The sequence below is a fragment of the Dromiciops gliroides genome, chromosome 2, assembly GCF_019393635.1.
Source record: "Dromiciops gliroides isolate mDroGli1 chromosome 2, mDroGli1.pri, whole genome shotgun sequence".
NCBI lineage: Eukaryota > Metazoa > Chordata > Mammalia > Microbiotheria > Microbiotheriidae > Dromiciops > Dromiciops gliroides.
Genome location: NC_057862.1, coordinates 475,300,580 through 475,372,668, shown reverse-complemented (window position 1 = coordinate 475,372,668; position 72,089 = coordinate 475,300,580). Strand labels below are relative to the sequence as shown.

Sequence of the window (72,089 nt, the reverse complement as noted above, 5' to 3'; positions counted from 1 at the left end):
CCCATGAGTCTGGAGTACCTGAGTTCAAATCTGGCCTCAGACACTTAACACTTACTAGCTGTGTGACCCTGGGCAAGTCATTTAACCCCAATTGCCTCACTAAAAAAAAAAAAAAAGAAAAGAATGTCCAATACATGTTTGTTGAGCATGACTCAAGATTAGAAGTGAGACTAGGGTTGAATAAATAAATCATCATAATAAGTAACATTTATTATAGCACTTTAAAGTTTACAAAGAACTCTACATATATTGTCTCATTTGATCTGTACCTCTTGGAACAAAGAGGAAAGTGAATTTTACAAATGAGGAAACTGAAGCTAGGGGAAATTAAGTGACTTATCCAAGGTCAAACAACTAGTAAGTGTCTGACACGGGATTTGAATTTAGGACTTCCTAACTCCAAACCCAGCACTCAATCTTTTATGCCACATTGCCTAGAGATCCAACAGCCACCCAAGGAATGATGATAATTGAACCTTTGTTAACTGTTGAAACCATTCAGAGAAGATAAAAGGAGAGAAAAAGAAAATAGGTCTCACAGCTTATATCCATAGTTATGAGGCAGGATATGGGTAGTTTTTCAATAAAAGAGACTGAGGAGTGATCACAGGTAGGAGGAGAACCAAGAGAAAGGATTGTGACAAAAACCCAGAGAGGAAGGAGAATCCAAGGTGACCAGTAGTGTTGAATCTTGCAGAGAAACCAAGAAGGATGCAGATCAAGAAAGGGCTATTGGATTTGGCCCTTTGATCACTTAGTAACTTGGAAACTTCGATCACTTGGTAACTTAGAAGAGAAGAGTTTCAGTTTAATGATGATGTTGAAAGCCTGGCCTAACTACTCATGCATAGTTCAGAACTAGTGTGTGGCCTACCCTCCTAAAATTCAGTTTCCTGAAACCTACATACTACCCTCCTAGGCTTGTAAACACATAATGGAATATAACTAAAATCAATCAAGGCCCTGGATGTCTAATTCACAATGAATATTTTAAGGACCATCTTGAGTCTCAATAAAAACTACATAACCTCATGGGCCATTTTAGCAATTTATAATCACTGCCTGTGGTAAATGTTAGAATTAATATTCAGCAAACTCATTATTTCAATGATTAGAGATATTTTACATAATAATTGGCTTTGAGAAGCCACAATATAATTTAATTTATGAATTCCTTATATTTATATCTCATAGATATTGTTTTAATTATTAAATCACTACATCTTGGGCAGAAGCATAATTCTGTTAAGAGCACAGATGTCTTCTATTCTCAAGTCTCTCACACTCTTAACAAAAGGTAGGAAGGGAAAGGATACCCTGGATTCAGATGTCCTGGGTTTGTATCCTAGCTTTGACCCTTAATAGCTGTGAAAAGATGGCAGATCAACTAATTTCTCCGAACTTCACCTTCGTCACCTGTAAAATGGGAATGATCTTTATGGCCTGATTTCACATTCTTTTGCTTCATGCACTCAGTTCTAGTCAAACTGTTTTCCTTGTTCCCTATACAAGATATTTATTTCCCAACATATGAATGGGCAGGCCCCCGATTGGAATGTCATCTCCCCTCCCCCTGACTTATACTCCACTTCCCTAGTTGTTAGTGCTTTCCTCTTGAGGGAGTAACTCCCCAAAGGGCAGTTACTATTCCTACAGGTCCTAAGGTAGCGAGAGAAATGATTATTAAAAAAACTAATTGTTAATATTGGGGAGACACAGGATTTATCCCTTTCTGAAGCTTTATTCTCTACCAGGTCAAGCCAACATCTGAAAGATATTTCTGATAATAAATTAGATTACCTTTCTCCTCAACTTGTTCAGACCCCACCCAGGTGGAGAAGTCCATAATGTTCTACTCAAGTTTGGGTGGGGATTAATTCTTTGATTAAATTGCCCAAGGTTGGGGATGGTTTGGAAGTAAATGACATGATCAAAGTCATGTTCTCCCAAGCCTCTCCTTAGAATAGGTCCACCTTCATTATAATATTCATCAGAATTGATTGCCACCCTTGGGAAGCCCCACCCTTTTAAGGGCATATAAGAATTGAGTAGGGTCTTTGGCATTTGAGAGTATCACTGACCCCTTTTATTAATTATATGCAGTATGATTAATAAAATTATCAATTAGCCAGAAATTATGTCTCTCAAACTTTGTATATGTTACAGTAGCCTATAGTTCTTCATTCCTACTGCTATAATTTATGAGCCTCCATCAGTGTCCCTCCCCTTAACAGTCAGCCACTAGGCACAATGAGCTCTTAGCAAAGATATTTACTAAAACAGAAAATGGAAAATAGTATCTACAAGAAATCCTCCCTTTCCCCCTCCAAATTTAAATTCCTACCCATAAATCTTGGTGGAAATGCACTTTCCTACTCATACACATGGCATCCATGAGAAAAGTAGACACAGGGGGAAGCTAGGTGGCACAGTGGATAAAGCACTGGCCCTGGATTCAGAAGGACCTGAGTTCAAATCTGGTCTCAAACACTTGACACTTACTAGTTGTGTGACCCTGAGCAAGTCACTTAACCTTCATTGCCCCCCCCCCAAAAAAAAAAAGAGAGAGAGAGAGAGAGAGAAAAGTAGACACAAACTCAGGGTATAACAATAAGGAATCACATTTGTGGAAAACACATGTTGCTAAAGCAATGTACCACCCCTGTAGTGTGAGTTTTCAATGTCCTCTCTTTCCAGACCCCTCTCTGTAGCTCAACCTTTGATTTGACAAAGTTAGATCACTCTCAAATCCAGAGATCCATAACAGACTCTCTTCTCTGCTTCCAAGTGTCACACTCCCTGAAGCTGCTTCTGGCTTCTGTCTCTCTGAGTACATGTCATCTGTCTGGTGTGACAATTAAAAATTTGAGGGACATAGTTTCTGGGTAATTTAATCATTTTATTAATTAATAAGACCAGCAGGTTATTAATAAATGCATGCTCAATTGGCTGTCTCTCTCAGACCAAAGACAATCATAGCTGTGGGGCTCATAGCTTATATACCCTTGAAACAGTAGGTGGTTCATCAGCAATCAAATCTAATTGGTTAAGGTAATTAGAGGTAGGCTATATTAAAATGAAGGGTTATACCAGACCACCCCCAACCTTGGGCTATCAATTCAAACAATGATACCCTTTTCAATGGGTGGGCTGAGTGACCCCTCCCTGAGTGGAGAGGCCTTCTTATTTAGACAAACCCAAGCTTGAGAAGAACACAATGAGCTTCCCCACTTTAAATTCCTTACAAGGTTGGGATGGGCCTGATCAAGATTGAGGAGAGTCAATTTAATCTCATCAAGAAGGAGAAACTGGACTTGAGGGAAGGGGGAGTCAAGAATTCAAAAGAAGGGCAGAAGGGGCAGCTAGGTGACACAGTGGAAAGAGCACTGACCCTGGATTCAGGAGGACCGGAGTTCAAATCTGGCCTCAGACACTTAACACAGACCCTGGGCAAGTCACTTAACCCCAATTGCCTCACCAAAAAAAAAAAAAGAAAGAACGGGGGAGCAGTGAATCTCCCCAAGATAGTCTTTATTAATAATCACTGAATCTGTCAGCTGTGTTTTTGCTCCCTAAACTGTGCCTTAGACTATCTTGAACTGACTTTTCATCTGCTGGATGGAGTGTCTCTTAGCAGTAGCTCTATTGTTAGACAGTCTCCAACTGATTAGTCAGGCGTATTATAGTGGATATTTTTGCTCAGGTATGAGTTGGACTAGTAAGTCCATCCATGAATAAGCATTTATTAAGTGCCTACTATGTGCCAAGTATTGTGCAGAGTACTAGGGATACAAAAAAAATAAAAAAGCCCTACTTTCAAGCAGCTCACACTCTAATGGGGATGACCGATAAGTAAACAACTATATACAAACAAACTATATATAAGATAAATTACACCACTTTATAAATGGCTATAAGCTCTCCACATCTATCTATTTATCTATCTATATGCATACACATATATGTATGTATGTATGAACTATTATTATTCTTCAGACTGAAGCGATGTCACCAGAAGGCCACTGTTAAAATGTATAAGTATGCACAGAATTTACTAAATATGGTATAAATACATACTATATATTGGGCACTGAGTCAGGCAATCTATAAACTTATCTATTAAGGCCCTACTGTATGCCAGGAACCATGCTAAATGCTTGGGATACAAAGAAAAGCAAAAGACACACCCTGCCCCTATAGAGTTCACAGTGTGATGGGGGAGACAACCTTCAAGCAACTCCATAAAAACAAGTTATGTACAGGAGAAATTGAAAATAATTAACAGAAGGAAGGCACTAGTATTCAGAAGGAAAGCCATCTTGTAGAAGGTGGGATTTAATTTTTTTCCCATTTATTTAGAATTATATTTTCTCCCAAATTACATGTAAAAACAAAATTTACCATTGATTTTTAAAACTCTGTATTCCAAATTCTCTTCCTCCCTCCATCCCCACCCCCCCCCTTAAGAACTCAAGCAATTCAATATAAGTTATACATATGTAGTCATGAAAAGCATTGCCACTTTAGGCAGTTTGTGAAAGAAAACAGACAACAAAAACCTTGAGAAAAAGGGATTTTTAAAAATATGCTTCAATCTGTATTCAGATATTATCAGTTCTTTCTCTGGACATGGTTTGCATTTTTCATACGTCCTTCAGAGTTGTCTTGGATCATTGCATTGCTGAATATAACTAAGTCATTTGCAGCAGATCATCTTACATATGGCTGTTATTTTGTATATAGTACATTTCACTCTGCATCAGCTCATGTAGGTCTTTCCAGGTTTTTCTGATAGCATCCTGCTCATCATTCTTATAACACAATAGTGTTCCATCATAATCTCATCCCACAATTTGTTCAGTCATTCCCCAATTGATGGGCTTCTCTTTAATTTTGAATTCAACTTTCTTTAAATCTCTTTTTTGGATACCAGCCCAATAGTGGTATTACTAGGTCAAAAGATGGTGGGATTTTAGCTGGACTTAGAGAAGCCATGAGGCGGTGATCAAGGGAGGCATGGAGGACAGCCAGTGAAAACGTCTGGATTCCAGGAGATTGAGTGTTTTGTTGCTGGCATAGCAAGGTGACTATTGTCAAGGGATAATACTTCAGGGGATACAAGGTGTAAAGAGACTGGAAAGTTGGAAGGTGGGAGGAAGTAGGTTATGAAAGGCTTTGAATACCAAAGGATTTTATATGTGATCTTGGAGGTGATTAGGAAATCAATGGAGTCTATTGAATGGAGGGAGAAGGAGGGGAAAGGGAGATGACAAAGTCAGACCTTCACTTTAGGAAGAAGCTTAATGGAACCTTAAAGACAATATAGGTCTCTGGGTATCAATTTCCTTATCTATATAATGAGAATATTGGAGAAGTTCATCGTTTAGGTCCCATTTGGGCATCTGGGCGGTGCAGTGAATAGAGTACTCGACCTAGAGTAAGAAAGACTCCATCCTTCTGAGTTCAAATCTGGCCCCAGACACTTAGTAGCTATGTGACCCTGGACAAGTCACTTAACTCTGTTTTCCTCAGTTTCCTCCGCTATAAAATGAGCTGGAGAAGGGAATGCCAAATCAGTATCTTTGCTAAGAAAACCCCAAATGGGGTCATGAAGAGCCAGACACAACTTTTAAAAAGCAACTGAGAAACAACAACAAAAGGATGAAAGGAAGTTGGGCCTTATAACAAAGATGTTGAAAGAAGAAGCATTTTGGGACAGGAGTGCTTGGGGGAGTGGGGATGGTAATGAGGGTGAACTGGCCCAGGAAATTCACAATATGCACCTTCCAAACACTAAAGGAGGAAAATACCATATCAGTTGATTGCAGTTTGAGGTAGACATAGCAAAGCAGGAAATGTGGGTTTATTGAGACTTCTCTCTGAGCCCCAACATAGGCCTGACAATACCCTATATCTGCCTTATACCTGTTATGGTAAATGTCTTGCTTGGAATCAGAAAGGCAGGTTGTGAAAGAAAACAGACAAAAAAAAAACTTGAGAAAAAGGGATTTTTAAAAATATGCTTCAATCTGTATTCAAATACTTCCCTCCTCTAAGCAAAGAGGAGGAGAACTAGAAAGGCAAAATATAGAATGCACTAGCAGGATACTATTATCAGAGGGTTTTTTGCTTAATTATTTTGCTTTGTTACAAGAAGGGTTTCAGTTCCATGGTGTAGAAATATTGAGAACCAATGAAAAAACATAAGGCAATCCAACAACAATGTAAAAACATGAAAACTTTTAAAGGAAGAGATGAAAAGGAGAGGAAGAGAAAGGTAAGAGAAGTGAGGCAGAAAGGGAGGAAGAAGGGAGGGGGGAGGGAGGAAGGAGGGAGGGAGAAAGAATGAAAGAAAGTTGAGAGGGGGGAAAGGAAGGAGAAGGAAAGAAAGGAGAGAGGGAGGGAGAAAGGGAGGGAGGAAAGGAGGAAGGAAAGATGGAGGGAGGTAGGAAGGAAGGAAGAAAACAGAGAAAGAGAAAGGGGGAACATGGCAATTGATTTAGAGCCAGAAGACCTGGGTTTGAGTCTTGATTCTGCCAAATAGTAACCAAGTGATTGTGAGTGAGTTGTTTCATCTATCTTGACTTCAGTTTTTCTCATCAGTAAAACAGCTAACATTTATATAGTGCCTACTATGTGCCAGGTACTGTTCTAAGTACTTTACTATTATTATCTCATATGTTCCTCACAAGAACCCTGGGAGGTCGGTGCTAGTATTATCCCCTTTTCACAAATGAAGAAACTGAGGCAAACAGAGGCTAAGTGACTTGCCCAGGGTCACACAGCTACTGTGACCAGATTTGAACTCAGGTCTTCCTTGACTCCAAGCCTGATCCTCCATCCATTTTACCACCTAGCTGCCTAGTGAAGAAAAAAAATGATTTACCTACCTCATAGAGCTGTTAGAAAAGTTTTTAAAGGTATAAAGTGCTACATAAATCTTTGTAAGTATAAGCTATCGATACAATAGTTTGGGGGTGAGGAGGGAGCCTAGAGCCATAAGATGATAGAACTAGAATGTGTAAGAGTTGGATCCCCTCATTTTACAGATGAGAAGTTCCAACAAGGGGAAGTGACCTTCCCAAGATTACATAGCTAGTAGGTGACTCAGCTGGTATTCCAATGCAGACCCTCTGGCCACAGAAGCAGTGAGTGGCTTTTCCTCTATGACAAGCTGCCTCTGTTTTACCCTGATTCTCTCTACACCTGTCTCTTGGTTCTGCTATGGAGGTCCCTCTTCAAGGTAAAGTTTCTCAGACTCAGGCCCCAGGCTAAAGGAGATCCCCAAGAGGAAGACACAGCATGTTGATATGACAGGCTAACACAGGTCCTCCTCTCTTCTCCCCTTCATCCACCAGTCCCATCACAGTTCCCTTCTGCCCCCTCTTGTTTACAGGCATGACCTATTGTCATTTGATAGGTCATGAGATCCGAGCTTTCTGGCGGAAGGAACTTCAGAGATTATCTATTCTAACCATCTCCATTTCTATGAGATAAGGTGACCCAGAGGGAGAAGTCACTTGCCCAAGGTTACACAGATAACAAATGACCAGGCAGATGTCTCTGACCTTTCAGCTCCATTATCTACACATGGCATGCTGAAGAGCAATGAGAGTTGGTCCCCCATTTTATAGTTAAACAATATTAGGGTTGGGGAGGTAGAGTGATTTCCTTAAGTTTATAAACACAGCTGAGTTAGTTAGTGAATTTGGATTTGAACTCCTGTTTCCTGATTTCTTTCCCAGGTCTATCTTGGCTGACCATTTCCATAGTTCAGTTCCAGAGCTGAAGAGGTTGGGGATTGGTTAGCTCAAACACTCAGTTCATCTTCGGCAAGCATCATCATGATCTGACTTTTTTTAGCCAGCCCCTTGTAGATAAAGGCTTTCAAGATCTTGAGGTCAAGAATTTCTGGTTTCCAGTTTGAGGTGATTTGTTTATAAAATGCCTTGCACCAAGAAGGCAAATCAGTCCAACATCCCCCTCTGCTGTTCACATGCTAGATCACAGTTTTGCTGGAGGAAAGCTGTCATCTGAACAACAAATCAATGAACAAGCCTTTTTGAAGCACCTACTATGTGCCAGGAATAGACTGTGCTAGGAATATGCTCAAAATATTCAAATGGGTCTGGGACTTCATCAGTTTGGGAATTCTCTCCAATGAAACAGATTATAAATTATCCATGCCCTGTGTGATGCTCTCATAAAAGTTCAGCACAGAAACTCCACTTAATGTGCTGCTGGTCTTTTTTTACTTTCTTCCAACATTGCAAGGGTACCAGTGGGGCACTCTGTTTGTCTACCAGTCATCCCTCCATCTTGCCATATGAGCAATCCATCACCCCTTCTAGGAAATGATTCCTTGATGATGTCCATTACTCTCTTTCTTCTTTGGAGTTCCTCATTGGTTACATGTTGTAATCAGCTCACCCAAGTCCCTACACCTTTCTATTGCCCTCTATAGGATTCATTTTTAGTTCTTTGGTGGTAGAGATGTTCCACATCTCATTACCATATAACTACAACAATAAAATATCAGCATTGACATTAGTCTTCTTGATAATCTTCACATACTTCACATATTCCATCTTCCAACTCTATGCCTTTTCTCTGTCTGTCCTTATACCTGGAGTTTTCTCCCACCTTCCCTCTGCTTCCTAGTTTCCCTGGCTTCCTTTAAGACTCAATTCAAATTCCACCTTCCATAGAAAGGAAGCCTTTCAAAACCAGTAATGCTGAAATATAGCTATATATAAATATATATAATATGTAAAATACATACATACATATATATGTATATATATGTATGTGTGTGTGTGTGTGTGTGTATTTAAAAGTTCAGAGACTGTAGGTCAAGAATCCAGACTCTAGGGAGAAATGACTCACTTTGTGGGATAAGACAGTATGCTGGCTCTCAGTTTTCCCAACTGTGTTAAAAGAAAGCCATTTCTTTGAGGACCACGTTGTCATTATACTGTACTGATGTGATATGTCTGTGTTTGACTTGTGTAGTTAAATGCAGTTGCAATGAGGACAAGTGACTGGCAACATACTTTTATGATTTATCTCATGTGTGACCAATCTTTGCCAAAATCTTTGAAATACTTAAGAACTCTGATCAATGCACCAGCCAAAGACTGACTATGAAGCGTGTTGCTCACTTCCTCACAGAGAGGCAAAGAACTCATGACACAAAAGGAGACATACAATTTGACATGACCATTGTGGAAATTTGTTTTGCTTGACTGTGTTTATTCCGTGCAAATGTTTTGTTTGTCTTTTTTTTCCCCAAGAGAAAATAAACATTTATTCCTTGAAAAAAAAAAGAAAAGAAAAAAGAATGGAAGTTTTTCCTTATGCCCTTTAATTCTAATGTCATCCCTCTGTGGATCCCCCTCCCCCAATTTATCCTGTATATATAGCTTCCTTGTATGTATCCTATATTTACTTTTCTATGAATATATTTTATTCCACTGGTAAAATGTAAGCTCCTTGAGGACAGTACTATCTGAATTTTGTATTTGTATACCTAGTACATTGATATATGGACAGTAGACATTCTCCATTTGCTTGGTATTTCCTGTGTGGATAGAAATGTGGATGGATCAGCTGTTGTCCCCCCCCCCCCCCCCCGCCCCTGAATAAGAGTGTGAGTTTTTTGAGAGGAGGGACCACCTTTTGCCATTCATTGTATTCTCAGCACTCAGTACAGTGCCTGGCACATAGGAAGTACTTAATAGATGTTTACTGATTTACTGACTGGTCAATATTGCACCCTTCCTGTCACTGCCTTTCCTCTGAGGTTACCTCCCACTTGTATTGTAATTAGATAGAGATGATACATAGATAGATAGATAGATAGATAGATAGATAGATAGATAGATAGATAGATAGATAGATGGATGGATGGATGGATGGATGGATGATAGAGAGATAGATAGATGGATGGATGATAGATGATAGATAGATAAATTGCTAGATCTAGTATATACATAGTTGTTTGTATGCTGTTTCTCCCATTAGAATGTGAGCTCCTTGAGGTCAGTGACTTTGTTTTTGCCTTATCTCCAGTGCTTGGCATGGTGCCTGACATATAAATAAGTGCTTAATAAGTTATTGTTGGTTGATTGTCAATTGATTGATCAAAAAGATGGGGTCTTTGCTTTTATGGAAAGCTTAGGGTCAAAGACCTTTAAAATTTTCTGAAAGCAATGTAACCTGCTCTCCTCCTCCTGTTTAATTTTCTGTCCAGCTCACTGACCATCTGTCCCATCTGTCCCAGATATACATATTGGACAAAATCATTTTGAGAATAATCTCTACATGAATTAAAGACATCTTCAATGAGGTATTAGTAGGGAACAAGAAAGTTTTTATAACTGTTACTCAACAACGAATTCCCTTTTTATTGTCTTATAATTAACTGAAATATGTAGAGAACATAAGATCCCACTATGCTTATTCTTTCTCGATTATATAAAAAAAAATTCATGAAGTAGACTAAATGATGCCTTACAGGATTCTTTTACAACAAGGTGGTTCCCATCTATACATTAATATTATTCAAAATTCTTGTGAAGATATGACAATAGAAATAACCTTTTCCAATGTTCTTCTAAAAAAAAACATCAAGCAAGGCACAAAACATATATTAGCAAAGGTATTAGCCTCAGTAGTGGAGAAGATGCATCCAAAAATTCAAGGTGAAAAGGGATCCCTAGTAGATAGTGAGATCCTTCAGATGCTTCTGTTGTGCTGACTGCATCAAACCCCAGGACATTGTAGGCATCCTGGGAAAGATCTGAAATCGTTAAAAGGAGTTTGACATGTCCATCCACACTAAAAAAGACCAAAGCAAATGTCCATATTTCAATGTCCTAGGAATACAAATACAAAAGGAAGATAGTCTCTGCCCTTAAAGAGCTTACATTCCACTAATAGGATAGAATATATTTATAGGTAAGTAAATACAGGATATAAATAATAAAATAAAATAAATAATAAAATAAACACACAGTCCAACCCCTTTATTTTATAGATAACTGGGCTGAAGCCTAGGCGAGGGTAAGTAACTTCCCCAAGTTCACACAGTTTTCAAATACCACCTTGTGTCTGACTTTTCATCATATTGCTACATCTTACCTCCAATTAGACTATGACTTTCTCAAAGGCAAGGAGGTTTAGACCTATACTTTTTTATTCTTGAAAACCCTATCCAGTGGCAGGTACGTAATAAATCAGTTACAGAATATCAGAACTAGAAGGAACTTAGAGAACAGTTTCCCCAAACTCTTTATTTTATGGATGAGGAATTGAGACCAATGAGATGAAATGTTTTGTCTAAAGTCATCCACAGGCTAGCCTAGGATAATTGAAAACCCAAGAGTCACCATAAGGAAATCAGCCAAGACAGGGAACCTTCGGGGTTTAGGAGACAAAATCCCCCTGTATTCTGCCTTGATCAGACCACATCTGTAGTATGGTGCTTGGTTCTGGGTGCCATGTTTTAAGAAGACCATTAATAAGTTCAAAAAACATCCATTGGAGAGAAACCATTATAATGAAAGGCCTTGAGGTCACATCATATGAGGATAAGTTGATGAAACTATGGATGGTCAGCCTAGAAGACTCTTGGGGGAACATAATAGTTGACTTCAAACATATAAGGGCTGGGTTGTGGAGAAGGGATTAGATTTGTTCTATTTGACACCAGAGAGCAGAACCAGAAACAATAGGAAGAAGATACAAAGAATCAAATATAGGTTTCCTAGCAAGAAAAAATAGCCTAATAATAAACTGTCCAAAAATGGACTTTGCTACCTTGGGAGGCAGTAGAAGACTTCAAGCATAGGTCAGACAACCACTTGTTGGGAGTGTTGTAGTGGAGATTCTTTTTTGTTTATGAGCTGCTAAGGTGTCATTTGACTCTCAAATTCTGTGGTTGTGTGAATGGTTTAAGAGCAAGATAGGACTTCCAAGGGACTGGAATCATCAAAACCTTGAGAAGAATGAAGGAGGTGACCACAAGGTCATTGCTGAGCAGCCCAATGCCCAGGACAAGAATCTTCACAGACCCATAAAGAAGGGCCTTTCTCAAATTGGGGCATCAACATCCATGGGTTTTAAAACAGCTAAGAAACCTGGCAGTCATGCCAAGCTTAATCCACCCTGAGCTGGGAGTCTGGGAGTTTGGTGTGGTATCCAACCTGGATTAGATGGCAACTAGGCTGACAAGCCAGGAGCTAAAAGAATGAGTCAGTGAATAAGTACATGAAAGAAAGATCAAGACCTAGCTTTAAATTTTCTTTTTTTAAAAATAATTGTTTTATTGGTGCTTCTTGTTGTTACTTCACATTCCTTTCCTAATATAGCCTTTTTATCCTTAACCAGCACGTCATGCATTTTAACAAAGATTTTTTTTTAATAATTTTTTTTGGTGGGGCAATGAGGGTTAAGTGACTTGCCCAGGTCACACAGCTTGCAAGTGTCAAATGTCTGAGGCCAGATCTGAACTCAGATCCTCCTGAATCCAGGGCCGGTGCTTTATCCACTGTGCCACATGCCTGCCCCCAACAAAGATTTTTAAAAGAGGAAAAAGCAGTTCAGCAAACTAACCAACATATTAACTATGTATGACAACATATGCACTATGGCGTACCTAGAATTTCCTTTCTCTATAAAGAAGAGGGGGTAGGGGTAAAATTTATTGACTTTTCTCAAGGTCAAATATGTTCATTATTATCATGTCTAGCTTTACAATTCCAATGAAAACCAGGGCTACCTACTTTTAGACATTTTTGAGACTTGTGGCTTTCCCCTTTGTTAGTTTAATTCCCTGGGTATTTTTCCTGTGTGTATTTTTAGCAGTAAAAACCTTTCAAAAGTGAGGTCATAAACCTACCTCCACTTTAATGGGGGAGCCAGCCAAAAGGGAATCAGGGGGTAGTAGCAGTGTTCCCAAGGAGACTAAACTACACTAGGTTTATAAAACAGATGAAAATTGGGTTTGGGGAGCCAACCCATGTCCAAGAAATAGTTAGAATGGAAAAAAGCCCTTCAGTGGTGGACTTGCTTTCCAATGTAACCAGGTTGGGCTTCAGTTTTCCCATCTGCAAAATGTACTTAATAATGTCCCTATCACCCAGATATAACATGAAAGTGAGGTGGAATGAAATGGAATGAACATTTATTAAGCAATACTATATGCCAGACACTTAAGTTAATAGACAAAAATGCTAAGTACTTATCAGATATTAGCTCATTTGATCCACAAAATAACTGAGGTACCTGTTATTTTGTTTGTTTGTTTTTGTTTTTCGTGGGGCAATGAGGGTTAAGTGACTTGCCCAGGGTCACACAGCTAGTAAGTATCAAGTGTCTGAGGCCAGATTTGAACTCAGGTCCTCCTGAATCCAGGGTCGGTGTTCTATCCACTCTGCCACCTAGCTGCCTCCAGTATGTGCTATTTTTTTTTAAATTTATTATTTATTTATTTATTTTTAGTGAGGCAATTGGGGTTAAGTGACTTGCCCAGGGTCACACAGCTAGTAAGTGTTAAGTGTCTGAGACCGGATTTGAACTCAGGTACTCCTGACCAGGGCCTGTGCTCTATCCACTGTGCCACCTAGCCGCCCCCAGTATGTGCTATTTTTATCCTTATTTTGCAACTGAAAAAACTGAGGCAGATAGGAACTTTCTCAACCCTTCTTAAATCTTGTGCTTTTTCCCTTTTAATTATTTCCTATTTATCCAGTATATAGCTTATTTGTAGATCTTTGTTCGCTTGTTGTTTTCCTCATTAGATTGTGAGCTCCTTGAGGTCAGGAACTGTCTTGCCACTTTCTGATTTCCCAGATTTTAGCATAATGCCTCTTCATATGTAGTAGGTACTTAATAAATGCTTATTGACTGACTGATTTGCCCAAGGTCACACAGCTGCTAAGTAAGTATCTGAGGTTGGAGTTGAACTCAAGTTTTCCCTACTACAATGAAAAGTCTCAGTGCCTCTATACTGATATCAAACACATTCTAAAATAGTTGAAGTGAGGAAAATGCCTAAACTTGTTAAAAACTGAACTAGAGCCCCTCCCTCTCTAACTGCTAATGAATCCAAAAGTCCAAAGAGAGAAAACCAGTCAGGTAAAATGAAAAGGGGGGAAAACAATTAACAATAGAAATTATCTGTCCATTTGTGGCATATATAGAAATGGTATTGTTTATACTCTGAGGCTGGTTCCATTTATCTTGCTTAGGTAACTAGAGTTAAAATTAAATTCTTATCCTAACATGTGTAGACAAGCACACCTATCCTGGCTCAAAGAGCCCTGTCAAATGGAGGGCTCCCAGTCATACAACCAGAGGCTGGGCAAACCCTAACCTACATAGAACCACCCTACATTTGCATGACAAATGCCCATTACCACCACCACCACCACCCTCTCAGGCAAATTCTTTGTGCTGGATTCTGAAAAGGTAGAAGCCTAAAGAATTTACTTAATCTTTGTATCAGGGGCTCTTTCTCTTGACACAAAAGACCCAGATATAGTATCATAGCTTCTCATTTCTGTGACTCATTGCTTCAACTCAAATGTTATAGCAATTTCAGAATCTAACAAGTCCTCCAAGGTGATAACCACTAGATTCCCCCATAAGTGCCCAGATTCCAAGTATTAGACACATAAACACTCTTGTTCATGAGCTAATGGAGACAGGACTCAAATCTGTACCTAGCAATTGATAACGGTGGCATGGCACTCTCCCTTTTAGATTGGCTTCCTAAAGCTCTCCTTTATTCCCATTTTTTTGAGTTCCTAGCAGGTGACTGGCCGTCTTGCTGCCCTCCCTGCTATGTCTTCTATAATCCACCCAACTTCTGATGGGCATCATACCTTCCCAGGAGATGAGCTAACAAGTAGCTTAAATGAATAAATCCTAAATCCTCTCCCTGTCTTTCTCCTTTAAGCCTTCTTTTGAAACCCTCTCTCCCCTACACACACACACACACACACACACACACACACACAGAAATCTGTGTGCAGACTCCATACACATAGAACCTCAGAAGCTAGAAGAGTGCTCTCTCTTTGTATCTCAAGAGGCAATTTCTTTCTCTAAACATATGTAGGATCAAGGCAACTCATTACCACAGCCACCACCTATACTCATGCCTTTAACTTCATTCTTTTCATCACTCCCTGGTGGGGCATCTCCTGTTCTTGTCAGTATTTCTTGATGGGTCCTGAGACTCAGAGGGAGCACCCCAATCATTGCCTGATCTTCCATCTATCACACAACCTCCCCCTAGGAAGCTGGATCCAGTTATTCAAATTACCTGGGGCTGTTTCATGAAATATAGCAAAGAGAAGGGTGATAGAATCACAGGATATTTGAGTTGAAAGAATATCCTTTTTTCCTTTGACTTGACTTGATCTACCCTCAGAATCCTGCAAGTGCTGATCTGAATTCTTGCTAACTTCACATGCTCTCCTTTAGAAAACTGGCCTTTCTCATAGTTAGGTTTGTAAATTATATGAGGGGCAGCTAGGTGGCACAGTGGATAGAGCACCAGCCCTGGAGTCAGGAGTACCTGAGTTCAAATCTGGCCTCAGACACTTAAGACTTACTAGCAATGTGACCCTGGGCAAGTCACTTAACCCTAATTGCCTCACTAGAAAAAAATAATAATAAAATAAAATTATATGTTAGTGATGCCTTAAATCAGTATCGCCTATTCTTCCTGCTTACTCAAGCTCCAGTCCTGTATTTTGGACTGCCTACAGCATACTTCCTTTTCAATGTCCCACCAATTCTTTGAACTTAGCAACTTTCCCCCCAAATCAGCTCCCTGTCCCAATGTTTCTGCCAATGGCACCATTACAATTCCAATTGCCTATATGCATGCCTTTGGTCCATCTCTCACCTTTGTCTCTTTTATCTACTTATATTTTTTTCCTTTAAAGTAGTTGCAGTTTCTGTCCTTGTTTTAAGTATTTTCCACTTCTAGTCCATGTTACTTAGTTGTCAAATTAGTCTTCCTAAACCACAGATCTGACCATGTCAGCCCCTTCCTTATTCAATAAACTCCAGTGGCTGCTGGGTCATCTTGACCTATGTCTTGCCATTGGACTCAGGTGACTCTAGAGGAGAGAGTGAGGTTGATGACTTTACAAAGCCCTGCCTCACTTAAATCCAATCCACTTGCAAGTCAAGATATCACCCTCCTGGTGTCATCAGTCCTCTTTGAGAATGAAGGAAGAGGGGAAGCTAGGTGGCACAGTGGAAAGAGCACCAGCCCTGGAGTCAGGAAGACCTGAGTTCAAATCCGGCCTCATACACTTAACACTTACTAGCTGTGTGACCTTGGGCAAGACACTTAACCCCAGTTGCCTCCCCCCCCCCAAAAATGTGATAGTTGAGAATGAAGGAAGAACAATAACAAACTCCAGTCACTCCCTGGTACCTCCAGGATCAAATACAAAATCCTGTTTGGCCTTTTAAAATACTTTATAACCTCTTTTCCCCCACCATTCCTTTCTAGACATTTTACATCTTGCTCCCCCACTTACTGTACAATACAACTGACGTTCGCCTCCTTGCTGTTCTTTCCACAAGACACTCTATCTCCTGACTCTAGACATTTTCATTGTTTTCACTGGCTGTCTCCCATATTTAGAATTTTTATTCTCTCTCTCTCTCTCTCTCTGACTCTGTCTCTCTCTCTTTTTCTCTTTCTCTGTCTCCCTCTGTCCTTCCCTCCCTCCCTCCTCTCTCTGTCACCATCTCCCTCTCTCCATCCCTCTCTTCCTCCCCCCTCCACCTCTGCCTTCTGGCTTCCCTCTGCAAAAAGCCTTAAAGTCCCTTCCAGCTCTAAGATTCTGTGGTAATCTAGTAATCACAGTGGAGAAACCTCAGCAGCATCCAATCCTCAAAGTCCTTTTGACTTATCCCTCAACTTTGGGGCCAAGTGGGAACTACTGGGTATCATGGAACAATTATACTTCTTACCTCTGAGACCTCAAGCAAGTCCCATCACCTCTCTGGGATTCAGTTTTCTTATGTATAAAATGAAGAAAGTGGGTTAGATACCTCCCAGGAGCCTCTCGGGGGTTAAATCCTACTTTCCTAGCTCTGTTCTTTCCCTATTAGTTTTGCCATTCTTCTTCCCATCTCCACTGCGTGCCATTTGTGCCATCTGCTGGTCGAAATCAGTCACTGCAGAACCATGGGTTATCTTAGGGGAGTGTGGATCCCAGGAAACTCCAACTGTATTCAATGTTCTTTCCTTGGTATAATCAATAATGGAAAACTATATTCCTGATTTTAAATTTTTGGTTGGTGGGTGATGGGAATGAGGGCTAGATATGTGAATTCATTGGTAAAAGGAACTCTCAGTGAGGAACATCTAGCTACTAACACCGCTCAGCTCCTGTCACAGCCAGTATATGTCAGAGACAGGACTTGAAACCAGAGGCCACCTCTACCCACTAGGACACGCTGCCTCTCCTGGTTTCCTATTTTAAGTGTTTATTAAGTCCCTTTGGGGACTGAGGAGGATGGTGGTGGGAAGGTGGGAATTTCTAGGGTCAAATAAATGATCAGCTTTAAACTTTCCAGGACCCAAATAGTAAAAGTGCTGAATAAATTTCTTTTCTTTTTTAGCTCTTACCTGGTTTTTGATCACAGACATGGTGCAGCAGAGCCTGGAGTCTTTAACAGCTTGGGATGGGGAAGGAGATAGGTAGAAGGCAAGTCAGAAGCAGGAGTTTCCAACTCCCTGATATCTAAACATGAAATGGCTTATTGCTAAACCACAACTTCTGGCCCATGGAAATTTCATGTTGGGGGTTGGGGAAGGGAAGGGAGTGAATTGAAGTCCTCTTCTTCCATAGAAATGCTGGAGGGTGAAGACGTGGCCACCTCACTCAGGCAGACTCCTTAGACAGTGTATTTCCTCTGCTCTCCAAGCTCCTCTGGTTCGTAATTGAGGAGCCCCTCATTCCACAATGGCAGTGGGACTCCTTTGTTAATGGAGTTCAGTCTCTCAAAGAGCTTCCACTGAACTTCCAAACTTGAAGTGATAGCTAGTAACCTTCGTGAATGAGAGAGAGAGAGTACTGAAGGAAGAATCCCATGACCTGGGTAAGGATCAGAGATTTTGAGCTGGAAGGGTCCTCCATTAAGGCTGTATGACCTTGAGTAAGCCCTTTCTTTTTCCTGGGCTGCCACATCTGTGAGGTGAATGGATTAGAGCTTGTGGCTGATGCATTCTTTTTAGCTGGGGTGGGGGGCAAGAAATTGTAAAAGAAAGAACTGAAATTTCTACGGTAGACAAAAACTGAAAACAAAGTGGGTGCCTCTTAATTGGGAAGTGGCTAAACAAATTATGGTAAATGGAATAATTTTGCAAAGAAATGAGGAATGTGAGAGATTCTGAGAATCATGGGAGGTGTTGTATGAATCATTGCAGAGGAGGGGCATGGAAGGAGTGCTGAATTTGAAGACAGAAAAACTGGGTTTGAATCCTAGTTCTCTTATTGCCTATGACCTTGGGCAAGTTACTTAAATTCTCTGGGCTTCAGTTTTCCCATTTGTCAAATGAAAGTTTGGACTATATCAGAGGTGTCAAACATGCAGTGGCAATAATAATAATAACTAACACATATAGCACCTACTATGTGCCAGGTGCTTTACAATTATTACCTCATTTGATCTTTACAATAAGCCTGGAAGGTAGATGCTATTATTATCCCCATTTTACAGTTGAGGAAATTGAGGCAAAGGTTAACTGACTTGTCTGGGGTCACATAGCCAGTCAGTGTCTGTGAGTGGATTTGAACTCAGATCCTTCTGACTGAGCACTCTTTCCACTGTGCCTCCTAGCTGCCTAGTGGTAACAGAACCAGATTAAAATTGGGAAATAATTAACAAAATAAATAAAAATACAATAAAATATAGATAATATTACCTTTTAAAACTGTCAATATGTGGCTCTGTTTCTATTTGAGTTTGATACCACTGAATTAGATGATTTTCTAAGGTTCCTCCCAGGTTAATATCTATGGTCACATGATACTAAGTAAGCAAAATCAGGCAAATTCTATGTACATATGTATGCATATATTTTAAAACATATTATATACATAAACATATATGTATAATATTATATATATGTATAAATATAACATAATGCACATGAAATAATAAAACAATGCTAAAAACGACACAAGTATAATAACCAATTTTAGCTCTGGAAAAGAGATAAGAAAGTGTACCTTCCTCTCTTTTCTCTGGAGAATAGGAGACCAATATCTGTAGAATGTTTCATGAGATGTCAGATGGGTCCATGTGTCCCTTCCTTTTCCTTAATTTCTTCCCCCTTTGTTAGAAGGGAAGGCTCATTGGGAATAGCTTTTGTTCTTGCTCAGTTGTGTCCAACTCTTCATGATTCCTTCTTTGGGTTTTCTTGGCAAAGATACCGGAATGGTTTGCCATTTCCTTCTCCAGCTTATTTTACAGATGAGGCAAACGGGGTGAAGTGACTTATTCAGGATCACACAGCTAATAAGTTTCTGAGACCAGGTTTGAACTCAGGTCTTCCTGGCTCTGGGCCTGGTGCTCTATCTACTAAGCCACTTAGCTACCTCCCAATGGAAATGACTACACTGGAAAAATAAAAAGGTATTATACTTTCCAAAAAAGGAGGGAGGTAACACAACATTTTCCTCCTTTTCTCTCCCTTCCCTCCAGAGCTCTTGTTCCAACAGGATCCCACGGCATCCACCAGGAAACAGTAAATGTGAACCAAGAGAGGCTGCTCAAGGAATAGAACAGCTAAAGAAGCCTCTCACAAGGCAGTAAATGTTTTCTTCTGATACTGTCTTCACCTTCACTTTCTTCTCAGTTTATACTTTTGTTCAGGGAATTGCCACTTTCCCTATACCCCAGGCCCATAATGTTGGAAGGCTCCATTGGCTCTTATCTGTCCCTCTTCCTTTACACATTCAATACATTGCAAACTCCTATTAATTCTGTCTCCATTCTGATCTGGCCCCTCCTTTCTACTCCTATTACAAACCCTCCTTCACATTCTTATTTCAGACCTAGATTATTGTAATGGTCTTCTAAGGGTCCTTCCCCCCTTGTTTCTCCTCTGTCTAATCTCTATAGTACTATCTTAGCTATCTTCCAATGGACCACTACTACCAGTTAATTCTTCTCCTGAGAAACTTTCACTAGCTCCTTCCTTGTTGACTATTGAATATCAAAACTGACTTTGGGATTTAAAGTCCTTACAATTTATGCCCAAACTTACCTAGTAGCCTTCTATGATATATTCTGCATTCCAGCCAAACTGGACATCTTTTCATACTCTGTCCTTATCCTACTTTTAATTCTGAGCCATAGTAGGGTAGTGACATACAATGCTAGACCTGGGTTCAAATCCCACCTCAGAGTAGCTGTGTAAGGGGGCTGGATTCACTGACATGTAGGGGCCCTTACAGCTCTGACTCTATAATAGAATAAACTCATGGACTCGTTTTCCTTCTCTGTGTTTTCTCCTTCAAAGCACAACTCAGATGCTGCCATCTTCTCTAGAGGAAAGGAATCCCTCCCTCCTCAGAGTTCTCAGCATTTAGCCTAACTCTCCTTTGCTCCATCACATGCCTCTGACTTATTTGTGTACATGTCAGTGATTCAAAGGATTTAGGTCAGAAAAGATAAGCTAGTCCACACTTCTCATTTTATAATAACAAGAGGTTTTATATTAAGTGATTGAGAAACAAAGAAAAAAGACAATTCCCACTCTCAAGGAACTAACATTCTAATGGAGGGAGCAACTTGCAAATAGCTATGTACATAGATCTATATGAGGTGAATGAAGATAATCTCGGGAGGGAAGAGACTAGAACTAGGGCATCTGGAAAGACTTTCTCCAGAAGGTGGGATTTTAGCTGGCATTTGAAGGATTCCAGGAAAGCTAAGAGGTAAAGATGAGGAAGGGCATTCCAGATATTTTATAGAAGAAAATATTGAAGTCTAGAGAGGTGAATTAACTTTCTCTAGGTCTCACAGGAAGTAGCAGAATCTGATTGGAACCCAGCTCCTCTGACTACAAATTCAGTGTTTCCACCAATTCATTTTGCTTCCAATTATTTACTTTCTACTCCATCCCCACCCCCATGGCTCATTCCCCATTCATACATTTTCCCATTAGACTGTAAGATCCTAGAGGACAAGTACTATGCCATTACATTTTTTTTTTTTTTTGGTCCAACACCTACAAAGAGCCTGTGTCATTTAAATGTTTCCTATTGATCATCTGAGGATTACTGATGTTAAACTGGAATGCTTGAGGGTGTATTCCTAATTCAGCAATTAAATGTGCTTTTAAGAAACTGCAGGGCTTTTTGTTTTTTCTTTAATTGTGTCTTGCTTAAGGTATTATTAATGTAAATTTTTATTTTCCAGATTTTGGCTGGTGCCGGAGAGACAGTTACATAATAATGACAAAAGAAATAATAACTTCAATTTACATATTGCTTTTAGTTTTACAAAACTTCCCTAAGTTCCTTGAAGGAAAAGACTTTCATTTTTGTCTTTTGAAGGAAGGAAAGCCACTGGACCACTGTTACATTAAATCTGTGTATTAAGTTCTGTAAGCCTAACAGTGAGACTTGGAGGGCTTTCTGCAGATGATTCTAATTGTTGAGTATTTACATGGACCATGGTGATAGCCAAAAGAAAAATTTCTTTTATATTTATAGATTCTTTCACTGAGCTACATCAAATGGGTAGCAATAAAAGCCTTTACTACCCCCTGTTAACCTGGAAATTAAGGAAACAATCAATATAGGAGAAATAAGGTCTTTAATCGGGGCAGAGGAACTATAGCTCGTGGTATCGCAAAGCTCGGGAAGCTAGGTATACCCAAAGATGGGAACAGAGGACAGGGTTTTTAATGGGGTAACAGAACCAAAAGATTGCTCCAGAGTGACATATAGCTAATTAATGTAAATGAACCTTTGACAAAAGAAATAATAGAACAGCTCCTAATTTAAGTATACTGACTCTGAATAGAAACTACTTAATGCAGGTGGACCCTTTTTACATAATAATATAAAGTCCAGGGAGTAAGGTGGGGAGCATTGGGAGGGGATAAGTTGCTTGGGGGAAGGTCCATAAGTCCATCAAGAGTCTGGAAATGACAAAGACAGTCAGCCCCAGGCAATTCACCTGCCTGGGAAAGAGGGGACTGGGTGGGGAATCAGTTCTCAGTAAATTTTGTAGTTCTCACCCCAAAAAAGGAAGACAGAAGAAAGAGAAGGAAGGGACAGAAGAAAGAAGAAGGAAGGGACAGAGGAAGGAAGGGAGGAAGGAGGGAGGGAAGGAAGGAAGGAAGGAAGGAAGGAAGGAAGGAAGGAAGGAAGGAAGGAAGGAAGGAAGGAAGGAAGGAAGGAAGGAAGGAAGGAAGGAAGGAAGGAAGGAAGGAAGGAAGGAAGGAAGGAAGGAAGGAAGGAAGGAAAGAAGGAAGGAAGGAAGGAAGGAAGGAAGGAAGGAAGGGAGGGAGGGAGGGAGGGAAAGGAGGGAGAAAGGGAGGTAGAAAAAGGGAAGAAGGAAATCTTTGTTTCCTTTCTAACAAATAATAAAGCCTATTAGTAGGTAGCCTAAATATTATTATCCCTATTTAAAGGTGAGAAAAATGAGGCTTGGTGACTTTAACTCACTTGTTCAGGGTCACATAGCTCTTAAGTGTCAGTGATAGCTTTTGAAACCGGATCTTTTGACTTCAATTCTAGCTCTTATGTCCAGTAGTTGGAAAGTCAGTCAGATTATTTATCAACTTGTATCCAACAATAGTGAGAGGTCACTACTAAAATTCATGCTTCCTTTTATTTTTCCAGCCCTAGAGGGGAATAGACCATCAGACTGGCTGCTCTAGTCCCATCAGAACCTAAATAAGAATCCCCTACACATCATTTCTAACAGAGGAATTTTATTCTGGCTGCTACAGGAGTTAAGGGGCTATACTTAGAGATCTCTGAGCCATGACTGGACGGAAATGTAGCCTATTATCTCCTGTGGCAGCCTATTTGATAGTATTAATTATCAAGTTTTCCTTTCCACTAAGCCTAAATCTGCCTCTGGGCAAGTCCCTTCCCTTGAGGTTCCAAAATAAATCTAATCCTTCTTCCACAAGTCAAACCTTTAAATGTTATTATGTCTTTCCCTACCTCACCTCCAGTCTTCTTTTCTCCAGACCCTACACTCTCAATGCCTTCAACCTATTCTCTCAAGGCCTTTCAGCATTAAGAATTTTGCAGGGAATGGAGAGGGGAAGAGAAGTTGGAACACAAAGTTTTTAAAAAATTGATGTTAAAATTTTGTTTTTTACATATATTTTGGAAAATAAAATTCTATTAAAAAAAAAATTTTGCCAGGAATCTAAGACCATTGGCCTATAGTTTGCCCTTCTGCTGGGATTCTGAACCAATTAACCGATCAATTAACAATCATTTTTTAAGTGTCTACTATGTGCCAGGCACTGTGTAAGGACGGTCAAAAAGTTGGCAGTTGCTCACCCATCAGCTCTGCCTTGTGTGCTAAATGAATGTAGGCTTGTCCAGAACTGGGTTTTTGTTTTTTTTTTTGGCAAGGCAATGAGGGTTAAGTGACTTGCCTAGGGTCACACAGCTAGTAAGTGTCAAGTGTCTGAGGTCGGATTTGAAATCAAATCCTACTGAATCCAGGGCTAGTGCTTTATACACTGTGCCACCTCACTGCCCCTAGACCTGGGCTTTTTTACTTTTTTTTTTTTTGCATCATGGACCTTCTTGGGCAGTCTGATGAAGCTATATACTCCTCAGAATCATGTTTTTAAATGCAAAAAAAAATAGGGTTTCAAAGGAAATTAATTATATTTAAATATATTTATCAACATACTTAAGAAAATTTATAGACCCCAGGATAAGAACCCCCATGCAGAGGTATTGATGTATATCAACCAAAATCACTTAGTTCAGCAACTCCTTACCTCCACAGCAGTCAATGAGTATTATCATTGTAGACTTTAGCCCAGATAGGCCTTCAGACTTGCATCTCCATGCCTGGAATACACCACCTCCCCACCTCCACCTCAGAATCCTTAACATCTTTCAAATCTCAACTCCCATCCTCTTCTGTAGTGTCTATCCCGAGATAGCAACCAACTAGTTGCTAGTGACCACCCCCCAGAAATTATTTCGCATATATTTTGTATCACATGTGTACATGTAGTGTCCTCTGCTAAGTTCCTTGAGAAGAGGGGTTCTCTGGCATGTCCTGGAATCCTCAGAACTTAGCAGAGGGTCTGGCACTTAGGTGCATAGTAAATACATATTGAGTGATGAAAATTTTTTGGAATAGACAGGAGCTAGCAATCTAGACTGTGCTTTAGAACCAGCCCTTCCCTAAGATAGAAATCTTTTCTCAGCTGGAGTCCATCTCTCTTTTTTCTCTTAGGGAAGGGAAGAGAGTTATTCTGGAAGCTCAATGTCATATTTAGTTGGTTTTCTATCTCCCTAATAAAGAGAGGATGCATCCATTTGACTCATAACTAATTTAGGAAGCACTTGAGATATTTTCAGTGATTCTCATGGGTTGGATTTCAGTGATTCTGCATGGACAAATGGCTGCAAGATTCTATTTCTAGAGTCTGGGCAACAATCCTCTGCCGCCTCCTCCTCCTCCTCCCCCTCTTCTTCCTCCTTCCCCTCCTCCTCCTCCTCTTCCTCTTTGTGTTGTCTGGAACTTCATTGGGCTGTAGCCTACCCCTACCACCCCTGTTAGTCACGACTGATGAGACAAGGAACTGCTAAAATGTTTTATTTACACTGTTTGCCTCTATTTCCTCACCCCCAACTCACTTCCCAACCTTTTACAATTTGACTTTTACAGTTTGACTGTTCTACTCTAGTGAAATTGCTTGTTCCAAAATTATCAAACATCTCCAATGTTAAATACTTTCCCGAGCTTTTGTGCTTCTTTACCTGTTGCTTCTTACATCATCCACCAACCCTCTTCTTCTAAGCATCCCCCTTGGCTTCTATGACCCTCTTCCATTCATGTGAATGTCCCTTCTTGAATTCCTTTCCTGGCTCATCCCTAAGACTGTTCTAGAGTTTCTTCTCCCTCCGCAAGTTCCCTCATCAGTGCTCCTACCATCTCCTCCAGGTTTAATTACCCCCCCAATAACTTCCATATATATATATATATATATATATATATATATATACACAGCCAGAATATCTCTCTTGAACTCCAGTCTTTTATCACAAATTATCTACTGGAATCTCCATTTGGATGTGCTGTTGGTATCTCAAATTCAAGATCTTCAAAATGGAACGTATTATTTTTCCCTACCCCAAACCTCTTCCAAACTTCCCCTTTTAGTTGAAGACATCCTCGTCTTCAGAATTAAACAGGTTTGTAAGCTCAAAGCCACCTTTGATTCTTCCCTCTCTAGCCCTCAAACTGTAAAAGGTTTCACTTAGCCTTTGAAAATTCCACCACCAGAGCTCTTTCCTGCCTGACTAGTGTGCATAAGGAAGACATTTTATAAGATTCTGGCCTGGGGCTTTCCCTTCCTCTCCCTAGGCAACCTGTGGCCCATAAATATGTCCCTCCACTGTTTGCATTTGTTCTTTCCAGCTCTTAGATGAAGGGGCATCAGATTAGGCTATGACCTTGTGAACTTCAAAGTGTCAGGAGAGTGGGCCATGAGAGGTCCAGGAGCTGGAGTCCATACCAGATTTTTGGATAGCTGAGTCTGGTATCAAAGTCTCTGGTTAGGGGCAGCTAGGTGGCGCAGTGGATAGAACACCAGCCCCGGAGTCAGAAGGACCTGAGTTCAAATCTGACCTCAGACACTTAACATTTACTAGCTGTGAGATCCTGGGCAAGTCACTTAACCCCAACTGCCTCACCAAAAAAAAAAAAAAAAAGTCTCTAGTTAGCTGCTTGACCCATTATGGCACTTAGCAGGAACAACAGTGTCTCATTTATCAGCTATATTGAATTAGGAAGTGAATTTGGTGGAGCAAGTGCTTTGCAGGAACTGTTTAAGGTTGGACCCACTCTTCCCAGGGACCCAGGTGTTATAGGTGAGAGTGTACCCCCATGCTATTGAGAGTGGAGAAATGCTTTATAACTTTTGTTCTTGTTATAGCTTCTCAATATCACTTTATAAAAGGTTTAATAAAGAGATTAAAGGAAAAAAAGGAAAGGAAAATTCTCTTTCTCTAACATCTCTTACATCAGTCCCCTTCTCTCAACCTACATGGGCACCACCATAGTACATCACATCCCCCTCCCCTTGTAATGGAATGTAATACGATTTTATATATAGATATATAGATATACATATATATGGAGAGAGAGAGAGAGAGAGAGAGAGAGAGTTTGAGTATGAATTATATTTTGAAGAACTCTGTTTAATTTGATCATTGACAATGCTATGCTAAGGATTAGTAAAAATACAGTTCAACAGCTAAAGAAGTGAATCCAGCTTTCCAGACCAGAGTCCAGACCAGAGTCCAGTTCTCCTGATTGACATCTTACCACTCCAAGACAAGAGCTCAGAAACTTTAAATGAAGTTTTGTTTTGTTGTGTTTTTTTTTCTTCCCTTCTGTTATTATATATACCATCTGTAACATGTACTCTCTGCAGAGGCCTTCTCTCTGCAGGCCAGTGTCAAAGCACCTCATTCATGAGGGACTGCCCCTCTGGACAAAACTTTCCCCTCTCCCTTTTCTATATTGATATTAACATATTGTTTGCTAGCATAGGGTATTATATTCTGTTATTTTTGGCTGTTTCGTTGAGCAAACCCATATGTGTTTTCCAAAGAAACAAAGGTGGGGAATGTGGTAAAAATTATTATGTATGCTACTGAGGTCAGAAGGAGAACTCTCCATAGGCAGTTTTTGAAGGACCTCCCCTTTTGGGGGAGGAAAGATTGAACGCTCCCTGAAGGGAGGCAGAGGGCTCTTCCGGGATGCTAGGCTGTTTCCAGAATGCTAGGTGTCTTCCAGAACTGGCTCTTGGTCTTCTGGCCTTCTGGTGGTGGCAAGTTCTCTCACTCTCAGACTGTCCAAGTGTTGGTGAGTTAATTATGGAAAACCCTAAATTCCTTTGAACTAGCTTAATTGGAAATGGTCTGGGGTTGCATATGTTAAGTTTAGAGTTAAGAGCATTTATCTGTATTTCTATTTTCCTATTTCCTTATCTTTGATTTTTATTAGTTTCACCTTTGTTGTTTAATTCCCAAGTAATAAAATCTGATCCTTTTGTGAACTAAAGCTTAGAGGCTCTTTTCTTATTGGCCTGAGAGAAATATCTAAAAAGGGCAATTCAGAGGGGAGGGTGAACCTAAAAGGGTCCTTCATATTTCTAGGACCCCAATATTAAGGCAAGTCACCCAAATAATGCTCCATATATGAAATTTTGGCCCTCACACCCTCCTTCTATTACTTGTTTTTCCATCTATTTCTTTCTCTTTTTTCTTTCTTTCTTTTTTTTTGGTGAAGCAATGAGGGTTAAGTGACTTGCCCAGGGTCACACAGCTAGTAATAACTACAAAATTTACTGAGAACTGATTCCCCACCCAGTCCCCCCTTCTCAGACAAACGAATTGCCTGGGGCTAACCAAGCTTTGTCAATTCCAGACTCTTGATTGCTTATGGATCTCCCCCAAACAAACTATCCCCTCCCAAAGATTCCCAAGCTTACTTCCTGGACTTTAGGTTATTATGTAAAAAGATTAATTTACATTAAATAGTTTCTGTCGTGAGAAACTTACTTTCCCCAAGGGCAGTTTCATAGCTCCCTCTGTTCTGTTACCTCATAAAAACCCTGTTCTGGGTTCCCATTTTTGGGTATTCCTAGCTTTGGAGCTTTGTGATACCACGAGCTATAGTTCCTCTGCCCCAATTAAAGACCTTATTTCTCCTATATTGATTGTTTCCTTAATTTTCAGGTCAACACTAGTGTCAAGGGTCTGAGGCTGGGTTTAAACTCAGGTCCTCCTGACTCCAGGGCTGGTGCTCTATCCACTGTGCCACCTAGTTGCCTCCTTTTCCATCTATTTCAATAACCTCCTAATTGGTCTCCCAGTCTTATCTCTCCTCTCTAAAACATTTTCCACATAGTTACAAAATTGATGTTCCTAAAACACAGATCTGACGATCCCCACTCAAAATTCCTTGGTGGCTTTCTATTTCCGCTTGAATAAAATATAAAATCATCAGCCTGTCATTTAAAGTCCTCTATAATTTGACTCCCACCCACCTTTTCATTCTTGTTCTCTATAATTCTCTATAATATGATCTTTACTCCAGTAAAGCTGCACTATTAGATATTTCCTATACACAATAATCTATCTTCCACCTTTTTACCTTTTCACTAAAACCTTGTCATTAAAACCCCCCCATTTTCCTCAAATGAAAAGCTCAGCCACCACCTTCTATATGAAGTGCTTCCTGATCTGCCTGCCTCCAGTTATTAGTGCTTTTTCCCTCTTGAAATTACTGTGTAAGCTTTATATTTACTTTAATACATATTGCACCATCTCCCCAACCCAGTAGAACATAAGCTTCTTGGAAGCAGGGGCTCATTTTTTTTTTTAACTTTGTATGCCAAGCACCTAGCACAGTGCCTTTCAAGTAAGTGCCTAAAAACGTTGAACTGAACTAAATTTGACTTTTTTGAACACTGTTCATCACCCTCCCTGATTACAATGGTCTATAATGCCATTCTACCTTAGTTACCCTGTGATAGACCTCACCATCGCCCTAAATTTTTTCACTCCATTATCATTAACTCTGAAACCTTCTTCTTTAATAATAATCTCTTATTGTTTTTTCCCTTATCTCCTCAACCTAACCCTATCATCTGCCTGTCCTGGTCTCATTTTTGTCCCATTCCAGTAGACCCTTTAATAGTTCAACATTTATTGTTGACACCCTTGCCTCTAGTTCTGCTATTCATACCTTAATCCTCCAATCCCCTTCTCCAACTCCTCCCCACCCCAACCCCACCCCTACACATCATTTCATCCCTACAACCTTTTTGTGTTCCTGCAGAGAACTGTTGACTGATCCACCTGAGATTCTAATCTCTTTTTTCCCCCAATTCAACAAGTATGTAATGGGCTTCTATTCTTTTCAAGGAACTTGGGTAGCCAGGTAGAGGTCATAAAGATAAGTAAGTCAGGAAAGGACCTTAAAATCTAATGGGGGGGGGTGAAAAATGGCAAGATTCATACAGAAACAACTGTAGTTTGAGGGAGAATTATCAAAGGATTTCAAATTAATGATATTACTCATTTGTGACTTGTTTTGTTTTTTTTTGTTTTGTTTTGGTGAGGCAATTGGGGTTAAGTGACTTGCCTAGGGTCACACAGCTAGTAAGTGTTAAGTGTCTAAGGCCGAATTTGAACTCAGGTCCTCCTGAATTCAGGGTTAGTGCTCTAACCACTGTGCCACCTAGCTGCCCCGTGACTTGTTTTTAAATTTTTACATTTTATATCTCATAGCAGAGAACAAGCCTCAGTTTCAGATTCTAATCTTAACACTGATGTATGGTAATTCTTTTATTCTTCACTGATAAGACTTCCTACAACACATCCCACAGTAGTTACTTCAAATCCTTCTCAAATAACTAACTCCCAATCTCTCAACAGTTAACCTTCCCCTCTATTTTACTATGAAAACTGAAAAGTTCTATTGTGAACTTTCTTAACATCCCAACAATCTCCACATCTTCACCCATTCTTTCCCCTTTTATGCCAGTTAGAAGATAAAGTGGCCTTCTCCTTGTCAAACCTTTATTTCTCTTTTGTTATCGTTAGGTCGTTTTAGTCCTGTCTGATTCTTTATGACCCCATTTGGAGTTTTCTTTGTAGAGATGCTGGAGTGGTTTGCCATTTCCTTCTCCAGCTCATTTTACAGATGAGGAAATTGAGGCAAATAGGGTTAAGTTGATGTAGAAGGCAAAAAAAAGGGTAAACAGACAAATTTAAGACCCAGGCTCTGATTTAGATCTGAGCTCTAAGAGGGATTCAGACCCCAGATCAGAAAGAGATTAATGAATAACTTAAGATTTGGGCCTTCATTAATACAAGTCAGGGCCACATTAATCACCAATCATAACAAGAACATAAAGAGGCAGGTCATAGAGACTTTAACTATAACAAAGACATAGAGACAGGCTACAGAAACCCTAACTGATAAATGTTAATATTCAGAAACTAGGCCTGAGAATGAAACACATAGAGACAATCTGACCTTGGTAAGTTGAGGTAACATGCACAGAGAAGGCCAAATTTGTCCCCAGATTCACCTTATGACATGTAAACCCCCAAAACATACCTCCACAGAAAAAGGTACCCATCTCAGGGGTTGGGCTTAGGACCATGTACCTCCCTAAGGTAGAGATTATTATGAGACTGATAATCAATTTATCCATACTATAAATAAAACTGTCTTTCCTTTCCCTATTGGAGACACCTCCATGATGCTTTCCCTGTGGTCACCCACAATATTGCAATAAAACTTAGGAAACTGAGTCACTGAGTCTTGTAATTCTTTTGGGATGACTCATGATCAATCTGATCAATTAATTCCATCCCACATCAAAGTGGATTGCCCAGGGACACACAGCTAATAAGTATTTGAGGCCAGATTTGAACTCAAAAAGCTGTCTTCCTGATGTCAGGCCTGGCCTCAATTCTTCTACTTGGGCCTCTGATCTCATCACCTATTTTTTCATGGGTAATATATTATGACCAAAAAAACATCATCACCAGGTGGCCAAACTACTGGTGATGTTCCTCTCTGTATTGGCTAGGTCGATCCTCAGAAAACACACTTAGCCTGGTAGAATCTGCCAGAGCTTGCACTTATCTGGTAGAGCCTTCAAGAACCCAGGATCTCCTCCATGCCACAAAGGAGCATAGAAAATAAGACATCATGAAGAACTAGTTTTTTATGGACCCCAAGCCTCATTGTGAGAGCAAAAGGTCATCTTTTTAATACTAACATTTTATTGGTGTCATATGATAGCCAGAAATGGAACACCACTGCCTTTGAAGAACTCAAGATGACTAGTACACACAAGGGAATGGAGAAGTGCATGGTATGCATGAGCTAGTTGTGGAGAAATCTGAAGATTAGGAGTAATCATCAGAAAATTATAGGATGGGAAGTCACAAGACCATGGGCTGGTCATTTAATGAGATCTAAGATTGACTTTCCAATGTCAAGAGAGAGAGATAGGAAAGGTTTCTGTCCTACTGGGAGGGCTTCTTGTGGTAAACTTTGGGAGAACATGAACAAGAGTCCCACAGGATGGGCAGGCATGGATGGATAGGGATCTGCATCCTTGGAGAGAACTCTCCAAATGATAAGTTCACAGATCCATTTGCACATTTGAGTAACACTTTTTCATTTGAATATTCTATTTCCTAGGCTTTCTAAGGAGCCTTACAGGCCAGGTTTTCTACACTAAGACAAAAGCCAAATAAACTTTGGAGAGGAGGTTCCCACTTAAGGGCTCTGTGTGATAAATTTGCAAGGCTAGTCACGGCTAAGCCAGCCTCATCTTGACCAATCATAATGTTCAAAAGCACAGATGCATAGGATCTAGATAGACAAAAGATACATTTATCTTCCAATTAAAATACTGGGAAGTCCACAGTAGCTTTGAAAGAAGAATACCAGAGAGAACATCCCCAAGGTGGGTAACCTGATGTTTAAAGGTAAAAAGACCAGGCTAGTATATTCTATAAACATCAGTGCAGGCTGGTGACATAGGACACCTGAGAGATTCAGGAGGAATGTATCTGTGGGAAATGGAACATCAGGGCCTATTCCCTTTCATTCACACCACAACTTAGTTGTACCTTATGCTTGAGTAAAGCTGTTGGGATATGTGAGTGGGTCAGAGGATAGTTCTTTCGGTTTACATGATATCTACTATATAATAATCTGAATAATCTGGGATGGGCATAGGAGACTGATCCCAATTTACTAGACTCAAATCCACACAATGCCACCCATTGACACGCTGATCTCTTTTAGTCTGGCTTCCAAACCCACTAAATCTGTTTTCAAAACATCATCAATAATTTCAATCGCTGAATCAAAGACCTTTCCCTTGTTCATCTCTCTCCACTTTTGGCCTTGGTCATCTCATCGACTTTCATGTATTTGATTATCTCTACACAGCTGACTCCCAGAATGGTAAACTGCAAATAACACTAGAAAGTTCTAGAAATAGCAGACCTAGGTTCATAAGCTGCCTTATTATTATCTCTCTAACTCCTGACAAAGTCATTTAATCTCCTTGGGTCTTAGTTTCATCATCTGTGAAATGACAACATTGAACTAGATAGCCCAAGGTCCCATCTAGCTCTATGATCCCACATATCTGGCCCAAATCTCTCTCTCCTGAATTCATTACAAACCAGCTAACAGTTATCAGGGACTCCTATGTGACTGGCACTAGGGCTACAAATATAAAGCTCCAACTTGCAAAGAGCTTACATAATAATAGAGGAAGATAAGATGCACATAAATATATACAAAGAAAATAAATACAAAGTAACAAAATACAAGGTAATTTAGGAGGAAAGGCACTTGTAGTTGTGTGTGTGTGTGGGGGTGCTGCAGGAAATCAGAGATAACTTCCTGTAAAAGGTGGTGTTTGAGCTCCCTCTTAAAGGAAGAGAGATGCAGAGGGATTGACAGTATCCCAGACATGAGGTTGGCTGGGGCAAAAGGCAAAGACATAAGGAATGTTGTGTGGGAGGAACAGGAAGAAGGCCAATGTTCCTGGATAGCAGAAGAGGGGAGGGAGGGAATGGGAGTGATAGTCAATGAAGCTAGAAAGACAGGATTATAGATTTAAGGCTGGAAGGGACCTCAGAGGCCATCTAGTCCAACTCCCGTCCAGGCAGTAAAGGGGTTTGAAAGCTAAATTTGATCCTAGAAAAAATAGGAACTTATTGATTAAGGGAGTAGCATGGAAAGATCCATGCATAAGTAAAATCACTTTGGCAGCAGTGTGTAGGAGGGACTAGAGTGGGAAGACCAATAGCTTTGCAATAGCACAGTTGAGAAGGGCCTCAACTGAGGTGGCAGCTGTTGGAGAAGAGAGCATTCTAATTCTAGAGATGTACAAGTAGAAACCTAAAATCTGGCAACCAATTGGATATACAAGGTGAGACAAAGTTGAGGATACCTTTAAATGCCTGTTGAGTGTCATCAGCGTTACCTCCTAAATTTGTCCCTCCTCTATTTCTATTAAAGGTAGCAGCATCCTTCAAATCAACCAGGTTGATAAGGTCATCTTCAATTCTACCCACAACTAATCTGCTGTCAAATCCTATTAATTCTGCCTCCACACTCACCTCCTATCTGTCCCATTCCCTATACTCAAATGGCCACTACTCTACCTCCGGCTGTCATCATTTCTCACTTGGATGATTGCTGTAGCCTCCTAATTGCTCTCCTCACTTTGTCTCCTTCTGTCAATCTGTATGTCATACAACTGCAAAAATGTTCCTGGGGTAAAGGAATGGAATAACTAGGGTTCCTTAAGTGGTAGGGTCTTCCACAATCTAGTTCTAACCTACTTTTCCAATCCTATTACCTATTATTCCCCTTCCTATATTCCATGCCCCAAACTGGAATATCAGTTGTTTTCTCAGGTAAACTTTAGATCTTCTTCATGAATTTGAATGAGCCGTCTTCCATGGCTGACATGCATTCCCTCTTCATTTCCACCTTCCAGAATCTTTGCATCCTTTCAAGAAATCAGTTAAGATGCTGTATCTTCTGTGAAACCTTGTTTAATTAACCCTCTTCCTCTCGCTTCCATTTCCTCAAATTTTCCTAGAGCACTTTGATCCTTCCTTTGCCCCTACCACTCCCTAAACTTTATTTTTAAAATGTAGTTTCCTCCTCCTTTCAGATTTAAGCTCCTTAGACAAGTTTCATTTCTATAATCCCAAGGCTAGGCATAATGCTTTGCATAACAGTGATACATTAAGTATTGAACTGAATTCAATTGGCCTGACATATTGGAATGTTATTAGATCATTAATTTACTCATATATATTTCCAGGAATCTTCACTGGTTGTTCCCCATGCCCCTGTCACTTCTAATCTTTGTCTCAGCTTCTCTAGAGTCTTTCAAATATCAGCTAAAGTCTCATTACTTTAAGAAGCCTTTCCGAACAACCCTGTTGATTATGTCCAATTTATCCTGTATATATTGTGCTTGCATATAGTTATCAGGCTTATGTTTTCCCCATTAGACCATAAGCTCATTGAAATCAGGGACTATCTTTTGCCTTTCTTTGTATCATCAGTGCTTAACCTCTAATGTAGCAGGCACTTAATAAATACTAGTTGATTGACATTCAAAGCATGAGTTAATATCTAAAGCAATAAAAGTCACCTCTGTGAATATTTAATTGTAAAAAAATGGGGCTAATAGGCTATCTACCTCATAGGTTTGTTGTGAGGAAAATAAAAGCACATTGCAATACACAAATATAATTTATTATGCAGGGGCAGGCAAAGGTTAAGTTGTCTCCCTCTATTTACCCCAAGGCCAGGAACAGTGTTTAAGGGTAGTAGAAAGAAAGACTCATAGGGATTATTGAACTAGGACTGGAAGGGACCTCATAGACCATCTAAGTCCAGCTCCATCATTTTTTAGAAGAGGCTAAAGCCTAGGAAGGTTGAATGACTTGTCAAAGGTCAGTGGTAGTAAAAATGAAGGTAGAAAAACTCAGGTCCTCTGACTCCTGAGTCAGTGCTTTCCCACATTATAGAACACTGCCTCCTCTCAATGCTGCGCCCATGAAACTCTTCATTCAACCCTGGTGGCTCTCCCCTCCCCCCAAACCTAATGTGGCAAGCCAAGACACACTGGAAAGTAAACAATGGTGAGACAATACAGGACAAAACATACTTTATTTTAACAGCAAACATACAGAGTGCTGCAGGCAAAACATGCCACTATGAATTTGTCAAAAAATCAATATGCAAATAAGCCAAGGGGTTTCCTTGGTGAAGGAAAGATCATTTATTTTTTTTGGTGCATCTTAATTCAATTACAATATTGTCTCTAGTTAACAGGAGACATTTATCTAACCAAGAACTTAGAGATCAGATAAGAAAGAACACAGTCCTAACCAAGCCTAGCAGATGTCTTCAATGTCTAGCAGGCAGAGATGGCTGCTAAAGATTGAAGGTTTGACCAGGTCAGAGTCTTCTTTCTAATCAGAGAGATCTAAAAATGCCATGGATATGTGTGGATGGTGCACTCAAATAAGTTATTTTTAATGGCATCTATTTGACCAGCGGAAAATACTGGAGTGTCTAGAAAGAATAAGGGTCGATATTTCAAGTATAACTGCAAATTTCACGTGAACTCTCGAATGTCAGGAAACGTGGACAAACACCCTGAGTCAAACTTCAAGTCCCTCCTTACAGAGGGACTAAATTACAGTTTTGATTTCAATAGCTGAATTCTTGAATCTATTTGTCTGGCCCAAGTATCAGGATGTAAAGGCCTGTCAGAAAGAACATGCACACATGAGGTATGCACCAAACCCCTGTGTGACACAGTACTGGAAGACAGGCTGTTTTGTTGTCTCCCTTTCTTTTAAACAGATGCAAATTATATGCTTTCTGCATCAATGCACACTGACATTCTGCTCAAATGTTTTTTCCCCCCTAACTACAACATTGTGGGTTTAAAAATAGAATATTTTAGTTTAAACAGATTGCAGTAACCTCTTACATTTAGTGAATCTGGAATAGAGATGAAAAGAAAAACATTCACTACTGCAATCATTACTTATCAAATTAATATCATTTATACTTTTGATTGTTAAAGCAACACAGGACCAGAAACATCCAACTATTTCTTTATTTATATTATTATGCTTAAGTTACATGGAAAAAAGGACAACCAAGCAGTTCTGCCCCATTTCTGAAAAGTTTCCAATCAACACCAAGTATGTGGTGACAAGTAACTAGCAATGGTGACACCTTTGGGCCAAGACTGACAAGGAAGAATGGGCTCTGTGCTACTGTTCAACCCCCACAAGAATATGGCACAATGGCCAGCACGAGCCACACTAACACTGAACCTTTAGCGCTGGTCACAAATTCGGATCTCTTATCTGAAGCTAGCAAATCAGTTGAAATAACTGGGTTTTAAAAAAAAAAATTAAAATTAAGTCCCCCAAAGCTTAAAAACCATACTTGACTTCTATTTTACCTCCAAAGTTCACACTAAAAAACACTGATTTCACTCTATTAGCCCAGATTTGTTTTCCCTTTCAACCCACCATATAGCTGCAGATACGCTATTCAGCTCAAAGATGTAAAACATAAGAGAAAAGGAAAAAAAAGTAACGGCATCTGCATAATACTCCCTCTACACACAGCTGTTGGATGGAAAATATAAAGTTAAAAAAAAAGAAAGGTTCCACCTCCAATTCTCTCCACTTCTTGTTCCACAGTTCATGAATCCGACTCTGATGCTAAGGTGACAGTGTATGTAAGTAGATTTTTTTTTTCTGTTTCAGTGAAGGAGACCTGGGAAAAGACAGCAAACTTCTTCTCTTCAAGAGTTATCAGAGGGCACATGCTCTTCAAAGCCCTCGCTTTCTCGGACAAGAGCCCGCTCCAGAATCACTCGGCCTTCCTTATAACGCTGGCTGTCTTCAGTGGCAAACTCATAGATCCAGCCGAGTTTGCTGTTGCAGTTTTTGCAGCTCACATCTCGAACCATGTGGCGTCCAGTGAGCATAACCCGATCCTGAACTTCACTGTACTGAAGGTTAACTACCTAAGGAAGAAAATTATTTCAAAGAAATAGGCATCATTTGTTGCCAAGCCCAGAACTGCTACAATGGGTAGCACTTACATGCCAATATACCAAATTTTCTGACTGATGTGAGGTAGCACAAAGTACTGGTTATATAGAGACATAAATGACAAGACTTAGAGAATTAAGAGCTTCTTGACATGCAAGTTTTTTTTGTTTTGGTTTTTTGGGTTTTTTTGCAGGGCAATGGGGGTTAAGTGACTTGCCCAGGGTCACACAGCTAGTAAATGTCAAATGTCTGAGGCCGGATTTGAACTCAGGTCCTCCTGACTCCAGGGATGGTGCTTTATCCACTGCGCCACCTAGCTGCCCCTGGCATGCAAGTTTATTAATGAGAAAACTCTATAACTAATGGGGAGGGGAGGCAGCAGGACTGTCCATAAATTTGACTGTAAATACTGTATAGGAAGAGATGAAATAGCATTCATATGACCACCCAGTAAATAGAAACATCTTTTTTTCCCTTGGTTTTGGTCTAGACCTGTGATTTCATCATTAAAGGGCACTTACAAATGTGGGGAACTCACTCCATTGCTATAGATTCTCAAAGTTACAACTAGTATGGATTAGGAGCAGAATGTAATCCCAGGCTTTCCAGACTTCAAAGCTGTTTCTTCCTCTATCAACTATAACACAAGACTTTTCATTATCCTAAATGATCAACCAAAAAAACATTTGTTAAGTATCTATGTACCAAAAAATGAACAAGTTTCTGGCCTTAAGGAGTTTATATTCTCTGTCTGTCTCTGTCTCTATATAAAGATAAATACAAGGTAGTGGGGAAGGAAGGACATTAAGAACGGTCTCACATAGGAGGTGCTGCTGTCTGAGTTGAATTTTCATGGAAGCTTCAGTCCTTTTTCAGTCATGTCCACTTTGTGATCTCATTTGGGGTTTTCTTGGCAAAGAAACTAGGGCGTTTTGCCATTTCCTTCTCCAGCTTATTTTACTGATGAGGAACTGAGGCAAATAGGGTTAAGTGACTTAAACAAGGTCACACAGCTCGTAAATGCCTGAGGCTGGATATGGACTTGGGTCTTCTTGACTTCAGACCATATACTTTATCCACTGCACCACCTCACTCCCCTATTTTGATGGAAGCTACAGACTCTAAGAAACAGACGATGAGAGAAAGAGAGAGCATTCCGGGCATGGAATATGTCAATATTATTGTTCAATAATCCTGCTGCTACAGGTGAGTGATACAAGTGCCTGTATATGAGAATATAGTAAATCTGCATCATGCCAAAATATTTCAGTTTTATATAACTGTTTTTCCTGTCTTTTTCCTAGGCTACAAAGGTTAATGCCATAAAATATAATCAGCAGTCTATTATTGGGTCACCACCCGCATGAACTTACAGCTAACTGTAAAGCTGAATCAAAATGAGCTAGAGATATTTAGACCAGGAAAGAAAAGGCTGGGGATAAAGGGATATGACTGTTGTCTTCAATTCTTAGGAGGGCTGGTCATGTGGTTGAAGGATTAGATAGGCAACTCAATCCCAAAGGGTGAAAGTTGCACAGAGTAAGATATAGGTTCAACAGTCAGAAACTCTCTAGCAATAAGAGCTACCCAAAAGTGGAATGAGGGGCCTCATGGACAGTAAATTCCCAGTCAGTAGAGGTGTTCTAGAGGAGGCTTTATATTTATTTGTTGCAAATATTCTTCAGGTAGAGATTTGACTATATGGATTCTGGGGTCACTTCCAACTCTAAGTCTATATAATTTTAAGTACAAATTTTTTAACACATAAGAATTCTCTAACAAGAAGCTCTAAATATTAATGAAACAGAATGGGAATTCTTATTAGCTCCCACTGATCTAAAATTGGACAGATCAGTGACAGAGTTTAAATTATAGGTCAAGTGGGCTTCTTTACCCTTAGTTACAAAATAAAAGGAAATGAAAAGATAATCTCTTCCTTACTTTTGTTGGCCCATTTACAATGGCTCCTTCAATGACAATTAAGAGCCTAATCCCAATCAATTGTTCATTTTGGTTTCTGAAACAGATTTGTGTTTAGTTCATATTTTTAAAAGGGAGATTCCATTATAGACATGCAATAGTATGGTACAGGGCAGGAGAGACAAACCATTTATGCATTTTTATGGTTCAAAATCTGATCCTTGGTGCTAAATTATAGTGGAAACAACACTAGATTTAAAAAAAATTTTTTTTTTGCAGGGCAATGGGGGTTAAGTGACTTGTCCAGGGCCACATAGCTAGTAAGTGTCAAGTGTCTGAGGTTGGATTTGAACTCAGGTCCCCCTGAATCCAAGGCCGGTGCTTTATCCACTGCATCACCTAGCTGCCCCCTCAGCACTAGATTTTTAGTCAAAATATCGGGCTGAAATTCTGTCACTGCTCAAGTCTCTGGCCTCAGTTTCTTCATCTATAAAATGAAGGGGATGGATTAGATGAGATTTAAAGTCACTTCCAATTCTAAGTCCTATGATAAAAGTTATAGCCACCTTTCTATGGGAACTGTTCATTGTCTATGTGAGACCAGCACTCTATAGATGACTTTTTTTTGTGGTTGTGATATGAGATTAGCTCCCATCCAGGTATCAATCATTTCAAAGGGATCTAACAAAGTTGATTTTATTTCAAAGCTTTTCCTATAACTTATAGGTTTTCAAATCATAACTATTTAAGGCAATTAAGCATAAATGACCAGTGTTGCACAGTGCAGAGGGTACTGGACTTGAAGCCAGGAAGACCTCTGTTCACATCTTCCCCTCAGGCATTCACTAACTATAAGTCACTTAATTTCTCTGGGCTGTCACCAAACCACCCTGTGCCTTAATTTCCTCACTGAGAAAACTGAAAGGATTGGTCACAATGACCTATGACCTGTAAAGTTCTTCCCTGCTTTAAATCTATGATCCAATTGAACTAGAAGCCAAAAGAATATAAAAAAGAAAAACCTTTCCTATGATCTTCAATACAGGAATACGGAGCCAAGTCAGGCACTTTCAAATCTAGTTCCATGTGACATAAGAGAATTTGAATTTCCAGAAAATAAACATACGTGTGGTTTTTTACCCACCTTGTTGAAAAGAAAAGCTCTTCCAGTAGCTCCTGTGAAGCGAGTAGAGATGAGTTCTGAGCGGTTGGTCAAGATAGTATCACAGTTTGCACAGGAAAACAGCCGAGTCCCACCAATATGATCAAGGAAAATTCTGCCCATTTTTATCTGTTGTTTATTCCAAGCTCTAAAAACCTAAGAGTAAAAAGAAGAGATGTTACAACCATCAAAAAACATTTATGAGGCACCTACTCTGCTAGAAGCAATGTAGTTATTTCTAACATAGCCCTTAATATCTAAAGATAAAGAATACCCACTGAACAGAAGAAAAGCAAAGACCATGTATATATAATTAAATATAGCATTTTAGTGGCAAAAAAATGATGGAAACAAATATTGTTTGATGTCCAGGCAATGCAGGTAGTGGATAGGGCAGGAGGATTATTACTTATCACCTTTAATCTGGAAAAGATAAGATATAGAGGTGGGATTTCTTTGTTCTCCTATAAAGAGCAAACTAAAAAGTAAGGCGACCAGAGTTCAAATGTTAAACTTTACTACTTAAATAGCTGTGTAACCTTCAAGCAAGGTATTAACCTTCATCTCAGTTTCTACATCTCTAAAATGGGGATGACACACTATCAACATCCTATAGGAGTTATGAGGATCAAGTACGATAATGGGTTAAAAAAAGAGTGCTCTGATAAGTAAAAACTTACTTATATAGTACTTTATAGTTACCTTGCAAAGCAGATGATACCAACAGAATAGATGAGGGAAAGATTACAGAAAGAGGGGAAATTTTAGGAATATAGTTCGGAGAAGGTGTGCCTAAGACAATAACATTATCTACAACTCTCCAGGTACTAAGATAAATGCTTTAGAAGTATCTCATTTGAGCCTCACAACAGCTCCTGGAGGTATGTAGTTACAGTTAAAGCAATAACTTGCTTAGGGTCACATAGCTAGTGTCTGAGGTCACAAGTGGAATCAGGTCTTCTGTTTCCAGGCCCAACAGTCTCTCCACTGAGACAAGAGAAATAATGTAACCAGGGTATAGTTCAAAGATCATGAATTTGAACTACACAGTAACACAAATTCATTGTATTGCCTTAAGGGCAAACCCAACAGGTCACTGACAAGGAGTTTATATTTTAATGGTAAAGATAAAAGCTGAGGAGGGGGTCAAATATACTCCCTAACAAAGTAAGAACTCATTCTTACTTAATAATTCTATTCATATATAAGGCTTTGGAAAAGTCCAAGTTTCTCAAAAGTAAATGCACAAAACTAGGACATTCATTTTACTTAATGTTCCAGGTGAGAAGAATATATACAGCTATTTTCATATTTCTGAATATTCAAATATAGTTAAAGAAAAACTAGTCTTCACTTAGAAAATATGTGAAAGCAACCTCTAAGCAAACCTTTATTATTTAAAAAAGAAATACATGAAATTTTAAATGTTGAGGGCATTCCAATAATGTCTAGAATCTTAGGTTGAGAAAAAATTTGCTGTCAAATTAAAACTTGGGAAAATTACACTGGAAAAGAAAAAATTCTGTCCTATCTGGACCCAGTAATTCTCTTTAAACACTATGCACACATGGAACAAAACAGATGTTAACTCTTTTAAAACCAACACTGTATAATCTATTATAATGTCTGGGCAACCATGATGTGCATTAAGTGCAGTTATGATTATAGCCTGTAAGTACTACAAGGAGAAAACTGCACTAATAACAATTTTAATTCTATAACTGGAATTCATACTCAAAATATATATGGTATTTTATGGATAAGAAAGTCAGTGAGTGAAAGAATAGGTCACCTTCTTTCTGAATTCCACTTTTCCTAATAAAGGATGAATGAAAACTTTGATATTGATGGATATGTCATCTCAGAAGCATGGGCACTTTCTCTAATGGTACAGATTACAAACCATCCATACCTTTTCAGCCTTTGTTACTCTCATCTTTGTTCTCCCCATAAATCTTCCATAGGGAGTTCTCTCAAAGTGTCAGGGATTGTCCTTTAGATCTCCTGATACTGAATAAACCCTGGTAGAGTATACAAGCTATCACTTATTAGCCCTGCTATAAGACCCACCTTGTCCTCCGCCCATATCTAATATGCTTTACAGCAGTTCCCTTGCATAATTCATTGGTGATATATTGCAACCTTTTCACATTCAATAATTCACCTTACCAAGTAGTCTTACTTCTAAGACTGAGATACTCCATGCCTCATAGTCATACAAAGCCAGCCCTCTAGTTAAAGGAGAGGTCTGAGGTCATTAAAGACACTATACAATTTTCCAAAGACAATACTTGTTCTCTTCCTAGTCAATTCTAGGAATCTTGTCTGATTTTAATTTAAGTACAAGAGACACCCTTGCTGAAGGAGAGTCTTTAAGGCAGGTTATCAAAACAAAGCTTTTTATTTTATCAAATAATAAGCAATAGTGGGATCTTTATTTACTGCATCCTTTAGTTAACTGTATAACTAAGACTTCTGTTGTACTCAGATTTTATATAAATAGGAAAGTAGACACATATCTCAATTCTTAGCTGGCCTCAACTTTGTGTCACTTTTTTTTTTTAAGTGAGGCAATTGGGGTTAAGTGACTTGCCCAAGGTCACACAGCTAGTAAGTGTTAAGTAGCTGAGGCTGGATTTGAACTCAGGTACTCCTGACTCCAGGGCCGGTGCTCTATCCACTGCACCACCTAGCTGCCCCTGTGTCACTTTCAATAGAGGTGTGCTCTATGTCTGTTTAGTTTGTCTACTCTTCCTTCCCATATTTTACTTCCCTTAGTGTTATGACTCTTACTTCATGGAAGAAGTCAGATTATGACACTAGGGTCTACACTGGGAGGGCTCTGCTACTATCGGCTAAGACAGTGTGTTATATAATTTCCAACCAGAGGATAAAATATATCACTAATACCTCTTATTCCTTTACTTGGATTTATAAGAATTTCTCTAAGAAACAATTTTTCATTAGTCTATGGCTTTGTCCTACCTGCCCGTTTTTTTGGCCTTCACATTAAAGAGAAACCATCCCTTATTTTGCAACAAATTTGTTGAACACAACAAATTTAATACTCAAAAGATTACACTTTCCTATTAAAAAGATGCAACTCCAGGAATTCCCATATACAACATAAATGTCTCAAACAGAGCATATAATCTTTTCACTTAATTAGAACTGCATTAACACTGTTGTCTGGAACAAGAGAAAGATCAATATTATATGCCATTACAGTAAACAAAAGTGCTACATATTGGGAATACCATTTAACTCTTAAGATAAATCAGTATTATAACAAAGTACTTTATAATGGAGTTTTACATGGTGCCTCAATATAGTAAGCTCTCAAATAGTTAATTATTTATAGAAAGCATTATCAAGGTTTTGAGAATATTAAAGAAAAATTTATTCAAGGACCTGTATAAAATTAAATCTGTGCCATTTCAATTTGGAATTATGCAAATAAAGTGACTAAAATGATCATACCCTTAGACAAAGATTTTATTTTTAGGCATATATTTCAAAGAGGTTACTAACCCCAAAAAAGGGGTGGGGAGCGGGTTTTCCCAACATATCACCAACATATTTACATTTTGTGATGGTAAGGAACTGGAAACAAAAGTGATGCCCATGAACCGAGGAATGGCTAAACAAATTGTGGTACATGAATTTAATGGAATATACTTGTGCTTGATAACCATGAGCATGAGGAATACAAAGAAACATGGAAAAACTTAAAATGAACTGAGTGAAAGTGAAATAAGCAGGGCCAGGGAAACAATACACACAATGACCAAAACAAGGAAAATGGAAAGAAATAACAGTGCAATAAAACTGAATCTGAATACTGCAAAACTGGAAAGAACAAGCTTGGCTCCAAAGAAGAGAAGTGAAGAATACCTCCCCTGTTCTGTGCCTTTTCACAGGTTGAATCTCCTCGGGTATAAGACACTGTTTATGATTAGATTTTCTCAATGTGTTGCCCAATTTTAATACATTTTTTAAAAAAACTTCCTTTTTCTTTAAAAAACATTTCTATAACATAAGAAATGGATCTTTAGGAGGAGGAGGGATAAAAGAGGAAATCCAGGTGATGTAAAATAACAAAGGATATCAAAAAAGATGTATTTTTTTAAAATGTACCTTTTCTCTCTCTTCATACTCTATAATTCTTGCTTTCCTCCTATATCACTTTTCTATTCTCATAAAATATTTATAAAATCAGAAACGAGATTTCCTAGGAAGAAAATGTTGCCTTTGACATAATATGACAGCAGACTGGATGGTGATTCAACTACAGATTTAAACAAATGACAGACATTATTAGTAAAGAATTTAAAAAATACATAATCTAGACTAACAAACAGCAGCAATGTCAGATCATCTTGACATAGCTACACATATTAAAGTTTATGAGCTATCAAGATATTACCATACACTTACTGACTACTTTTGTACAAAACATTATTCTAAGCACAATGGATAGATGAGTGTAAGGATCACTCCTCTCAAGTAATTTACAAATCGAGTTGGAGAGCTAGCACATCTATATAAGAACACAAAGGAATTATTTGCTAAGTGCCAAACGAGTAATACTGACTACTAGTCCCCAGCTACCCAGGGTACTCTTATTTATTAAAGGGCTCTAAAAATCCATGCTTGTACCCAAGTTGTCTTTTTGATCCTTATTTGGCTCCAAAAAAAATGATGCTTAAATGGGTTTTATATATATATATTATATATATATATATATATTTTTTTTTAATGCTGTTGGCATTAGTACAAATTTTCAACTCTTACTTGAATTCTGTAGCTTTTTGTCATCTATTTTCCTAATCAACAGAACATTTCAACTGCTGTTGTGTGTTTGTGTTGGGGGTGAGGGGAGTGACCAAGAAATTTTGATGTTAAATGGGATTCCATAAACCAAAGACTGGGAACCAATGACATAGATATTTAGTACTACATGAAAGTAAAGAAGGGAAAGATAATTATGAATTATGGTGATTTTTCACCATTGGGGATAGTAAGACACACTAAGTCTTTGGCTTAGCCTAAAAGGCTAGAACTTCTAAGCAGAGAGTATGAGGAAAGGCATTGCAGACAGAGTTAAGAATGTGAGCAATGGCTGCGGAATGGGTAGGAAGATGAATCACACATTAAGAGAAACACATATGAATGTCAAGAAGGAAATAAGGTTGGATGGAAAGATAAGAGTCATATTGCAGAAGGCCTTAAAAACAGGTTATAGTGGGGCAGCTAGGTGGCACAGTGGATAGAGCACCGGCCCTGGAGTCAGGAGTACCTGAGTTCAAATCTGGCCTCAGATACTTGACACTTACTAGCTGTGTGACCTGGGCAAGTCACTTAACCCCAACTGCCTCACCAAAAAAAAAAAAAAACAACTAAACTAAACTAAAAATAAATTAAAAAAAAAACAGGTTAAAGAGCTTAGACTTTATTGTCTAGGCAAGGGGACAAAGAAACAAGGGAAGCAATACATGTAAAATGGTATTTTAGAAAGATGAATCTGCTACCATGTACAGGACGAACTGGTAATTAAAGAAATAGGCAGCAGGGAACCAGTTATAAAACTATTGCAATTGTCAAGGAGAGATGAGTTGGGTGTCATTTGGGATGGATGAGGAAAAAAAATCAACAGGGCTTGGTAATTGGATGAAACAAAAAGAGTCAAAAACGACTCCAAGCATGAGAGTTTAAAATAATAATGGCACTACTGATGGAAATAGGGAAATCCATTGGAGAGCTTTTCTTAAGTTTAAGTTTGGTTTTGGACATGAGTTTGAAGTGATGGTGAGATAGTGAAATGGAAATGTTCAACATGGGTGGTTAGAGATGTCACGCTAAAGGTAAAGACAACAGTCATTCAAAGGAGCAGGTTGCTCAAATTTATGTACAATCTATAGCTTATCAATTTCCAAATATCAACTTGAATAATGATAATCTTTAAAGTTCCTTCCAGCTCTAAACTTATGATCCCACAGTAGAAGAGAAGCGAATTACGATTATTAAATCAGTCATTCTCAACACGTGGACTATTAAGATTCAGAAACTAATCTTGTAAAGAATTGATTAACTACCTACTATTTGTTAGGCAGAGACTATGTCACATAGCAGACTGTTGGCCTTGAGACCAAGACTCATGTTCAAGTCCTGCTTCTAACATAAGTGCTGTAGGAAACTCTTTAAGGCTTTAGTTGCAGAAAGATGCTTACCTCCACTAGTAGACAGAGTTTCCTCACCCTATAATTCCCTATGCCAATAAAGTCAAAGGTATAGCCTCTATCCCTCACCTATGCGCCAAGCACTGGAGACACAAAAACAAAAGTGAAATATCCCTTGTTCCCAAGAACCTTACAATTCTATCAAGAAGATACTGGTGGCATATGTCTATAATTAATGCAAAAGAAATACAAAGTATTTAGGGAGGGAAAGCACTAACACTTTGGCAAGGGGGAAATCAGGAAAGACTTTGTGTAGAAGGTAGTGCTTGAACTAAGTCTTAGAAGAAGAGATTCTATGAGTTGGAGGGAAGGAATACATTCCAATTCTTGGGGGGGGGTCACCCAATGTAGGAACACTGAGGAAAGATGGAGTGCCATGTGAGGAAAAGAGAGAAGGCAAGTTTGACTGCACAATAAAGTCCAGAAGGAGAATAATGTATAAAGAGGCTGGAAAGATAGGTAGAAGGGTTAATGGGGATGTAAATGTCAAGTATAGAAGACCTTGCTAAAAGGTGATCCCATCCTCTCAAGATTTTTGCAATCCTGATCCTATCTTTTGTCTTCCTTTAAAATAAGGGACAAGTAATTTATCATGGAATAAATCCTGCTTCCTGAATTGTGTTCTTGTTGTAAACAGTAATGTGTAGAAAAGATGTTTATTTCCTGCCCCTCCCCATGATTGACTGATAAAAACAAAACAAAACAAAACACAAAACTTGGTGACTAGGGTCAAGTGAACCACAAAACATGTTATAGGTATACAGAGCAAGTATGCCAGATTGTGAGGGATGGGGTTGGAAAGTTTCAAGTTCCAGGGTTACACAGGTGGTGGGTAGGTACAGCCACCAAGATGTGTAATGTAGGTCTCTCATTTCCAGGCCTTTTAAATGACTAACCACCTACAAAATATAGAATGAAACAATGAGAGGTATACTGCAGGAGATAAAAAGGGAGAATGGGGAAAGAAATTGATCTTCTAGTTTTGGGTAGCTTCTAGGTTAGAGAACCCCAAAGCCGAAGAAACTGCCTAGAACTCAGGTAACTTGCCCTCCTCCAGACCTTGCAGACATTTATTCAATAGACACTGGATCTGGCCCAGTTAAGGATGAAAGGGACAGGAACTAGGGTTAGAAGTAGGGCAGGAAGCAGGCAAAGTGGGTCTCAAATTCAGCTAAGGCCAGTCCTGTCTGCTTCATTCTCTTCATTCCTCCCCCAACTCAGAGCAGGGACTGAAGCAGAGTTAAAGAAAAGTTTCCAGTATCAGAGATCAGAGTTGCCATCCAGCCCTGGGAGGTAGACTTACCAAAGAGGGAAGACTTAGAAGCAAACGGCAAGGGAATATAAGGAAAAAGTTAAAAACCACCAAGCATTTCAATTAAAAACTCAGGGCACAAGAAGATAAACAGAAAGGATACTAAAATTAGAAGGATGACTAATAAAAAAGTATAAATATCTCTAAATAAATATTATAAGACAAAGCATATTGAACCAATGCCTGATAAAACACAGAACCCTGTGGATTTCCAAGAGGGCATGGAAGCACAAAAGGATGTTCTAGAATGGTGCAAAAGAGAAAAGAAAACCACAAAAGAGTAAAGTTAGAAGGGAATAAATGTTAGAATTTATTGCCTGCCCAGCAGAAATAATGAGCAGAGTAGAAAACCTCAAATCCACATTTCAAATAAGCATCAAGAAGAGAACAAGAGTCTTAGAGTACAAATATACTGAAATGAAATACAACCTGGAAAATGAGAAGCAAAGGCAACAATACTAAAAGAACACAAGGGTTTGCACACAAGAAAAATAAAATAATTCTCTGAAAATAACTACTAGGAAAACTGGAACGCAGGCCGGCAAAAATTAGTTAATTTCTACAATCATTATGGAAAGAAATTTGTAATCATGAAAATTGACTAAAATAACCATACTCTTTGATTCAGAGATTCTACTTTTAGTCATACTCCACGAAGGTTAATGACAAAAAGAAAGGCTCCATAAACACTAAAATATTTAGGGCAGCATTTTTTTTAGCAGTAAAGAACTGGAAACAAAGTCGATGCCTATCAACTGAGGAATGGCTACACAATATACATTAATGCAATAAATTACTGTGCTTTAAGAAGTGACTAACATAATGCAGGAGAAGCATGCAAAGACTTATAGGCAGTGATGCAACATGAAATAAGCAGAACCAAGAAAATAATATACAGAAAGACAACAAACTGAATGAAAAAGACTAACATGACTAAAAATTTGAAACTGAATGTTGTAAAATTAATGACTAAGCTTGACCCTAATGCAGAGATATGAGATCTTCCCTTGATCCCTTTGTAGATGTGAGAGATCATAGGTATAACACAGCATATAAAGTCAGATTTGTCATGTAGATTAAGATTGTTTTTAAAAATGTCATCCTGTTATTTTTTTTTTTAATTCTTTGTTACAATGATGGCTTCTGACAGAGGGAGAGAAGGACGTACAGGGGGAAGTATAAGTGATGTAAAGACAAGAGATTAAAAATATGATTTTAAATACACACACACACACACACACGCACGCACACACACTTTGGAAGAGAAACTTGTCTCCCCCAAATCTTCTCATGACAGCAGATCCTGCATCTCTTTGGCTGATCTGGCAATCCTGGGACAAAAACAAACTAGACCCATTTTAACTTTTCAACTACTCACATGAAAATCGTTAATTATATTGTAGTAAGTCGGTCCAAGGCAACAGTACACCTAAAAGGAGGTCTTATTCACTGGAAAACCATGCATTTTGCAATGAAACAAGGCTGAAAGGGGTTCATTCTGAAAGTTTGTATTAGGTGATCCAGGTTTTAAACAGATACAATATAGGCAGCTCAGTTTTAAACCTCTCATTCATTTGCTGAAAGACTTAATTAGTTCTGGTTTATAGTCATAAAATTGTATTTTGGTCTTTTATTCAGTAAATCTGGAAAGAATTAAGTCAATTCAGGTTTGTGTTTGTTCCTGATCTGGTCCAAACAAATGTGGGGAAAAGCCAGATTTGAGGCCTGGTCACTAAAGAGGCCTTTGAAATGCAATCAAATTACTACATTTCACTTTCAGATGGTTTTCCTTAGCAAAATTCTTGGGTTGGTTTTTAAAAATATGTTTATGGAGATATTAATAACCAAAATAAGATTTACCCATAAAGTCAGTTCTCAGAACAATGAAGTTATTTGTTCCCTTTAGTAAGAAATATTCATCCAACTTAGTTTTCAAAGGCTCAAGGAAACAGAACTTTCCTCGTACTCGTATTTTGTAATACTATGCCACTGTTATTTTCCTTTTATTAAGAGCTGAAAAATTGGAGACCAGAGCTTTATTTTTAAATAACTCCAATAATTTTTATTCTTTCCTGTGAAGGATCAGGTTTTTTTCCTAACAATCTCCAAACTTTTATTATGATGTAATTTTAACAATGCCAATGACATTTACAAAATACACTTATCTTAGTCAACACCAAAAAAGGAACTAATGGGGTAATTTAGTGAGTCAGCAAAATAATCAATTGGAGTTTGTAATCTCCAAGAAACACATTTCTGTAGTTATTTCATAATCACTCATGTCATGATGCATACTGCAGCAACACTTTGATAAGGAGCTTATTGGGAGAAAAAAATAAATAAATAAGTAAAAGTCTTTTAAGGTAAACCGGCCTATAATTCAGCTTGTTTGGCAGAACGAAGTGCAAAAGTATCAAGTTCATGGCAAAGTTAAGGTACAGACACTATGTGTATGCTCTGGAGGGGCCTCCAGGACTTCTCCAAATTTTATTTGCTAATGTAGCCACCTTCCCTTCCAACAAACGTGATTTAAATATTAAGTGTTGTGCAAATGAAAATAAAAACAAAAAACTTTTTGGTAGAGGATATTCAAGAGAACTTTATATACCTTTCCAGTCCTGGGTAGTAATGTTATTTACCTTTCATCACATAATTAGACACTGAAACAAACACAATACAATCATATAGGTAAACATCTAGTAAAGATTTATGTCATTATTCTCAAACTAGATTAGGAAGTACCATAGATTCAGTTTTACCTTTAATCTTTTTTTCTGATCATCTTAACAAAACCTTTGTTTTCTCATCTCCCATTATTCTTTGTCCCTTTTCACATAATAAATTTAAGGTCTACTAGTCTGTGATCTGTCATTTCATTGTATGAATATTCACTTCACAGATTTAATTCAACTCAAGCATTTAATAATTATTATTGTGTCAAGTGAGATCACATCACCTTCAAAATTAATATGTAATTTTTCAAAATCCCTGTGGAAAAAGAAAGCATCACACTGCTGTCAAACTGGTAATGAGCCTCTGGTGATGACTCTAAACAGGATCAAAATATTTTAAGTGGAACCACATTCATTTTACTATTTCTGATTTTAGCATATCACAGTGTACTAATTTTAAAATGTAGCTTAAGTGGACAAGAATTGCATAGGAAAAGAAGGTATGAAATTATGTCTGACATTGGTGGAGAGGCTACCCACACTAAGGAGATCCCAGATCCATATTTTAAAAATTTCATTACACTGCTCCCCCACTCAATCATCACACAGAAACTGTATAATACTGTATCAATGGAAAGAACATTTCCTATTGCCAACAGAATGTAGGCTCATTGAGGACAATGACTGTTTCTCTTTTATTTTAAATCTCCAGCATCTAGCCAAATGCTTATATACAGTTGACAATAAATGCTTGAAAAAATGACCAAACATTGAACTTTGTATCAAAAGATGGTTCAAGTCTTGGTTTCAAAACTTAGGTTGTAGGATTATCAGCTGTGCCTACTACTGTAGACAAGTAATTTAATTTCACTTTAATTTAAACCTTACCCTTTTAATTTAGAAGGTGACAAATTTTTCTACCTAAGTCAACAGCTAAGTGCTTCCTGCAGAGAATAGGAAGCTACAAATGTTGCCTTAGAGTAGACATTCAAGCTGGGAAAGAAATCCAAGGCAGTAAAACAAAAATACTTACATTGAGGAATGTTAACATTAAATGCTCTAAAAGTTTAGAGAAGGCAGAGATAGACATGGACCAGAACATTAAGAAAGACTTTCAATGGCTTCTGTTTATAGAATAAAATCCTGACATAGTGTAACTGTGCCTGACTCAACCTATACAATCATCTACTCAAAAAAGAATCATTCCTAGTTCAGTCTCCTTATTAAGCACTTTAGACCTCTGCTTTTCCTAATCTTTCTCTAAAATCCCTTTTCTCTGGCCCGCCACCTAACCAAAACCATTCCCTCCTTCAGGGCCATTTAAATCTTATTTCCTCCAATAGTAGGAACTGTATAGTTTTATATAGAAATATGCTGGCTGAACAGTATAATGTAGAAGTTTTTGTTTTGTTTTTTTTTTGTCGGGGCAATGGGGATTAAGTGACTTGCCCAAGGTCACACAGCTAGTGTCAAGTGCCTGAGGCTGGCTTTGAACTCAGGTCTTTCTGAATCCAGGGCCAGTGCTTTATCCACTGTACCACCTAGCTGCCCCAGGTATAATGTAGAAGTAAAAAAAATATATGTTTATGTAGAGAGCTTTATTTATGTTGACATATATTTATGATATATACAATACACACACCCCCAGTGGTTATATCTAATAGTTACAGATGTATACCATGTAATGTATATAGATATATGATTTTATCTATAGCTATATCTACATAGATGTGTAGATGGATCGATCTAGATCTCTCAATATCTGTCTCTCTCCCTCCCTTCCTCCCTCCAATATACTTCCCAACCCAAAATATCATGGGATTTGGTTTGGAAAATGACCCATTTCTGGTCTGTTTTGTTCAAATATTACTATAACACTGCTAATTATGCAAAATTAGCAAATAACCTATTACTGAACACCGGGATTTTTTCGAGAGCAAGTCACCTCTTCAGACATAAAATGAAAACAATTCTTAATTGACCTTTTGTAAAAGAGGGCCTCATATTTAAAAGCTGACAAGTTTAAAGGTTTGAAAACTCTTAACCCAAGTGATCAAAATCTTCCTTACAAGGGAATTTAATGCAAATTTCATAATCGTAGTCTTAAATTTACTAATCTGCATATAAGGCAAATGACTAATTCCTATTATTGTCATCGCTTTGTTCTTCGTACAATTGTCCAGAATTATAGTGGAAAAGGACTGCAACATAAGCAAAAAATTGATTAGTATACCACAGGTACGCCCCCTACCAGTCTCTCCCAAAAAAGATTTTGTCACTTAAGCTGCCTATATTTGGCAGCCAGTTTGGCACCGGAGCAAGCGAGCAGCACGAACTGCGGCTATGCAAAGAGAACTGCTAGCGCCCTCCGCCGACTACAGAAGAAAGCCGGGCCTGGTGCTGCGGGATCAGACTCCATACAAAGAGACCTGGGAAACAGCTGATGGCAAGGCACGTGAGTAAACAGGAGCCAATCAAAACACGCCTGAGTAAGGCTTTGAGAACGAGGCTCTGGGACCTCCTACAGCACAACAAACACGGGCAGGAAACAGCTGAGCTAGGCTAGGGCAACACAGCGCAGACTTCAGAGGGGGAGGGGACGAGGGCAGAGCCGCAGGGGAAGCTGGGCTAGGTAGGCAGCCCAGAACAGTGAGGAACACACACAGCTGGGTCTCCAGCTAGCCCTGGAGTGACATCAACCGCCCCCAAACCTTCCATTAGGTCGAGACCAAACTTGCCTTCAGCCTGTTTATGGGGGTAGCCACAACTGTCCTCGTATCCTATGATAAAGCCCTAGTTACTAAAGTGAAATGGTGACCCTTGCGGTCACCCCACGCCGAGACACAGCATTTACCCCAGATGAGGTGGTTTGTTTTGTCTTTAAATGCAAGTGGTTGATAATATTGAAAGTTACAGTTCACAAGGAGGGCAAGGACCTCCAACTTAATTCTTCCTAAGACTGAACCCAAGGTCCTTTAGCTAGAGATGGCCAGCATCTCTACCTGTGTCCAGTGCTGAAATAGCAGTCAATGATACAGGCTAAGAAAACAGAAGAAAACAGACATTAACAAGGCATCAAAAGGGGAAAAAAAGTTGTTGCTGTGTCGTGTTGCAGTTCATACTGTTGTTTTGAGGAGGAAATGCCTGCTGGGGAGGGGGGAGCTTTAGGGGACCTATTCCACTAAAGTAAAAACAGACATCTAAGGAGGGGTTCTGATAGCTGTGAGGAGAGGTTGTTCTGGCTGTCACGGCTGGGTCTTGGGGGGCGCAGTGCGGGGCTGAGGGGCAGCCGAATCTACAGCTATTGGACCTTAAGGAAAGGTGGGGGGGGAGTGCGGTGCAGAGGCTGCGGGGTAATGGGAGACTGGGCAGCAGTGGAGCCCACGGGAGGGTGGAAGCAGGACTGAATTGGGGGCTCGAGTTCTGTAGAGAAGAAGGAGTTAAAGCTGTGTTGGAAGGTCGAGCTGTTTGTGAGTTGGGGGAGTCGGGGCTGAGTTGTAGATAGGGGGAGGAAATGCAGGTGAGTTGTGGCTTGGGACAGCGAAGTGGAGGATGAGTAATGGGGGAATGAGCTGGAGCGAGTTAGGGGAGTCCAGGCTGAGTTGTGGGTGGGCTGGAGGGAGGGGATCTGATTTGAACCGTGGCTGGAGGGGACGGGAGACGGGGGAGGGGGTCCGGGCTGAGCTGTGGCTGGGGGAGGGGCATCCAGGCTAAACTGTGGCTGGGGGAGGGGCGTCCAGACTGAGTTGTGGCTGAGGGAGGAGGGTCCAGGCTGAACTGTGGTTGGGAGGCGGGGAGGGGCCCCGGTGGTGGTGCGGGCCTCGCCCGGGCCCGTCTCGTCTCCGTCCCCGCAGTGCTCAGTCTGTCGCCGCCGCCGGCTCCTCCGCGGGCCTAGGAGTGCTTTCTTCCCCGGCTGCTCCTGCGGCAGCGGCCCCAGAGCCTGTGGGGAGGGGGCGGGGGAGGGGGGAAAGCGGGCGGCGGCCGCCGCCGCGCAGACCCCTGGAGGCAGTTCCTCCAGTTCGATCCCTGGCCCGAAGCCCTTCCACACCGCCAGGCCCAGCGAGTTTCCCCAGCTCTCGGCTCCGCCCTGGCCAGAGACCCAGACTTACCTCGAGCGGCCTGGCCGTAGGCTCGGTCCGCGGCGGCGGCGGAGGCGGCTGTTGCTTCCTCAGCTGAGGTAAAGCGCCTTGGCCGCTCCCCTCTTCTCGGTCTCAGTCGGGCCCCAGTCTTGGCCCCGCCTCCCAGTAGCCCGGTCTTGTGCGTCAATCACACAGCTTGGCCACGCCCCTTACCCGTCTGGTTCGCGGGTTGGCCCAGGTTTCCTACCCCCGTAGGCCACGCCCCTCCTTCGGGGCCCCGCCCCTTCCTTAACTACCCTCCCCCCACCCCCCACCCCTCCACCCCCCTGCAATGAGGCCCACCCCTCTTCTTGCTGTCCCTGGGCGAGCTAGTTCCTCGAGACTTGCTCCGCCCCTGACCCCCTTCTCCCCTACCATCATAACCAATCCCGACGGCCGGCTCCTCCCCTTCCTCCAGAACAGCCTATGTGGCGCTCTTCAGGAACCACCTACCTCCCAGCTGAGAGCAAACAACACAGCAGCCACGTGAGTCAGTTTCTTAAAGTGGAAGGCTCCTGTTGGTCTTGTGCAAGTAAGGTTTTAGCAGCTGTTGTTGCCACAGCTCCTTAGGTCCGGGCCAAGGCCTAGAGATTAGTCTAGGTGAGCATGGAGGAGTTTAGGGGAAGGAAATTCTTGTATTGGTTAGAGATAAAAGAAATTGAAGTTACTGTGATGACGAAAAAACATAACAAACAGCTGATGCCATTTGTCTGGACTTATCCTTTTGACCAAAGTTTGACCAAAGTTGAGAAAACTTCCTGGTTGGCTGGTTTGCCCTTTGTCACGTGCTTAATTTATTTGAGACTGCACCCGCATAATTGCAGGTCACAGTCTGCAAAATTATAAAGCAAACAGGTCACCCACACTCACGACGTATCCTGAGGAGGGAGTGACCCGGGGTTCGGAGCCATCAGTACTGTCAGGTATAAACTGGAATGACAATGTGCCCACTGGCGTTTCCTGCAAGGTTCCTCATTGGAGGCCTCTGTGGCTCCAGCCTGCCAGTCTTCCTGACTTTGCCTATGCTATGTCTCTTGCCTAAATAGGTTTTCTGTTTCTTTCCAACTGGCCAATATGTACCGTCTTTCAGAGCCCACTTTGAAGGCATTATCTTTCTGGGAACTAAAATATTGCATTAAAATTTTTAAAAGCCATTTATAACTGATATTTTATATACACCATATTTTTTGGCATTTTAAGTTATATTGTGCTATAACAAACAATTATACCACAAGTAGCATAATGTAGTGTAAAGAGTGCCAGGCTTGAAATAAGGAAGATTTGTGTTCAAATCCTGCCTTTAACATTTAATAAGAGTGATTCTGACCAAATCATTTGATTCTCAGGACTCACCTATTAAGTCATAGAAGGGTTAAACTGCCTTTTTAGAGAGTTCTCTGATAAAATCACAGATCTTTTATATAGTCATATTTATTATATTCCATTTATCACTTTACAAATGAGATAACACACATGTAAACCTTAAAATTCCATATAAATGTTAGCTACCACCAACAACCTCCTCCTCCTCCTCCTCACTATTGTTTGGGAAGACAGAATGTAACAGTGGAAAAATCCTTGGTTCCAGAGTTGGAAAATCCAGGTTCTGGTCTTTCTTCTCATGCTTACTACCTGTGAGAACTTGGGCGAGTATTCTGTTTTTTTCTTTTTAAACTTTCCTGAGATTCAGCTTCCTCTTGTGTAAAATGAGGGGTTTGTACTAAATGGCCTGTGAGGTCCCTTCCAGCTCTGGATCAATGACCTTATCATACTTTTATTGTGTTTTGTGTGCCTTATTTTGTCTCCCCAAACTGTAAGCTCCTTGATGGCAGGTCACATGTTTGATTCTACTTTTGTTTTCTCCTCAGCCCCTGTTGTATTACAGAGAAACATGCTCAAAAATCCCCCATTAATTCAACTGAACATATTCATTTAGTTGAATATTTAATGATTTGTTTATAGATTTTTTTTTTTTGCAAAGACATGGAAGAGTATTTTAGGACTATGCCTGCCACCTTTTTAGGTATGCTCAAAGATGAAAAGAACCATCAAGATGTCTTTCCCCAGCTGGAAATTAAGTCTGACCATCAAAAAGGGCTAAGACTGGGAATGTGTTCTCTTTACCTTATTCTCCTTTATATATGAAGATGATACAAAATGACCCAGCATCAATAACACATTCCCTTTGATGTGTTTTTCTAATATTGGTCATTTGCCCTCAAACATTTATTATTTTGGGGTTTTTTCTGTTATTTTCTTTAATGATGTTTTGTCATTAAAAATAGAAATATATAATCTATATTTCATATAATTTGTGTAGAATATTTGCTGAATTACCACCAAAGTCTTATTTCTTAATTGTTCCATTTGCAAATTCGTGGTCTTTTTAACCTTTTTGCAAAACCAATAATAAGAGTCAAACTTCAATCTACTAAGGCAGCCTAGTCCACTCTGCCTCTTTGAAAATTACATGCTAATATGAAACCTATCGAAGTTAACAACACACTACCTGCACACCAACATCAAACTAAGGCGACAACATGCTAACAAAAGGCCAACACACTAACAGCAAGCTAACATCAGACTGTCAAAGTCAACGCCACACTAACAACATGCTAACATCTAACAACATACTAATATCAGACATCAACAACACATCAATTATACACTAACATTAAACCTATCAAACTCAATAACACACTAACAATATGACAACATCAAATCAGGCAAAGTCAACATCACCCCAACATCAGACTGTCAAGTTAACAACATGCCAATTACATGCTAACTACATGGCAACACCAAACTTGTCCAAGTTAAAAACATACCGTTTATATGCTAATATCAAACCATTGATGGCAACAACATGTTAACTATATGTCAGCATCAACCTATCAAAGTCAACAACATGGTAATTACATGCCAATTTTCAACCATCAAAGTGAACTTTTTAACAGGTCCCCAATGTCAGAGAACATAATCTAAACCTGTTAGCTTGGAACTCAGCATGTTATTTGAATCTTGACTCTTTCACATACTAGATAGATACACCATGGCAATTCATAGAACCTCTCTGTGCCTTAGTTTCCTCAGCTGTAAAAGTGAGGAAATGATACTTGTACTACCTACTGAATAGGTCTGTTATAACAAAAATATTTCTAAACTTCAAAGCACCATATAAATCCAAGGTTTCATTATTTCTTTCCTTTCTTTCTTTCTTTCTTTCTTTCTTTCTTTCTTTCTTTCTTTCTTTCTTTCTTTCTTTCTTTCTTTCTTTCTTTCTTTCTTTTGGTTGGGCAATGAGGGTTAAGTGATTTACCCAAGATCACACAGCTAGTAAGTGTCAAGTGTCTGAAGCCAAATTTGAACTCAGATCCTCCTGACTCCAGGGCTGGTGCTCTATCCACTGTGCCTTCTAGTTGCCCCCTGGTTATTTCTTACTACATATCTGACCTTACTTTTTTTTTTTTTAAACATTTTTATTATGCTTTTCTTTTTTTTTTGGTGAGGCAATTGGGGTTAAGTGACTTGCCCAGGGTCACACAGCTAGTAAGTGTTAAGTGTCTGAGGCCAGATTTGAACTCAGGTCCTCCTGACTCCAGGGCCAGTGCTCTATCCACTACGCCACCTAGCTGCCCCCTTACTTTTTACTAAAGCCAAATCCAAACTCTCTGCTCTTTATAGATCACTTTCCTCATTGTTCCCAGTATATGGAATGCTAATTTATGCCTTGAAGGCTTTATGTTGTCCTTTGCACTCTCCCCATGTTCACCAGAATGCCCTTCTGTCTAGTCATGCCTCCTGACTCCAAATTCATTGCCTTTCCCCACAATACCACACAGCACACCTGTTTACCCCTTCTGTTGATAAGCCTATCCCAGCTTAACCTGGATGATTTTATCTATCTCAATTGTATTCTGCCTTGCTCAGAAGTATTTTGTTTTCTTCAGTCAATTTTTGTGCTTCCTTTTCCAAGCTGTAGACTCTTTTTTTCCCACAATTTTCTTGCAGAACTCTCATTTCTTTTCCCATTTTTCTTCTACCTCTCTTATTTGACTTCTAATATCCATTTTGAGCTCTTTCAAGAAGGCCTTTTGGTCTTGAGACCAATTCATCTTCCCCTTAACATGTAGGCATTTTGACAGTGTTGTCCTCATCTGAGTTTGTGTTTTGGTCTTCCCTGTTGCCATAGAAGCTCTTTATGGTAAGGGTTCTCTTTTGTTTCTTACTCATATTTTAGCCTGTTTTGTGACTTTTAAAGTTGAGGTATGCTCTTGGGGTACAGGGGCCACTGTTGAAAGCTTCCTGTGCTGGGGCATAGGGACTTGATCACTGCCTTTCTGCTTTGAGGCCTGTAGGGCTCACAGATTCCTCACTGCTCTGAGCTTGCTCCCTGTTCTGGATGGCTTGGCCTCGTTGTGCCTTTCCAGTGGGTGGTTCTGTAGTTAGCAGTTTGCCCTCTCAGCCAGGGTTGGGGGTAGAGGGGTGGGGGGTCTCACAACTGGCCTGCTATGCCACTGGCCTGCTGAGCCAGGACAAAGGGCTCAGCTGCTGAATTGTGCTGTGGCCAAGAGTCTCCTCCTAGCTTACCTAGACACCCTCTGCTCTGTGCTGAGCTGCTCTGTGTTCTCCTTTTGCCCAAGTGAGACAGACCTTTCCTGAAGTCTTCTAAATAATCTCAAAGTAGAAGATTGTTTCTCCCTGTCCTTTCCTAGGTTCTGTAGCTCCAGAATCCACTTAGAGGCTTGATTTAATGTTGTTTCTGAGGAAAACTCATTAAAGGTTAGACAACTTCCTAGCTTCTCTCCACCATCTTGGCTCTGCCCTTCAACTTCTAACTTTATGTTTAATGCAGACCTCAATTTTCTTATCTGTGAAACAGGAGATTGGACCTTGTAACTCTAACAATTAGTGATAATTTGATCCACCCCAGAAATAATCTCATTTCAGAATTCACTTAAGGAAATGGACTAACTGCTTTCTTTTTTTGCCCTTCTAGTTTGAAAAGTTAATGATTCTAAGTATAGCAAGTCAGCTCAGTGGGTAAGAGGAATCCAGAGAAAAAGGACCAACATGGAGATTTTTTTAAAGAAAAGGTCTGGGGGCAGCTAGGTAGTACAGTGGATAGAGCACTGGCCCTGGATTCAGGAGGACCTGAGTTCAAATCTGGCCTCACACACTTGACACTTACTAGCTGTGTGACCTTGGGCAAGTTACTTAACCTTCATTGCCCCACAAAAAAAAAAGAAAGAAAAGGTCTGGAGAAGAGAGAATGGATATGGGAGAATTAGCATAGGCTAGAGAAATATAAATTATGGTCTCTTTTACATGTGATTAATAGAAGACTGGACCTGAAGTGAAATCAGAAAGCTTTTGTCTTAAGATTAAAGTACGTAAGAGATCTTGAGAAGCTTTAAGTCCTGGGAGGATTAGAGATAAGAAAGAGAGTAGCATGAACATTTAGAAAGACTTACTGTTTCTTCTGACCAATATAGGAATTCAATGACAAGTCATAAGGATACAGTTTGTAAGGTCTTCATTCTAACAAGGCACACTTTGTTCAAAATGAATGGACTTGGCAGTGCTCTACTTTGGTTAATATTAGATTTATAAGAAGCATTCAGAAATGTTCTGTTCAGATGTTGGGGGATGGGGTCATAGTGGTTTTAAAAATTATTTATTTTGACCATTACTTTTGATGTGGGAGGCAAAAAGGGGTTAACAGAAAAACCTAAGATCCAAGCTCTAATTCAGATATGAGCTCTAAGAGGGATTCAGATCCCAGTTAATGGATAACTTACAAGTCAGGATGCTAACTTCTCTTACCCACATAAATCAGTACCCATAACAGGAACAGAGGGAGGGAAGCCATGAAGACCTGAAACTATAACAATGAAAAAATGACAGAAACTTAGACTAGAAATAAAAGAAAAATGAAGATGTTTTAAAACTAGCCATGGGAATCAAAAGGAGACATATGCAGAAAAGGCTAAATTTGTCCCCAGATTCACCTTATGACTTGTAAACCCCAAAAGCACACCTCCAGGGAAAAAGGTACCTGCCTCTGGGGTTGGCTTAGGACCCTAGGAACTCCAAATTAGGATAAGCCCTCCCCTGTACCTCCTCAAGGTGGAGATTATTATAATGAGAAAGACTGGCCCTCCCCTGTACCTCCCTAAGGTGGAGATTATTATAATGAGACTGATAATCAATTTATCTATACTATAAATATAACTGTCTTTCCTTTCCTTATTTGAAAGATACCTTTCCACTTTTCTGGTTCTCTCCCTATGATCACTCAGAGTATTGCAATAAAACTTGGGAAATTGAGTCACCGAGTCTTGTAATTCTTTTGGGACAAGTCATGATCAATTTAACCCTAATTCCAGCCCACATCACTCTTATTTATTTATTTATTTATCTATTTATCTACTTATTTATTTTTAATTGAATAGAATTTTATTTTCCAAAATACATGAAAAAACAAATCTTGACATAAATTTTTTAAAATTTTGTGTTTCAACTTCTCTTCCTCCCTCCCTTCCCACACCCCACCCACAAGAACTCAAGCAATTCAAAATAAGTTATACATGAGTAGTCATGGAAAACATTCCCACATTAGCTAGGTTGTGAGAGAAAAGTAAAGAAAAAAAACAAAACTTCAGATTCAGGAATTGTCAAAGAGGAAAAAAAATTTTTTAATGTGTTTCCATCTGTTTTTAGATACTATCAGTTCTTTCTCTGTAGATGGGTTGACATTTTCATAAGTCCCTCAGGGTTATATTGGATCATTGCCTTGCTGAAAATAACCATATGGTTCCCAGCAGATCATCTTACACTATTGCTGTTATTTTGTATACAGTACATTTCACTCTGCTTCAGTTCATGTAGGTCTTTCCAGTTTTTTTCTGATAGTATCCTGTTCATCATAACCTGTATATAGTACCTTAAACTTGACAGAGAATTTTCTTCATAATAGCCCAGCAAAGTAAGTACCATACATTTTGCCATTATAATCAATTGTCATACTATTTCCCTCCATCCTGTTCCCTTCCCATGATATTTACTCTATTTTCTATCTTCTTTTAACCTATTCCTCCTCAAAAGTGTTTTACTTCTGACTGTCCCCTCTCCTACTCTGCACTCCCTTTTTTCACCCTTCTTCCTTCCTTATCCTCTTCCCCTCCTACTTTCTTGTAGGGTTAAATAGATTACTCCCCCCAATTGGGTGTGAATGTTATTCCCTCCTTGAGTCCACTCTGATGAGCACCTCACTTTCTTTTAAAATTTTTTTTCCAAATTCTCTCCCTCCATTCTCCCACCCAGTGAGAAGGCAAGCAATATGTTATCAAGTATACATGTGAAATCATGTAAAACATATTTCCACATTAGCCATATATCCAAAAAAGCCAAGAAAAATAAAGTAAGAAATTATACTTCAATTTGCACTCAGAGTTCATCAGTTCTCTCTGGAGGTGGATAACATTTTTTCATCATGAGTCCCTTGGAATTGTTTTGGATCCTTGTATTAATCAGAGTAGCCAAATCTCTTACATTTGATCATTGTTATAACGTTGTTACTGTACACAATGATCTCCTGGTTCTTCTTTACTTTTTATCAGTTCATATAGGTATTCCCATGTTTTTCTGAAACCACCCCCCTCATCGTTTCCCATTGTGTAATTTAAAATTCTAAATGTGGGTTCTGATCTGTCCCCCCAGTTTTTGGAGGGAACTGACTAAAATCACTGATAAATGAGTTTGTTTCTTAAGGGTTTATTGAAAGATAGTAAAAGAAAGAGAAAGATTGAGAACAGATTTTTTATAGCCTGGAAATCCTCACCTTCCTAAACCTCTCACTTCTGCAGTCCTCTGCCACCAAGCTGATGTCTCGCACCAAAAGAGGAAGAACTCTCTAGACAGCGTCCCTTTCCTCCTTCATGTTCCCCTCCCAGATATGCAGAGGGTGTCTAGGTAAGCTAGGAGGAGACTCTTGGCCACAGCACAATTCAGCAGCTGAGCCCTTTGTCCTGGCTCAGCAGGCCAGTGGCATAGCAGGCCAGTTGTGAGACCCCCCACCCCTCTACCCCCAACCCTGGCTGAGAGGGCAAACTGCTAACTACAGAACCACCCACTGGAAAGGCACAACGAGGCCAAGCCATCCAGAACAGGGAGCAAGCTCAGAGCAGTGAGGAATCTATGAGCCCTACAGGCCTCAAAGCAGAAAGGCAGTGATCAAGTCCCTATGCCCCAGCACAGGAAGCTTTCAACAGTGGCCCCTGTACCCCAAGAGCATACCTCAACTTTAAAAGTCACAAAACAGGCTAAAATATGAGTAAGAAACAAAAGAGAACCCTTACCATAAAGAGCTTCTATGGCAACAGGGAAGACCAAAACACAAACTCAGATGAGGACAACACTGTCAAAATGCCTACATGTTAAGGGGAAGATGAATTGGTCTCAACACCAAAAGGCCTTCTTGAAAGAGCTCAAAATGGATATTAGAAGTCAAATAAGAGAGGTAGAAGAAAAATGGGAAAAGAAATGAGAGTTCTCCTCCCAGAAATGGGAGGTTCTTCAAGCTGATTGGCTAGCGTCATTCAAATTCATTGGTTCACTGGACCCAAAGGTGGTCTCGATGTAAAGTTCAAAGTTTTTAGCTTCTGAGAACAATATCCTCTTAAGTACCAGCCAGATGTGCTTACAATCTAGTTAACTGGAAGTAAGCTAGTCAGCAGTCACCTTATCCAATTCAATCAGTTTAAATCAATCTCCAAGTGGGCCCCTGAGAATCTGCTAAATCTCCTTATCTACCACATTCCATTATCTTGACACACCATAAAACACAAGTATCCATCACAATCATATGCCTCAATTTGTTCAGCCATTCCTCTTTTGCAATGGAGGTAGCTGCAGACATGATGTGATTTAAAGAGTCAGAAGGTCTGGGTTCAAATCTTGGCTCTGTCACTGACTACCTGTATGCCTTTAGACAAGTTACTTCATCTTTCTGGATCTCAGTGTCCTCATCTGTAAAATGGAGGTATTGGCTTAGATGGTCTCTGAGCTCCCTTTCAGCTCTAATCTTGAATCCTCCAATCCTAGGATTCAAAGTATGTTGGGAAAGTCCCTCATTCCCCATCTTAGTGTCTGACTTTACCATTAGTCATTCCTTAAAGATACTAGTTAAAATGCAAAAACCATGGGGGTGTGGTACATTTGGAATCAGCCACACCCTTAACTATCCTTCCCCTAAATTTAACTTTAAATTATCTCATTAATTCCCTGGTATAAGGTAGGACCTTAAGGAAATGACATACTAGGTTGGATAGGATGAAGGGAGGGAGAAAAGGAAAGACCAGGAGCTTGGGACATAGCTTGATATAGCAAAAAGAGCTCTTTATATCCCCAATATTTAGCAAAGGACTCTAAAGTCAGAGGCCCTGGGTTTACTACCTTGAAGGAATGGCAGGGTCAAGTGATGGACAGGTGAGATCTGGACATTTTTAAGGCAATAGGAAAGGAGCCAATAGATAAGAAACAGAAGGAGAGGGAATGATTGGTAGGGAACAATTTGGAGGAAACAGGTAGGAATGGGATAAAAAACACAAGTCAACAGGTTAGTCTTGTTAAGGAGAAGGCCCACCTCTTCCTCCAAATTTGAAGCAAAGGATGAGAGGGTGGGGGGTGAGTGAGAGTGATTTCTAAGGAGGGAATTTGGGAGCAAAGGTAGCTTATGAGAATTGGGCTTTAATTTTCTCAATAAAGTACCAAGCCTGGAGTCAGGAAGACTCATCTTCCTGAGTTCAGATCTGTCCTCAGATACTTCCTAGCTGTGTAATCCTGGGCAAGCCACTTAACCTTGTTTTCCTCAGTTTTCCCATCTGTAAAATGAGCTAGCAAAGCACTCCTGTATCTTTGCCAAGAAAAAGGGTCATGAAGAGCCAGACAGGACTGAAAAACGACTGAACAGAAACAACAAAGAAGTTGAGGGTCTGAAATAGCCACTGTGGAGATGGGTATAGAGAGTCAATCAGAGAAAAAGCAGGTTTTCTATCTAGCAAAAGACTCCACATGAGATTAGATTATAACTTTAATTTGTAGTGAACCCAGTTGGCATGATTGCAAGAATTTTTTCTTTACTTTTATGGCTGACTTTTGTTTTTAGATCACATTCTTTTCTGACTATAACCCTGCTCCTCATATCAGCAAGTGTTCCTGTATACCAAAGATTTAAACAAAGGTGACAAGATCAACAGTTCAGCAAAACCGACTCATTGCTCAATTTTGAAACAGTTAGGGTTTGGGTTTGGAAGATGGTAAGAGGGCCAGGAATTCAAGGGTAGCTGATAGTCTATAGTTAAATTGGTGAACTCTAGGATCAAGGATCTGGAAGGAACCCAGGGTGGGGTGATAAGAGTGGAAGAACAGGGAAGGAAGAAGGGACTAAGGTCATAAGGACAGAATTGTTCTAGGAGTGGCAAAGCAGGAGATATTGAAGAATAGAAATTGTAGCCAAAGAGGTGTTTCTGAGTTCTGAATCACAGAGGAGGGTTTGTGGATCCTGGATAGATGATGGTCAGAGCAATAATAATAATAGCCAGCATTTTTATAGAACTTTTAGGTTTGCAAAGTGCTTTATATATATTTTTTCATTTGACTCTCACAACCTTGTGAAGAAGGTGTTAATTATCCCAATTTTTCAAATGAAGAAACTGAGGAAAATTTGTTGACTTGACCAGGGTCACACAGCCAATCTTTTTAGTTTTGTGGAACTCTTTCCAGCCAATTTCCATTTCCATTTTATAGTAATATTAAAACAAAAGACAAAATTTTGCAGCAAAGTAAAACAGTTACATAGTTTAAGTTTAGAGTTTTGATTTACAGACTAATTATAGTGTTAATGCTGGAACTTCATTGTAGAAAATATCTTCCTGAAATTGCTTATTCTTACTTTAACCCCTTCCTCCAAGGATTCTGCTTTCATTCTGATCAAAGGTACACCACTATGTCTCTTATTTAAATAAGATAGTTCCACTCTTCACTTGATCAATAGTCAATAAACATTTATTAAGAACTCATTTACTATGTGCTAGGCACTGTGCTGAACCTGGAGATACAAATACAAAGAAAGACAGTCTCTACCCTCAAGGGGCTTACAGTCTAATGGAGGAAGACAACACATAAAAGGAAGCTGAAAGGGCTAGGGGAGAAGATACCAGGCAAGAGGGCATGACAGAAAATTCCAAAGAAGTTAAAAAGTTCCCTGATGGGAAACATAGATATCTTAGTTTCTGGGAATAAAGATAATTTCAAGAATTATCTATCTTCTATTTAAAGAAGACTGATTAGTTTGGTCTTTGTTTCAAGTGAGACAGAGGACTTCAGCTTAGCTTATTGTTATAATATTATTCTTACTGTTTTATAACACAACTGAGGTCTTAGTGTTATGTCCTTTCACACTGGATTGCCTTTGCCTCTTCCTTCTCTCTTGCTTTTCTTACATACTTGATTATTAGATTCTGAACATTCAACCCCCACAAATTCTTATATCTTTCTTCTTTCTAGTCCTTCTGGCACCACATTAGGAGAGTTCCTTAATACCCCTCAAAGAGATTCTATTCTAATGGTAGAGACAATAAACCTGGAAAAATAGTGGGCAGCAATAGAGATAGTGAATGGAGCCATGGAGAAGTAGATTGGTATTCCCCTTCCAGTAGCAATGGCAGTATTAATTTGATTATGGTTCCATAACTGGAAAGGGAGGACATGTTTGGAAGGGTCTGCATATGGTGGGGAAAGGCGGCTAGGAAGTAAGTGACCTCTGACTGCGACTGAACTAGATGACCTACGCACGAGGTACTACCATGGTTAAGGGAAGGCAAGTAATCCGGAGCTGAAAGGGTTAGGTCCTCAGGGCATGTTCTTTGGTTGTTAGGGCAAGTAAAGTATAAACTCCTCTATCTTGCATACAGTGTGTTCCACAATTTGACGCCATCCTGCCTGCCCCCCTCCCTCCCCTGCATCATTCACCCTGTTTCCAGTCTGACCTCTGAAGTCATCATTGAGGAGAAAAATCACTGTGGCAAAGGGGATACTTTTCCTCACCACTATGACCATGGACTGTGGAATGTAGGTAAGCCCATGAGCCCTGAGAGTGGAAGCACCTCCCAGACCAATCTTGCTTCCAGCCCAAACCCCAGTTAACATCCCCGGAAACAACCTCCTGTGGAGAGGAATCTGACAGCTGCTTCTGCTGATATTAAAATCACAGCTGCTGAAGATAGAGAAAAGAAATTTCTCACTACCAAGGTCTTTGACACTGCTAAATGGTTTGACATTAGAAATTCATATGATTTTTAGCAGTGGAAACAACATTAAAAAGACGCATTGCTTTTTTTTTTCCAGCCACAGTCTAAAGACAATAAGATCTTCCTATCTCTCTTCTTGCTGAAACTATCTATCAATGTTATTTTCCTACATTATTAGAATGTGACTTTCTTGACAATAGGGACTGTTTTACATTTTTCTTTCTATCTCCAGAGTTGAGCCCAGTGCTTTGCACATAGTAGTCACTTAACAGATACTTTTTCATTCATTCAAATTAGGAGTTTCTTTTAAAAAAAAATGCACAGGAATAAAGATATTTTATTTTTGAAAAGAGACTGTCTTGACTCCTAAGCTGTCTTCTATTTTGACAAGGTAAGATCCTTGTGAAATGAAGAATCCATGTGCCCCTTTGCTTTATGTCTCCTCTAGTGGCCCCAGTACCCAGAGGCATAATTGTACTCATTCCTAAAAAATAGCTGACCAATCCAGTCCACTTTCCACTGCTTAGACACAATACTATAGCATTTCTTTTCCCATTCTTTCAAATGATTTCACTTCAACTCTAAAGACATTACCTCCTGTGAAAGAGCTAATTTGAGTTCAGTCCCAAACAATTTCAGTCTCTTCAATAATGACTAACCATAATGCCAACACAGAATTATGCATGAAGTTTCAGTAAAATGGCCTACTGTCTGCTGGATACTATATTGCGGGGGGGGGGGGGGAATGAAATAATGTAAATCAGGATTTATTGTGTGGCTCACACATCTCCTCTTATTCTTTTATTTAAAGATAGAAATTCTTATTTCAATTTAGCTTGCTAAGAGAAGATCACAGTCTGATTCTGCCTTCAGCAAATTTGTTATTGCCTATAAGGTGATCTTTTAGCTCTGGGCTTCAAACCAGAAAGCATTGTCAAGATTATAAACAATAAAAACCAGAGCTTTCAAAACAAACCTTATAGAGCCTTGGCTTTTCACTGAATGAAGGAGTATATCTTCAGTATGTTACCCTTCTGTGGACACCAGCATTATTCTCTATATGCTCTGTATTTACTTTTCTGGGTCATGTTACATGGTCCTAGTTAAGCATAAGCTCCTTGTTTTCTCTTTTGCTTCTATCTTTAGCTTCTAGCCTTAGAGATTGCTACATCTAACACAGAGCCTTACACTCAATAGACATTTAAATAAATACTTATTGGATTGAATTGGATCTAAAGAGCATATAGATAGACCTAGAAGAGAAGTCCTGGAGTTCAATGATCTCATTTACAGATAAAGAAACTGAGGCCCAGGGAGGCTGTTTCTCAGGATCAAATCGATTGATTAAGGGTAGCGTCTGGGTTTTTTGTTTGTTTGTTTTTGTATCTATACCCTATATCTAGCACTGATCCTTCACAAAGTGTCTTTTCTTTTTTTTTGGTGGGACAGTGAGGGTTAAGTGACTTCCCCAGGGTCACACAGCTATTAAGTGTCAAGTATTTGAGGTCGGATTTGAACTCAGTTCCTCCTGAATCCAGGGCCAGTGCTTTATCCACTGTGCCACCTAGCTGCCCCCGCACAAAGTACATCTTTAACAAAAAAAATTTAATCACATTGAATGTTAAGTGCATTTCTGCTCTACTGAAATGATTATTGTCATTCTGCCTTTTAGATTTCTCAGAACCAATAGGAAGGAAGAAACAAAGGAGAAATTATGTCCCAACATCAGTCCTCTGGTATCAGGGTCAAGCAATATATTTGGTATGAATTCTATTGTTCTATTGTCCTATAGTATTGTCTTCATTGACATTATTATATATGTTGTTGGCATTGGCCTAGTTCTGTTTTCTTTTCCTGCAATCAATTCATAAAAGCGTTCTTGAGTTTTTCTGAATGTCTTTGATTTACTGTTTCTTATGGCACAATAATATTCCATAAAATGAATATACCATACTTTGTTCAGGCATCCTCCACTCAATAGACATACTTTCCTTATTTTCTTTTTTAAATAATATGTAACTTTTTTCTAATTACATGTAAAGAAAAATTTTCACATTCATTTAAAAACTTTGAGCTCCAAATTTTCTCCCTCCTTCCTACATCTCCTCCTTCCCTAAGATGGTAAGCAATTTGATAGAGATTGTGTATATGCAATCATGTAAAACATGTTTCCCTATTACTTAGACACATACTTTCTTTCTAGTTTTTTGCTATTACAAAAAGTACTTCTATGAATATTGTGATATGTTAAGGGCTAAAATTCTAGCTAAACTGTCTAAAATATCTAATGAGTGGTCGCCAATAAATTATAAGCTTTAGCAAGAGTTAAACTTTTAAGCATTTATTAAGGAGAATAAGAATTTGGTAAAGAGAGAGAAAAAGGCCTAGATTCGTATCTATTAAAGGGAGAGCACATTTCTAGCTCCGCTCTCCACCAGAGTCCAGAGGAAAGAGCGCGAGCCTGAGCGCCAGTCTCTTCCTTCCTCCTCCCACTAGTCTGCGTCACTTCCTGATGCCTGGTCTTGCCCTCAAAGACCTTCGCTTCATGGGCAGAACTCTTCTACAGTAAGTATCCAGCAGGTGGCGTCATTCCAATCGTTACAGTCCCCCCTGTTGTTCCTCAAGAAACAAAATGTTTCCTTGACGGAACAGTAAAAACAATATAATAACTATTGCTAACTAATAATATGTGAACAACAATATAGAAAAGGAAGAGAGGAAAGTTTTGTCCAGAGGGGCGATTTTTTTTGTCCTCATGAACCGACGCTTTGACATTGGTCTTGCAAAGGGAGGGCCTCTGCAGAGAATACATGTTACAGATGGTGTATATTATAACAGAAAGAGAAAAAAAAACAACAAAAACAACAAATCAAAACTGTTCATTTAAAGTCTCTAAAAGTCTTTTCTTAGATGTCCTCTAGGTGTAGTCGTGGAATGGAAGTCTTTTCAGGGGTTGAGGTGTGGATGCTGGTAATCAGCCAGGAAAATTTCCTACAAAATTGAGCTTAACACAACTTTAAAATAGCTTTGTCAATAATCAAATCAAACAATAAAAGTTCTCAAAAACATGTCTAAGGGAATTCAGAATCTTAGTTGTTACACATGAAACATATAATAAAACAAAAATTGAACCATTCTTTAAAATTATAATATTACTATAGTCCCCCCCTTATGGAGGGTAATTGAGAAGACAATTGCTGCGATATTAATTATTAAAAATAATTTTTTATCTTTGTTTTATCACTTTTTGCATCATCTGCCTAATTATCCTCATGCCATTATGAGAAATTAAAAAATCTAATATAATTAGTAACAGATGTCAAGGCCAAATTCAACACTGTTATTTATCATGACACCTGAGATAATTATGGGGGTTACCATAAAAGAACAGAGAAATGATGGGATTTGAGCATTCCCACACTTGAGCAATATATACTGTCCATGCAGTATGCCAGGCTTAAAATAGGTGGATGGAATACATGTCCATGCCACCAAACATATTGGAGGAAACTGAGTCAGACTTAATCAGATGCATGGGATTCAGATGTCCATGGCATCAGGCATATAGGAGGGAGCATAGAAGCCAGGTGTAGAAGTGAGATGGGTGGGATGAATACTTCCAGCCATCTGTACAATATTGTGGGGAAAAATAAAATAAAATATTAAACCAAGAGAATCCAACCTCAACATTTGTCAAAAGCCGTTCTCTCGGCCATACCTTGACTTCATGCATGTCTCCCCTCATGTGACAGTTCAGTGTCTGCTCTTGCTTGTATTACTCTTGTGATTGGATGGCATCTTGGCCAACTGGCATCTGATAACTCAGAATAAAGGTAATTAGTGTCTTAAATGATAAGTTCCCATAATCCAAGTCTCATATGGATTTAAAAATTGAGGATAATAAATGATTGCAAAAAATGTGAATACATCTTGACTCAGAACACAATATATAGTTATGCAACAATTTCAAATAATATCTCTTTTTTTTACTTAGTATACAATTACTTTTGTGAAAAATCAGAACATATTTAAATACAAGTTAAAGCACAACAGAATCTCAAAGAAAACTTTTTTTTTTGAAAAAAGAAAACTTTTACAAATGTTCCCCTCTTTTTTTTTTTTTTTTTGGAATATGCTTATCAAAAATAATACTTCTAGAATCAATTTACACTTGCCATGGCAACCAATTTGCCAGGGAAATGCTTTAAAGAGTTTGATCAAATAATCAGTTGAGAAAAAATAATAAAAACAAACAACTCAGAATATGGGAGCACAATACTCCTAGAATTAACATTGCATTATGAAATCAAAACCATCTTGCAATTTTTTCAAAATTAGATAAATGAATAGAAGAAAATACACATGGAACAATAAAAGACAATGAAATTCAAACTAGGGAAATCTAAATGAATATGAACTTAATATTAATGAGTCTTATAAAATATAAACTTGATCACAACTATAAAAAGCTTTTACAAATATTCTCCTTGTTTTAAAAACTAAGTATAAGACACAATCTCAAAAGCCTGAAAATCTCTATGAAAATAAACCCATACCATTAATTTCAAAATGTATATATAATAGCATAGAAATCCTATGTAACCTCTGAACTGACATTAATACTCTGAGTGAATTCAGAACACTTGATTCCGATATCTAAAATCCCCAATACTCATATCAATACCTTGCTGCTTACTTCTACATTTCTGTAAAATATGTACCCTTCCATGGCAAAAGAAGCGGAGTCTTGAACTATGGTGATGATTGTCATTCTTATTCAGCTTAAGTTTTTCTTCTTTAACCCCTCTATATTGTCTGTCGGGCTTTTCACCATACAAACGCTTTATAAGATTACTAATTAAAGACAAAAGCAGGTTAGCAAAATTATGAACAAATCGAGCATATCTGGAATTTAAAGGGTTTTCTAAAGTTGTCTCAGAAGCACAGCCAGGCTGGGGAAGGGCTGAGCCTGAAGCTGCAAATGTAGTTAGAGAAAGTTGCGCATGAGCATTAGATCTCTGGACTTCCCAGGCCGGGGAAGCAATGGGCTTGGCCATGGGAGGAGTAGAGGGTGGAGTCTGGAGAGGGGGGGAGGGACCAGCGCAATTTGAATCAGACTTGATTTTGAACTCAGGCCTGGATTCCTCTTCCCCCACTTTGCCTCCAGGTGCTAGGGGATTAAATGCTTCTAGAGGGTGGGTCATTGCCTCCAGGCATGCAAAATTAGAGCAACAATTAGTGTTAGAACTGGGAAAAGCTGCAGGAATCTCTTCAGGTTTCTCTGAAAAAGCATGGTTGGGAGAGGGAGAGATATTTCCTTGTGTGAGTAAGTTGCTGGCTCTTTTAACAAAAATAAAAAGAAAAATAGAAAATCCACAAAAACAAAGCATTAACATGATCTTATCTCCCATTTGTCTGGT

At 39.3% G+C, this 72,089-nt stretch overlaps 1 protein-coding gene across 1 annotated transcript; it reads right to left on the bottom strand.

Moving 5' to 3' along the window:
- Positions 1 to 35,000: 35,000 nt before the first annotated feature.
- On the bottom strand, positions 35,001 to 54,563 carry YPEL5 (yippee like 5). Its single transcript, XM_043987079.1, has 3 exons — positions 54,350 to 54,563; positions 40,000 to 40,173; positions 35,001 to 36,907 (listed from the first exon to the last, which is right to left on the bottom strand). Exons 2-3 carry the CDS (start codon positions 40,138 to 40,140, stop codon positions 36,683 to 36,685), a joined length of 366 nt encoding a protein of 121 aa, XP_043843014.1. The 5' UTR covers positions 40,141 to 40,173; positions 54,350 to 54,563; the 3' UTR covers positions 35,001 to 36,682.
- Positions 54,564 to 72,089: the final 17,526 nt, after the last annotated feature.

Excerpts from the sequence above, each read along its gene's own strand:
- YPEL5 (XM_043987079.1), bottom strand. The coding sequence starts at position 40,140 with ATGGGCAGAATTTTCCTTGATCATATTGGTGGGACTCGGCTGTTTTCC. Across the intron at positions 36,908-39,999 it reads GAGCTTTTCTTTTCAACAAG|GTAGTTAACCTTCAGTACAG; the intron begins GTGGGTAAAAAA and ends TTTCTTCCTTAG.